The sequence below is a fragment of the Monodelphis domestica genome, chromosome 3, assembly GCF_027887165.1.
Source record: "Monodelphis domestica isolate mMonDom1 chromosome 3, mMonDom1.pri, whole genome shotgun sequence".
NCBI lineage: Eukaryota > Metazoa > Chordata > Mammalia > Didelphimorphia > Didelphidae > Monodelphis > Monodelphis domestica.
Window position 1 is genome coordinate 429,749,621 of NC_077229.1, and position 72,089 is coordinate 429,821,709.

At 37.4% G+C, this 72,089-nt stretch overlaps 1 pseudogene; it reads left to right on the forward strand.

The window, feature by feature from the left end:
- The first annotated feature begins 18,906 nt into the window (after positions 1-18,906).
- On the forward strand, positions 18,907-19,374 carry LOC107652039 (clathrin light chain A-like; annotated as a pseudogene).
- Positions 19,375-72,089: the final 52,715 nt, after the last annotated feature.

Below are 72,089 nucleotides of genomic sequence, written 5' to 3' on the forward strand. Positions count from 1 at the left end.
GCTATTATTTCCATGACCTTGGGCAACTTCTGGATTTCAGTTCCCATTTCTATGAAATGAAAAATTTCTATGAAATTCTATGAAATGAGTTACCTAGATGATCTTTGAAGTACTTCCATCTTAAAATGTATGATCTTGATTTGTTCTAATCAGTTTGGATAAAAATCAGTAAAATTGTCATAGTTCTATTTTCTATTTGCTTTGGGAAAACAGCCTGGAAGAAAAGTAAGTTTTCCATACATGCATGCATGTGGCATAACAAATATTTTATCAGTCTTAAGTAAGTTAAAGAGATCTGAATATAATGGTGAAACCAGAACTTTAGGGAGACTAAAAGAATGCTGAGATTGATTGGATTGAGATCCAGGGGTCATTCAGTAGGAAAGGACCTGATGCTGAACACTTATCACATTTCCATTATTTTAGTGCTTTTGAGCAACTTTAATTTTTTCTTGAAGTAGGGGATTGACAAGATGATCTTTGAAATTCTTTCCACTTTGAAATTTCTTTGACTTATTTATTTTGATTACCTTGGGTAAAAATCAGAAAATCTATCAAAGTTCTATTTTCCAAGTGTTCTGCTTTTGTTTCTATCTTTATAATTAGGCAGGATCCTTCTCCATATGAAAAAAAAAACCTCACAGTTAATGAGTCAGTATATTATTGTTCAAAATAGCATGAGTTAGATGGGCAGTGTTTATACAAAGCACCATGTTTTCCAGATGTGGATAGAATCCAATGACATCTGCCATTAGCCCTTTCATTGCCAGAGTATTAGACAGAGGCAGATGATGGGCCTTTGGCTGGCTGCTCAGGAGGCACAGATCAATGTTACAATGAAGAACTCACCAAGAATTATGACAGAAAATGGCTCTGAGTATTGGGGATCATGGAAAATACACTGACCACTCCCCACTTCTTCTCCTTTTTAAGCCTTATTGAGGATAATAAGAAGGCTTTCAGGGGCAGCTGTTATGTTATAGACTCCACTTTCTAGGATATAACTTAAAGTTTTCTAAGATTATTCTCCAGAGCATTCTAGTGCATATATTCAGGGATGTTTCCTTACTATAATCCAAAAAACAGATTTCTTTTCTCTTTCTTTATTAATGATAGTGCCAACATCTTAGTTTCAAGAGCTAAGCTTATCATTATAACCATCTTAAATAACAATTTTTGTCCTATAAAGTTCTAAAAGTCTTTATATATCATGACTTTTTGATCTTCAGAACAAGTTTATTAATAAGTACTACTATTGTAATCATTCCCAATTTACACATGAAGAAACTATACTTGAACATTACACATAACTGTAGCAGAATTTGAACTCAGGTCTTTCTGATTCCAAGCCTCTCTTCAATATACTATGACAACTATGTCCAGCATTATCAGATCTCCAGTAACCTACTATTGTGTTTTTTATTTGCAGACCTGTCTGAATCACAGTGGCCATGTAATTTGCCACCCACCCTGCATAGTTCATATACTACAGGATGGCCAGAGATTTACAGATACCAGACCAACAACTATCTGTACCAACCCAAGAGTTTTGAGGCATTTGGCATCCTCATATAGAGAACTGCTATGCCATCAGGTAAAATCATAGGCAATATTGTTTCCTTAGGTGGTTGGGATGTATATCCTCTATTGTCTAAGTATTTTTGATTAAATAATTTAAAAGCCACACCTACCTCCTCTTGACGTAAGAAGTGAAGGTAGGTATGAATTTGTAGCAAGTTTTAGGAGTGAAGGGTGAGTGACCAAGTCTTTTCTTAGTCTGAGTAAGATTCCTAGACTTGACCCTCCCTGAGTCTTCCTTTTTTAATCCTGAGCTTTTTTTGGCAATTAAATCTGGTTTGCATGTCACTAAGTAAGAGAAGATGATGGCTAAAGGAAGAATGATCCAGAATTCTATAACCCTTGCAACACCTCTTTCATCTAAGTTTTTCATGGTTCTTTTCCAGTGCCTTTAGGATAAAATGAAATCTATTCAGGCAGACATTCAAGATGCTCCACATGTTGGCTACCATGTTTCTTTTTGGCTTTTATTTTATTTATTTATTTTTTTTGCATTACTCACTCTCTATTCCCATCAATTGGCTTGCTGGCTGCTCCTTGTTTGTGATACCAAGTTTCTTGTCTCTGTCCTTTTAAGGGGAGTGCATTCCTTTCCTTACTATCTCTAAGTTTCCCCTTACTTCCTTCAAAGCAAACCTGAAGGATTACCTTTTGTATAAAGCCTTCTCCAATTCTCTCAAAGGTTAGGCCTCACTCTCTTAAAACTATGTTATGTATTATTTTGGTTTTGGAACATTTTATTTAATTAGCTAATTTAGAATTTAGAATATTTTCCCATGGTTCCATGATTCATGTTCTTTCCCTCCACTCCCACCCCCCCTTTTGTAGCCAATGAGCAATTCTACTGGGTTTTACATGTGTATCATGACCTATTTCCATATTATTGATATTTGCACCAGGGTGATCGTTTAGAGTCTACATCCCCAATCATATCCCCATCAACCCATGTGATCAGGCAGTTGTTTTTCTTCTGTGTTTCTACTCCCACAGTTCTTCCTCTGGATGTGAATAATGTTCTTTCTCATAAGTCCCTCAGAATTGTCCTGGATCATTGCATTGCTACTGGGAGCAAAGTCTATTACTTTCGATTGTACCACAGTGTATCAGTTTCCATGTACAGTGTTCTCCTGATTCTGCTCCTCTCACTCAGCATCACTTCCTGGAGGTCATTCCAGTCCCCATGAAGTTCCTCCACTTTATTATTCCTTTGAGCACAAAAGTATTTCATCACCAACATATACCACAATTTGTTCAGTTATTCCCCAATTAAAGGGCATGCCCTCATTTTCCAATTTTTGAATATACTTTATCTTTACTTACTTGACTACACATTGTATCCCCCAGTAGATGTAAGCTTCTTGAGGGCAAGAGCTTTTTTTTCTGCACTGCCAGTGCCAAGCTTGTGAATTTGCATGTAATCTACATTAAAAACATATTTCTTGAGTTGCTGAATTTTGTGGAATAAATCAATCAATATGATATCTTGAGTGAAACATCTCCAAGATGACTGCTAAAGTATCCAGTCTATTCTTATTTGGCACTATTTAAAAACCAAATGTTCCCATGATTTCTTGAGTTCTCATGGTTTTCTTCACTATTCTAAATAGCTGCTACTGTGTTTAATCCAAAAGCCTTAATAAAGAAGCCATGTGCAGTTCTATCTTTGATGACAAATATATACAGTACTCATTTTAAAAAACAGGACTAAGATTTCATTGATGTAGTCAGATCAAAGTGAGGGAATTCCCTCTACCAATGAAGATCAGCACATCTTCTCCAACTTATAGTTTTAGGGAGTTGTCTGGGCAATAGAAATTCAGTGACTTGTCGATGGTCACATAGGTAGTTTAAGGTGAGACTTGAACCCAGATCATTCTGGCTTAGAGGTACATGCTCTATTCCCTATACTATTCTGTTTCATGTACATCTAAAGTCTATTTTCTAGACATGATGAACTACTGAGGCTTATACAATTTTCTGGCACTGGTGACATCATTTTTCTTTCTGTTCATTCTCCTAATTGTCATATATTACTTGAGAAGCCACTCAGGGTTTTCACCTATATTTACTTACTCAGACTTCTCCTATAGGAATATATTTAGGAGCAGTAATTAGACATGAAGGTGTTCTCTTAGCCTTTAACTTTCCTCTTCTAGGACATCTCTAGTCCCCCCAAATTCCCACCCACCAAAAGCTTTGCCCAAGTTGCACAGGATCTGATTTACTCAGCTGGGGTGAAGTTTGGAGTCAGTCAGTCATTTAGCATTTATTAAGCATCTACTATGTGCTAGACCCTGTGCTAAATTCTCTTCAAGCTAAAGTTACATACCCATTTTAAAAGGATATCTTATATCATCCCACTACCCCCAGGGTGATTAGAAAATGTCCATAATTATAGAATGAAAAGAAACTTCAAAGATCATATAGTCCAGATGACAAAGAGAAAAATGGTCAAGCTCATATCTGTAAGACCTGAGTTCTTATCCTGGCATTCACACCTTGTACATGTATCACTTTGGATAGGTCCTCATTCTCTCTTGGTTTTAGTTTTTCTCACTTTTTAAAAAAATATTTTTTCAATTACATGTAAAAATAATTTTTAACATTCGTTGTTTTTTTTTTTATTCTGAGGTTCAAATTCTGTTCCTCCCATTCCTTCTTTGCCTTCTCAAATTTGTTTTGTTGCCGAAAAGGCAAACAATTTCATATAGGCTATACATGTGCGGTCATGCAAAACATGCCCATATTAACTCTGCTGTGACAAAGAAAACAATAGGCCAAAAACAAATAAAAAAACTAAGGAAAGCAAAAAAGTTTTTTTTTTCAATATGCACTCAGACTCCATCAATCCCCCCCCCCCCCATCCAGAGTAGAGAGCATTTTTTATTGTAAGTCCTTCAGAATTATCTTAGATTGTAGTATTACTGAGAACAGCCAAGTTATTCACAGTTGATCATCATAAAATATGATTGTTACTATGTTTAATATTGTCCTGTTTCTGTTCACTTCACTTTGAATAAGTTCATGCAAGTCTTTCTAGGTTTTTTCTGAAAGCATTCTGCTCGTCACTTCTTAGAGCATAGTAGTATCCATCACAATCATTTACCACAAAAAGTTCAGCCATTCCCCAATTGATGGGCATCCTCTCAATTTCTAATTCTTTTTGGCTTCACTTTCAATTCCTACAAAATGATGTAGTTGGACTAGCTGTCTTCTGAGGTACTTTTTATCTTTCAACCTTTAATTCTATATGAGCAAGAAGCCTTCCCACAAGATTGCTGACAAATTGGCCACGCAAGCTCTATTTGGAGGATGGACTACTCTCTTCTTTTTGTAAATTCTAACCACTGATCCAAGTTCTTCCTGTTTCAGCTGAGCAGCATCAGTTTCTTCCCACTTTTACATGACAGCTCTTTAAAGGCAACTGCATGTGCCTTCTAAGTTATCTCTTCTCCAAACTGAGCAGCCTTTTGATGGCTTGGTCTGAATCCCTCATTGTCTTGGCCACCCTCCTCTAGAAAGGCATTAGTTTCTCAATATGTCTAGACTCTTTGATTTTTTTCAATGTGGCTTCTCCTTCTACCAACATAATTTGAGACTCCTGTATAGTAGTCATTCAATCAGTCAATAAACATTTATTTAGTATCTCTTATGTGCTAAGCATTAGATATACAAAGAAAGACAAAAATATAATCCCTATCCTCAAGAAACTCAAATTCTAAAGGGGGAGACAACCACCCAAAGAACTACACACACACACACACACATATAATATAGGAGGTAATCTCAGAGGGAAGGGACAAGCAGATAAGCAAAAACTTCTTGCTAAAGGTACAGTTTGAGCTGAGTCCTGAAGGAAGCCAGGGAAGTCAGGATATGGAGGTGAAGAGGAAGAACATTCTGGCATGAACACAATATGAAAATGGAGTTAGGAGACGGAGTGTCATCTCTGAGATACAGCAGAGTGAGTATTGCTGAGCTGTAGAGAATGTGAGGGGACTAGAAGGCAGGGAGGGGCCAGGTTGTGAAGGTCTTTAAAAGCCAAACAGAGGATTTTATATTTGTTCCTCGAGGCAATATAGGGAGTGATTGCAGTTTGTTGAATAAGGGGAGGAGGGTGACAAGATCAGACCTGCAATTCTGGACAATCGCCTTGACAGATGAATGGTGACAGACTGGAGTGGCGATAACCTGGGGGCTTTGGGGAAACCAATCAGTGTGAGTTCAAGTGTGAGATGATGAGGGCTTTAACCAGCACGGCAGTTTTGTGAGAGGAGAGGAGGATTTAGGCAAAAGCTGTTGTAATGGTAGAAATGGCAGCCTTTGATAACATTTGCAACCAGGGTGAGTTTCACAATGACATGGAGGTTATTAGCTTGACTGACTGGGAGGATGATGGCACCCTGAATAATAATGGGAAAGTATGAGAGCAGAAAGTTTTTGGGAAAAGATCAGAAGTAGTAATTTGGACATGTTGCATTTGAGATGTATACAACATGTCGTTTTGAGTTGCTGTGACAGAAAAAACCTAATCATTTTGTGACCAAGCTGGTGATCAGGTTCTCTGAGTTCCACTCTGGTTAATCTCAGAGAACAGGCATGTCAAACACCACGCCTGGTCATTAAGTCTTTCTAACTTAGTAGGACTAGATAGAATTGACATTGTTTACCATAGAGTAGAATGATGAGGATTCAGAGGCACTTCCATAACACTTTGACCAACCAAATAATTTTGAAATGCTCCCTCCAGATGCTATCCACCTACAGAGAAAGAACTGTTGGAGTAAGGTGATGAGGATCAAAGCAGAATATCTTTCACATAAGTATACATAAGGTTTTATTTTGGGGGTTTGGTTGTGTATGAGTATGTTCTTGCAACAATGAGCAATATGGAAATGTGTTTTGCATAATAAAAATTAAAAAAAAAAGAAATGCCCCCACCAAGAAATATTAACATCAAGGTAGTCTGGTGGATTGAACTCTGGACCTGGAGCTTGAGTTCAAATCCAGCCTCAGACAATTGCTATGTAACCCTGAGCAAGGTGTTTAACTTCTGTCTGTCTTAGTTTTCTTAACTGTAAAATAGGGATAATAATAGTACTTAGCTCCTAGGGTTGTTGTGAAAATCAAACAAGATAATATATGTAAAACTCTTAGCATAGTTCCAGTCACATAGCAAGCACTTAATAAATGCATGTGCATGTCCTCTTCCCTTTTCTCTACTCCTCTCCCTCCCTCTCTCTCTCTCCTCTCTCTCTCTCTCTCTCTCTCTCTCTCTCTCTCTCTCTCTCTCTCTCTCTCTCTCTCTCTCTCTCTCATACACACACACACACACACACATTTACTTCTTGACTTCAAGATCAGCTGTCTATCCACTACAGCAATGGTGTCAAACTTGAATAGAAATGGGGAACTCTAAGACATACATAAGGATCTCTGCGGTCCATATTGACCTAAAGAATATTCTTATTAATGCATGTACATATTTCTTTTTTTTATTAATACATAAACATATTCAAATCAGGAAGGAACTACAATTTAATCTGGTTCAGGCCCAAAGCAGGAGTACTGTAGTCCATATTCATTCCATAGTTGCATTTGACAATTTGACATCATATCATGTCTCCTTGTAGCTGGTAGATATTGAATTCAGTTCAATTCAACAAATATTTCCTCAGCACTTAGTATGTTCTAGGCACTCTGCTAGGTGATGGGGATGCAAATACCAGGAATGAAATAATACCTATTTGAATGATGAGCTTAGATGATAATGGGGAAAGCAATAAGAACATAGACTAATAAAGATAATAAGCTTAGAATGCTTCCAAGTAGCGATGTATAAGGCGATCTGGGAATGAGGAACTGGTCGTTTAAAGGACCAGGAAAGGTTTCTTGTGGTTCCTGGTGGTGCTTGAGCTGTATCTTATAGGAAAATAGAGATTCTAGGAGTGGGAAGTAAAAAGGCAGTGCATTCCAGATATGGGGGACAGTCAGTGAAAAGGCTGATGGGAGATGAGTTTTGTGTGTGAGGAAAAAATAGAAGGCCATATTGGCTGGGTTTCAGAGTGAAGGAAGTTGAATAATGTACAAGGTTTGAAAAATAGGTGGAAACAGGAATGTAAAGAGCTTTGAGAGCCAGGCAGTTCATAATCTTAGAACCAATGAGTGGTAGGGACTTCTTGAGTAGAGGAGTGACATTGCTACTTAAGGAAATCCATTTTGCAGTACAACAGAAGGTGTGATGACCTCCACTAGAGATCTCCTTTAAAATTAACCAATTTATATTCATTCTTTTCAGGAAAGAACAAATCACTGCCCACTGTGGAAAATATTTTTGTTATGTCTTTTGGTTTGTGTAATTATAACAGCAACAGGAGCACTGATACTGAATCTGTTGAAGAGTGCCAATGATAAAAATCCAGCAATTATTATTCAATTTCCACAAAATACTTCAGTTGCCTCAACAACTAATGAGACTGCCACAACAGGGGTTGCTATTACTACCAAGTCCATGATTACTGGTGGAACAGTCACCAGTGCAAACATGTCCACAGAAAATGTACCAAAGACAACAGCAGCCACTACCATCACAACCACTGCTGCTGAGAAAATCTCAGAAACCACTACAATAGCCATCCCTACACTAATCACTGCTCCAGAGACTACCATAGAGGCCACCATGACATCAATTGCCATCACTACAACTACTGCTGAAACCATTTTAGAGGACACCACAACAACCACCACCCTCACAACCACTGCTGCTGAGGATATCTCAGAGACCATTCCAGCATCCATCACTATCACTACAAATGCTCTTGAGACCACATCAGAAACTCTCACAACAGCTACCACAATCACAACCACTGGTCCTGAGACCATCTCAGAGGCTACCTCAATAGCTGCCACCATAATTAAAACCATTGCTTCTTGGACCACCTCAGAATCCATCCCAACAGCCACTACCATCCCAACAACCACCCTTGAGATCATTTCAGAGGCTACCACCACCACCAAAATTCCTATTCCTGAGAATACTTCAGAAGTCATCACAATAGCCACCACCATCACAACAGCTGCTCCTGAGACAACCTCAGAGACCACCATCACCCTCCCAACTGTTCTGGAGACCACCTTAGAAGGCACTACTACCATGACATCTAGTCCCCCTGAGACCACCTTAGAGGATACTACAATAATCACTACCCTCACCACTACTCTTTCTGAGACAAACTCAGAGGTCACCACGAAAGCTACTTTAACTACCCCAACTACTGCTCCTAATACCATATCAGAGACTACCACCACTACCACAATCCATGCTTCTGAAACTACATCAGTTGACGCCACAAAAGCTGCCACCACTATTACAACAAATGCTCCTGATACCACCTCAGAAGCAACCAGAACTGCCAACACCAACACTACCACTGATCATGAGACCACCTCAGAATCTATTTCAATAGCTAACACCATCCCGCTCACTGAGACCACGTCACAAGTCATTATCACCATTACAACTGTTCCTGAGACCACCTCAGAGTCCACCACACTCATCATCTCTATACCTGAGGCCACATTAAATGCCACCCCAACCGCCCCAACTACAGATCCTGACACAACCTTGGAGCTTACCACTACCATAACAGTTGCTCCTGAGACCACCTCAGAGGCCACTACTCCCATCATAACTACTGTTCCAGAAGCCACTACAACAGCCACTAAAATCACAACCACTGTACCTGAGACAACCTCAATGTCTACCACTACCATCACATCCAGTTCTTCTGAGATGACCATAATAGACACAACCCTCATTACAAATGCTCCTTCAACCATTTCAGAAGCCACAACCATTATCACAACCAATGCTGTTGAAACTACTTCAGAGGCTTCAATAACTATGGCCACCACTATCACAAATAGTGCTCCTGAAATCACACCAGAAGCAATCACAATAGCCACTAGTATCCCAACCATTGCTCCTGAAACCAACTCAGAAATTAACACCACCATTTCAATCACTGCTAGTGAGACTACTTCAGAGGCCATCGCCAACATCACAACTAATTTGCCTGAGACTATCTCAGAAGCCAGCACAACAGATATCACTATTCCAACCACAGCTTCTGAGGCCACCTCAGAAATTACCATCTTGTTCACAACCAGTGCTCCTGAAACTACATCAAAGGCCACCACTACTGTTATATCCAGTTCTCCTGAAACCTCCTTTGAACCTTCCACAATGGCCACCATCATAACAACAGCCAGTGCTCCTGAGACTACCTCAGAGGTCACCACTAGAATAATCACAATCAACACAATCACTGCTCCTAAGTCCATATCACAGACCCAAATTATAAACACTGTCCTTCAGATAATTTCCGAGGCCACCATAAATAATCCTATCATCATCACAAGCCCTGCCCCAGAGACCACCTCAGAGGTCGCCACAATTTTCCCCACTACCATTAAAACCATTCTTCCAGAGGCCAGCTCAGAGGCCACCACAAAACCCACCACCATCATCCAAACAAATGCTCCTGAGATAACTTCAAGGGTCACCAAAATCACACCTACCACCATCATAACCACTGCTCTTGAATCCACCTCAGAGACTACCACAGAACCTACTGTCACCATCACAAATATAGTCCTTCAGATCACCTCTGAAGCTAGTACAATACACACCACTACTACTTCAATCACTACTTCTGAAACCACCTCAGGAGCTAGTATATCAACCACCACCTCTATCACAAAATATGTTCCCGAGATAACTTCAGAAATCATTACTACCATCCCAACTAATACTGCTCCTGTGACCACCTCAGAGGATGCCACAAACACTACCACTACTATCATAACCCCTACCTCCAAGACCACCTAAGAAGCAACCACAGAAGCTACCACCATCTCAACCATTGCTCCTGGGTCCACCTCAGAACCCACCACCATCACAACTATTGTCCCTCAGACCACCTTAAAAGCCACCACCAAAATCACAATCACTATTCATGAGACACCATCAGAAGCCACATCACCTACCACCACTATCACAACAAATGCTTTTGAGATTCCCTTAGAAGACACCATCACCATCATGACTATTGCTGAGTCCACCATGACACCTACCATCACAATCACTGATCCTGAGGCCATATCAGAAGCCACTACCACCGTTACAACCATTGCATCTGAGAGCACTTCAGAAGCAATCAGAGCAGCCACCAACATTCCCACCACTGCTTCCGAGAACACCTCAAAACCTACCACCAACACAACTACCCACCCTCAGGCCATCGTATAGGTCACCACAGCACCCACAATTATAATCTCAATCACTACTCCTGATATTACATCAGAAGCCACTACATCACCCACTACCACTATCAAGACAAATGCTCCCGAGACTACTTCACAAGCCACCACCACCCTCACAACCACTGTCCCTCAGACTAACTCAGAGCCCACCATAACATCCACCACCACCATCTCAACCAGTATTCCTGAGACTGACTCTGAGGCCAGCATAACACCCACCATTACTATTGTAACCTCTACTCTTGAGACAACCTTGGAAGTCACCACATCATCTATCACAAAAAAATGCTCCTGAGACCACTTCAGAGGCTACCACAATACTTACCACTGCCATCTCAACCACTACTTCTGAGACTACCTCAGAAGTCACTATATCACCCACCACCTCTATCACTACAATTACTCCTTAGGTCACCTCAAAAGCCACAGCAACCATCACAATCACTGCCCCTCAGACCATCTCAGAGACCACCACAATATCCATCACCACCATCTTAACCACTAATTCCAAGACCACTTCAGAAACCACTTCATCACCCATCACCTCTATCACAGCAAATGCTCTTGAAACCACTTCAGAGCCCACAATCAACACAATCTTCACCCCTCAAACCACCTTAGAAGCTATCACAATCACCCCCATCATTGTCACCACCACTGCTCCTCAGCCCACCTCAAAGGCCATCACAATCAGCCCCCACAATCATAACCTCTGATCCTGAGTCCACAATAACACCTACTATAAACATTACAATCATTGTTCCAGAGACCACCTTAGAGGCCACAACACTACCCACCACCCTCATCATAGTCACTTCTCCCAAGACCGTGTCAGAGGCAACCATAATCACATTCAGCAATGTCACAACCACTGCCAGGCCAACCATCTCATAATCTACCACAAAATCCACTACCATCACAATCACTATCCCTCAGACTATCTCAGAGGCCACCACAATCATTCCACCAGTATCACAAAAAATGCTCCTAAAAATCACCTCAAAAGCAACTGAAGCAGCGATCACCATCCCAACACTGCTTCTGAGACCAACTCAGAGGTCACTACCACCATAACTGTCATTCCAGAGACCACCTCAGAGGTTACCATCATAACAGTCACTGCTCCTGAGATCTCCTCAGAGACCACCACCATCATAACTACTGTTTCTGATACTACCTCAAAGGCCATCAAAATAGCTAACACCACTATCACAACCCGTGCTCCTAAAACCATGACTGAAACAAGCATAAGTGCTACCATACTTCTAACCACTGTTCCTGAGACCACTTCTGAAGCCACCACAACCACCCAAACCACTGCTTTTGAAACAGTCTCAGAACTTACTACCACTATTATAAACACTGCTCCTGATATGACCGAAGGAGCCCCCACAACTGCCTCCAGTACTATTACAACCATTGCTCCTGAGACCATTCCAGAAGGCACTTACTACCATCATATCCATTCCTTCTGAGATTACCTTAGAGGCTACCACAATCATCTACACCACCATCATAAGGAATGCTCCTGAAACCACCTCAGAAGCAACCAAAACAGCCACCATCATTACAACCATTGCTCCATGGACCACCTTGGTACCTACCACAAACAGCATCATGACAATAACATTATTCCTCTCTCTACCTCAGAATGTCCCATAACTGCTACCACTAATATTGCAATTATTTCTGATTCTACCACAGGAATACCCAATTGCTGCCATAGTCACAAGTAAACCCAAACTACATTTTGCCATAGTATCCCTAATATCATAAATTCTTTAATTGCTATCCCTTTTCCATAACCTCTTCACTAAAGACCAATATATGAAACTACATCTTTTTTATGGTCAATAATACCTCTGACATTGTTAGTTTTCCTATAGATTTCACCATCTGATAATTTAGTTGTAAAATAATAATCAGTAATCAACTATTATGATCACCTGCATTTCCTATTCTTGACATTACCCTCAGAGCTGCTCCTGCGGCCATCATGACAGATCTATTTGCAACCCCTACAAACTGCCACAATAAAGGAATTTGTCACTAGGGAAATATTCACTGCTATCTGTGCTATTTATCAACAGAGTTATACTTGAAACCATTTATATCAATAACTCAGAAGCTTATTTTTAGCCATCACTAAAACAACAACAGAAGGAGACTTGCCCAGGGTCACACAGCTACAAAGTGTCTAAGGCTTTGAATACAGGATCTCTCATCTCTGGGCTTGGATCTCAATCCATTGAGACATCTAGCTGCCTCCAGGGATAGTGACTTCTTTGAAGGGAATGATGACTCATCTTTCAGTTTTTTATGCAATTCTGTTTATTTGCTATTTTTTATAGTTGCTTATTTAAAATTTGTTCGTTTATAATTTGTTTCTTTAAAATGATCATTCATATTTAATTCAGCTAAATTCCACAAACATTCATTAAGTTCCTATTTGAATGTAAGGCAAGAAATAGCAAATGGAAGGATAACTGGATTTATATACTGCCTAATTTAACACGTTCAATGTAACCCTGAATAAGTCACTCAACCAAGGAGAAGTCAAGACAATGTACTTCAGGAAAATTTGAAGAGGAAGAAATAAATTTCTATTGGGAGAATCAGATAGGAATGTTTCATCAAGGGGGATAGCACCTCACCTAAGCTGGAAAAGGAGAAAAAGACTTCAGCAGCAGAGATGAAGTGAGAAAGGATATAGAAAGAGCATTGAACCTCAAGTCAAATATTGTCTACCATTTACTACCTGTGTGTCTTTGACAAATCATTCTTTGAGTTTTTCTTCCTCCAACTATAAAATGATAGGAGTAGATGAGATAACTTCTGAGGTCCTCTCCAATGACAAATCCATGACCGCATATTTCTAAAATCATTTCTGTCCTGTCATCATTGCCCTCCAAATACCCAAATCTCTTCCAATCTTCTACCCATTTTGCTGTTGGTCCCTGAGCAACATACCATTTTACACGTTGATTCAATATATACTACTCTCAGTCTCTCTCTTAAAAGCAATTGAACATCTCCTACATCATGTGTAAAGCATAATGCAAGATACTAAGTGGTATTGTGACATTGTTCTCAACTATATATGTATTTGAAAATGCTGTTCTGCCTCATATTGATAATGAAATAAATAGAAACTACTTCAAAATCTTCATTGTCATGTTAGGAGAATATATTTCTAACTTAATGAGCAAAAACAAATATCTAGGTCTTCAAATTTTAAGTTTTTCTTGTGTAATTATTTTATGTATCTTTAATTTCTTATGAGAGAATTGTTCTGCGTCACTTATCCTATGCTATTAAAAATGCACAAAGGATACAAAAGCAAGTTTGCTACACTCTATCTCTAAACTAGTCATATCCATTTAAAAAATATAGGACAATACAGGGCAAATCAACAATTTGACTAAAATTATTTCTATCCCAGGGGTTAGTTGACTCACATAAGTGATTCACTATAGAGGAAATAGTAATCAGGGATATTTTGATTCCTCAAAATACTTGTTATTCAGCTGTTAAAGTTTTTAAATATTTCAAGTTGTCCATTTATTTTTTTACAAAATCTTTTTTTAAGGAAGCACAGATGATGACCTTAGAAAATCGATAAATGACAGGTTTATTCCCATTATCAAATGAATCATTATTTCATGAAGAGCTTCATTTCAAAGCTCCTTGAAATAAATGCTTCTGGTTCATTTGAAATCACATTTAATTGGCTCATAGATATTTGGTTATTATGTGATATTTCAGTTCAGTTCAATTGAATAAATCTTAATCAAATGCCTATTATTTTGTGTAAAACACTATGTTAGACACTGGATACAAGATGAAATAATTCTTGCCCTCTGGAGCTTACATTCTAATAAAAACACTATATTCACAGTTACAGAGAAAAGAAAAGGAAACATAAGGTACCTTGGGTGTGGGTACTAATAACTGGAAGGATGAGGAAAAACTTTATATAAGAGGTAGCACATGACTTGACACTTGATACAATTTTAAGAGACAGAAGTAAGGAGGTGGGGCACTCCAGAAATGGGGGACCACTTATGCAAAAGCATGGAGGGGAGCGATGGGATATCATATCCCATCAACAGCAAGAGCATATGTATATATACACGTACAATACATTTCATATGTATATATGGCATATTTATTTAGCACTTTAAAGCTTTACAAAGCAAAGTATTTCTAAATATCTCATTTGACTCTTACTATAATGGAATAGTAAGTGTTATTATCCTCATTGTATAAATGAGGAAACTAAAGTAGACAGAGGATGAGTGACTGGCCCAGTGTCACGTATTATTTAAGTATCTGAGGCTGGATTTTAACTCCGGTCTTCCTGACCCCAAGTGGGGCACTCTATCCCACTGCACCACCTGGTTGACTCACCTATATGTTGAAAGACCCTATATGTATAAGGCATCTGAGTGGTTCAATCACTGCCCTAGAACTAATTTTACCAAGCATCAGTAAGATTAATATTTGTTAATAATAAAAAGTGATATTCACATGGTGTGTTAAAGCTTATTTTTTTTTTGATACCCACAACCATTCTGTGAAGGAGGTGCTACAGGTATTATCATCATATTTCAGATAAAAAAATGGAGGTTGTGTCCATAGTCATATAGTATCAAGAAGGGCAGATACTGCTGGACTTCTAGTCAATGGCTCACCTGTGGAACTCTGGGGAAATGTCTTCCTATCCCTGAGCAACATTTCCTTAATTTGTAAAACACAAGATGAGATGATATCTGAGGACCCTTCTACCTCTAGCTCTTAGATTCTACATTTAATAAACTGGTATTCTAATCCATGACCAGTATTTTTTTCCCATTATTCCATGCTGCTAATTAGGGTTCATAACAGTTTGTGTTCACTCCAGAAGCTCATAGAGAACACTATTCTGCCTTTTTCTGCATTTTGGAGTTTGGTATGAAAATACAGTATGCATTTCTTTGTTACATCTTTTTTTTTTTCCTTAAGGAAATATTGACTCCTGGCAGGCATAATAATGGGCAGGAAGCAATGAGGCAGGATTGCGTATGGCCCATATCCCCCTTGCCTGACCAGAGTTTCCACAAATCACTATGGTTTGATATGTGGGATTCCCTCCCTGCCTCTGCCCTAAGCTTGGAACTCCTTTTTTTTTTTTTTAAATTCCATTGGCTGGGTTCAATTTTTCTCTCTTTTCTGTTAACTTGAAGTGGCTCTCCTTTCAAAGTATCTTCTCTTTTCTCAGAGATTCAGTAAAAAGAATCTTGCCATCCCCAGCCCCTAATCTATGGCCACTCACATCCCTGATCAAGGCAGAGAAATGTTCTAGAGCAGGGCTCTAGACATTTCCTCATGAAAGTGATAGAGACAAACTCCTGACCGCAGTAATCACTGAATTGCTGGGATAACAGGGTGAATTATACTTCCTGTATTATCTATTTTCTCTCTCCTACCAAATCCCAGACCCCCCAAAATATAGTCTGTTTTTCTGAAAGACCAAGGTAGAAAGACCAGTAATGATCCCCAAGAATAATTTGGTTTAATCCTTTTCTCTGAGGCATACACATACTATCAGATGACAAGACATATGTATTTGATGATACACCTGTTGGCATTTATTTCAGCATCATTGTTGTTTGCTTCAATTAAATGTTTTAAATTTTAGGGGGTCCATAGACCTCTTTGACAGTCTTGTGAGGCCATGGTCCCTTCTCAAGGGCTAGGCAGTCAGGGTTAAGTGACTTGTCTAGGATCACAAAGCCAGGAAGTGCCTAACATCATATTTGAACCCAGGTGGAGCTGTTGATTTTAGTTCTGTTCTTTTACCCACTGTGGTACCTAGCAGCCCCGAGAAGAATATTTTTAAATATATAAGATAAAGTACATGACTAACAAAGGAAAAAAATTACATTGAAATAAAGATATGTGCTCTTTCATCTCTCAGTCCAAGGTCATAGAAGTCCTGAAACCTATCCACAGTCTTCTTGGGGGGTCCATGAGCCATAGACTAAGAATTTCTGCCTCAGATGTTAGTTCTCAGAGTTCTGTGCCTGTTTCACTCATTTGTTAGAGATCATACTTAATAAAAATCCATGTAACAAAAGTGTTTAGTCAATAACAGCTGTTGAATGACAGCCTTTCATTGCTGGTTGCATAGTAAGTCAGGGAGGGCTGATTTTCATCCCCATTTAATGTCAACTTAGGATTCTCTGGTTTGAATAATTGAAGTTTACAAAGCTTTTGAAAGGAGGAGCCCTAAATGGCAAATGATGACCCAGCCTGTAAAGGTGTCTCAGTATTAATTTATAGCAGCTTCCTAATCCTTCTTAAATATTTCTTAAGCTTCCCAGATTTCAGGTGCAAGAGGTAATGAACAGCCTAATATAAAATTATAGAGTTGTTTTTAAGGTGTTTCAAGATGAATAGGAAAACTAGGCAATGTATTATAAATAGGGGGACACCCCTACACACACGATAATTCCCAGAAAAAATAAATTGGAGCATTATTTACGTTCTTGAGTATTTAAACCATTAGCAGGAGCTGATCTTAAAAAGAGATCACAAAAAACCTATATTCTTTCTAAGTCAATCAATTAATTAGTCACCAATCTTTATTAAATGCTCACTATTTACTGGTTACTATGTCTAATGCTACGTCACACAGTGCCATCACAAAATCACCTCCTAACCAGTTTTGGTTAACTTTGTGAATTATCACATCATCGACTTATTTCAAATGCAGGAATTTATAGAGAAATCTACGTCCAGCTTTTTACAGTTTCTCTATTGGAAGACTTGCAACAGAACATGGCTCATCTGGGAAGACACTCTCCTAGATACTTGCCCACCTTGTGCAGATCTGATATTCTCATGGCCAAACCAGGCTGCCTTGTCTTAGAAGATCAGTGATGGTTACCCAGCCTGGAGAATCAGGTAGTGGTACTCAGTCCCTTTCTGGACTGAGTGATCCCATCCAGAACGAGGGAGTGTATTAATGAAGGGACAGGCTCAAAGTCTTCCTTAGATAGTTAGCAGCCTTTGGGATTAAAGTCTAAGATGGTAGTAACAAATATTTTGAAACTGCAATTCTGATGAAAAAAACTCATACACAAGTCTCAATGAGCCAAGTGCTTCCTCCCTAGAATATCTGTTGACTGGTCCATAGATGGAATATCAACAGAAACTTCCCAGTAATTATCATAAAGGACATGTTTATCAAAGCCAAAGGCATTGGCCCATGCCTCCTTATTTGGAAAATGGCCAGAAGAGCTCATTAGTCAGGAAACAGGTGCCAACTTTCTGTAGGTTGCACATCTTGCTACTGATTCCTGAGGATTACTAAATGATTATTATCACTAAAGAACAGACCTGATAAGTTTGAGGACTTACAGTCGGATAGCTTTGTTCAAAATAATTACACAGTTGATATGGAATTGCAATGCTCTGGTGGAGAGCTGATTTCTCCTTGAAAAGCATTAAGTTTAGAGTTATAGAAGAGACTGATTAGAATTTTTTTAAACTCTCACCTTCCATCTTAGAATTAATCCTGGGCATTGGTTCCAAGGCAGAAGAGTGATAAAGGCTTAGGCAATGGGGGTTAAGTGAGTTGCCCAGAGTGAGGCAAACTAGGTACTGTCTAAGACCAAATTTGGACCCAGGACCTCCTATCTCCAGATCTGGTTCTCAATCCACTGAGTCATCTAGCTGCCCTGGACCCTTAATAATTGAAATTCTCTTCAGGGTTCCCCACTACCCTCTATCCCTGACTACCTTCCCACCACCCTCCCCCCTGTTCTGCTCTTTGCCTGCCTGCCCTCTCCACCCTGGGCTACATAGACCCATTTGATACAGCTGTCATTGTTCTGGCAGTGGCTAATCGGACCTCAGAAGCAATGAAGATGTGGACACCACTGCCTTCCTGGCTCATCAGGAGAACCACATTACAGGCATCTAGAAGGATAAAGAGCGTCAATATCCTGCACAACTGGGGTGTGCTTGCCTCCCTGCAAGGGAAGCCCCTTGAACCCCAGATGCTATTGATGGAGTGATGAATAGAGAATACTATCAGAAAAGTAATGGTCCAACAAGTAGTTATGCAGCTATATCACAAGTGGATCAATTAATGTCAGAACCTGAGAGTATTCCTAGAAGGAGAGAAGATCAAATGGAATGTCTGCAAGTCCTTGATTCCAATTCTTGGAATCAGGAAGCATAAAGGAAAGAAAAAAGCAATAAAAGAATTGGAAGAATGGTATGCAAGGCAATATGAACAACTACTAAACCCAAAGTGTATAACAGGCAGCTGAAGAAGCTTTTGTAAATGACGTTGAAGAGACTTTTGGCAATAAGCAGGAACATGTGGCTAGGCTGTGTGACAATCCCAAGTCACACAAGCAGGATGTGTCCCATGAGAGCTCGGTCCTCATCTACCTAAAGCAGATTCCTCTGGTTCCCTGAAAGGCAGCTCAGTAGAAAAATCAGGATTGCAGTATCTATCTCCCTCAACGAAGCTGTTCATAGCGTTTGTAGTAATTCTTTTGGGTTCTTTTGGACTAAACCTCTTGTCTTTAAAGTTGATCATTGTTTGTTTTTGCGTGTTTTCTTCAACTGTTTTCTCTGTGACATTCCAAGTAGGAGGGAAGTGAGAACCTCCAGGACAATAGCATCTTGTGCTTTTGTGTGTTGCCTTTTTCAACTACACTAACAAGAAAAAATATCTCTTCAGGAAAAGGGTTCCACATATGAAAGGTACTAGTCAAAAGAAAAAGATAAATAATGATGATATTGAAACAGGAAAACTTTGGATGAAAATGTGGAATTGCAAGATCATTTAGAAATAAACAGAAATATTTTACATTAATAAAGAAAAGTAAGCATATTTGCCACATCCAGGTCAGTTTCTTAGTGCTAAAATAATGTCAAGGCATTGTCTCAACTGTTTTAGTAATTCTTTCTCCTCTTAATCTTCCATCTCCACTAAAGATCTTTGTTCACATCTGCAATGCCAAGGGACATGCATATAGCTGTTGTACCATTACTTTTGCTAACTAGTGAATGGAAATACTGATGAGATTTATGCTTTTAAAGTATGTACACAAATTTTATTGATCAAACTGAGCAAATAATACCCTTTTCTGAGAACAAATCACACATCTGATTCTTAGAGGTTCTGATGAACTTTTTCATGTTGGACTTAAGAAAAGTCTGCCCAGACAGAGGACAAGCATCTCCTTCTAAGGTGATCAATCATCTGGCAAGTGTCTGTCAGTCAGCACTGCCCTCAAGCCAACCCCTGCTGCTTGAATCTCAAGAAGGGGAATACATGAGGCAGTTCTAGCCATGACTTAGGAAAAGGCTGGTGGTTGGAGCCTCAGATGGGGTTTTTATATTTTTATTTTTAGTCGTAGGTACCCTAAATTGTTTGCTCTTATAATTTGTTTAATAGTTAATTTCAAATTTGCTGATTAATTTGTGTATAATATTTTTCTTGGTGATCTATCCTATCAGAAGGTCCACATATGTTTATTGGTTATTTAAGTACATATGCATGTGCTTATTACAACATACCACACAGGCGATTATCTTATTTTTGAACAACAACTTATAGGAAAAACTACTTACTAAAACAGTTCAACCACAAAATGGAGACTTGAAATAGTCAGATACGCTTTTGACAAACAGTTCTATTATCTTATTAAGTTAATAAACCTTTTTTCCACTACAAAGTCCAATTGTAATGTGGAAGTGACCTGAGTATTCAAAAGCTATAACTCTGTAGGGCAAAGTTTGACAGGTCTTCCCAGGTTGACAAGGCTTTAAGGATTGGTCTAAGTGACAGACCATACATCTGTGTAGCTGAGGTTCAACCCAGTTAGACTTGCTAAGCTCATCACCAGAAGTCTGGCCATCAAGAAATGAATTCTTCTGGTCATGGCAACCCATAAGACTGATGACTAAAGTGCTCAAGGGAGGACGGGCACTGATGAAATCACAGATATTTTAAAGGATTAAAATAATTCTTAAAAGAGAAGCCATTGCTCTACTTTTCTCCCACATGTTCATCATTTTCCTGGTGAAGCAACAATTGATGAATTTTGCTCAGTCTGATTATCTACCTTTCCCAACCCTGCCTGGAATTTTTAGTCTTTTATCTAGTTTAAAAGTAATTATCATCAATAGTAGAATATAGCAATCTAGCATTGGATAAACCACAAAACATAAAACTATTTAGGAAAAAAAAGTCATTTGTAAAAACTATTGGGAAAACTGTGGCAAAGTCTGGAAGAAATTATTCTATGAACTACACTAAATTCAAAGTGGTTGAGGTGACCTGGATAGTAAAGATCATAGCTTTTAAAAAAAACTAGGTCATAACTCTTTCATGGTTATTGATAGGGATTTAACAATAGATAGAGATAGGTTATAAAAGATAAAACAGATAATTTCTATTAAGTGAAGATGAAAAGCTTTTGACAAATAAAATGAAATCATCTAGGATAGGAAAGGAAGTAGACAATTGAGAAAAATCAATTGTCTCTGATAAGGATTTTATATCCAAGATATATAGATAACTACTAGAAATATGTACGACCAATAAAAATTCTCTAGTAGATAGGTGACTAAAGGATATATATATATAAACATTTTTAAAAGAACTGCAGAATATTAACATCCATATCAAAGTATACTCTAAATCTCAAATTATAAGAGAAATGGAAACCACTGTTAAATTTTACTTCACATTCAAGCAAATTTTAGATGACAAAAGATGGGAATTGTCAATATTGGTGGGGGTTTGGGAAGACAGGCACAATAACACTTTGCTAGGAGAGCTGTGAATTGGTACAATAATTCTGAAAAGCAATTTGAAACTATGCAAAGAAAATGACCAAAACATCTTTCCCCTTTAACTCAGAGATACCACTGCTGGGCATATACCCCAGGTGGTGGTGGGTCTACAGGGGTGAAACATTGGATATAGCATTAGATTTTTTTCCAATATTGTTCTTGAGTTTTAAATTTACAGATTTCTAATATTCATTAAAAATTGTTGAGTTCCAAACTTCCTCCCTGCTGCCTGCCTTTCTTCCATCCATCAAGAAGACAAGCAATATTATACATGTGAAGTCGTGCAAAACATATTTCTACATTAGCCGTGTTGAAAAAGAAAGAAAAAGAAAACAAAGAAATGAAAAGAAAACTGAAGGTGAAAAAAACTATGCTTCAATCTGCTCTCAGAGTTCATCAGCTCTCTTTTTAGAGTTGGGTAGCATTTTTCATCATGGGTCTTTTGGAATTGTCTTGAATCATTATTTTGATCAAAGTAGTTAATGCTTTCACAGTTGATCATTACAATATTGTTACAATGGTTCTGTTCACTTTGTTTGAATTCATATGTCTTTCAAATCTTTCTCAAACCATACTATTTGGCATTTTTTAAAGCACAAGTTTTCCATAACAACCATTTATCACAACTTATTTAGTCATTGCCCAATGGATGGGCATCCCTTCAGTTTCCAATTCTTTGCCACCACAGAAAGAGCTGCTATAAATATTTTTGTGCATATTATTATTTCCCCTTTTTCTTTGATCTCTTTGAGATGTACAGTAATCATTTTTTTATCAAGGTTCACTTATTGAAGCTTCACTGTATCACAGGTTTAAAAAAAATATATATATATATAATTCTGTAACACAAAGTTACACTTATTGTGGCACACTATTAGCTAATAGAATGAAAGCTCTGTGTTCTGTATCCTAGGCATTGATTGGCTCAGTGACTGTAGGTTGATAAGCATGTGGAAAAGATTTATAGGAGAGTGGGAAGGGTTTATAAAGCCTTAAAATATATATAAATAATAAAATAAGTATAACATTGCTACATTGCAGATTTTCACCTATCCCAGGGTTCTCTGTAACATAACTCATGGATAGGTGAGGAATCACCATAGACCTAATGGTCATTTGGACACAGTTCCAAATTGTTCTCCAGAATGGTCAGACTAGTTCTCCGTACCATCAACAATACATTAATGTCCCTATTTTTCTACCTTTTCTCTAGGATTTATCATTTTCCCTTTCTGACATGTGTGATAGAGGCTGGCACTAGAGAAAAAGTGCCAGACTGAAGAGAATATGAAATTGATCACCTCGACTGGGGCAGGGGGAGTGAGGGGGTGGTGGCTGGGAGTGAATTATCCTGAGGAGGAGAGAAGACTCTGGCTGAGAGAGCAGTGAGGATCTCTCCGTCTTGAGATGTTGAAGAGAGAAGGTGGATAAAGACTTTCTCCTGAGAGTTACCCATTTTTCCTGCTGGTCAATGGAAATCTTTCCCCCCAACACTTTCCAATTAAAGGGACATTCTGAAGAGAAACTTGAGCAGACTTTACCTCAGCTCCTGTTGCCCAGGGGTGAGTCAATCTGACTTTCTTTCAGGGGGGCTCAGGCTGTCAAGGCCTGAGTCCCCCCCCAAAAAAAACTCAAGGAGGGAGGAAAAGGGTTTATATAGAGACAGGGACCTCCTTTTCCCACTTTCATTTTCCCATTCTTTACTGCCCGTTATTCCTTTTGTATTATCTGATTGAGTTAACATTAAAGTTATCTGTTCCCCAAGCTGAGTGTGAGCAAATGGATGAGGGGGAGAAAGATTATGTACAGTTTTATGGTCATTTGGGCACAGTTCCAAATTGTTCTCCAGAATGGTCAGACTAGTTCACCATACCATCAACAATACATTAATGTCCCTATTTTTCCACCTTTTCTCTAGGATTTATCATTTTCCTTTTCTGACATGTTAGGCAATTTGATAGTTATGAGGTTGCGTGGTTATTGGTTTTTCTGGGCTTTTAATCTTATTCCTCCTAATGTGATAGATATATTTGTTTATATATTAGTTGAGTACCTTCAAAGCTCCTGCCATTTCTATGATTCATGGGTCACAGTTTACCCTATAATTGTGAGTGGGTGTATAGTTTATTAACACGAAATCATCAGAATGATCATAACTTGGGGCTAATCTTTCAGTTTCATGGATACTCAGTCAAACCTAAAATAGTACAGCCTCAGTTATCCTCAGTAATTGTGCCAAGCACCTCCCTTTTGTGAAAGGAGAAAATCAAGCCACCCCAAGAGAGATATTCCTCCTTAACTCTGGCTTTTGATACAAACTGACTGTGGGACTTTCCAGAAGTCCCTTAACCACTCAGTGACCTAGACAAATTTCTTAGACTAAAAGGTATAGTAGACAAATAAGGAACAGGAAGAGTTTGTTAGAGAGTTCCCACAATGGGAATTTGCCATAATGCTGAGAGAACCTTCTGGGTAAAGATCTCACTTTATTGTGATAGAAAAATCTCAGGGCCAGAGTTCTGCAGGTCCACCCCCACCCCCCAACCATTCAAAACTTGAGACCCCTAATTACCAATTGCACCTGCTTTTATAGCTTCATGGCTGTCCTTACCTGCTCTCCCCCACAACTCCCCACCCCGCAACAGGTCTCCATGAGGTCTCAGAGACCATTTCTGGACCTCCCGGTTGTCTAAACTATTTCCAGACCTCCTGGTCTCTGTAACCTTTAAATAGCCTTCTGATCTCTGTAACTTCTTCCATGAACTGGTTAGATATAAAGTATATTGTAAAATGGAGTCACATATTTAGGATTAAAATGGTTACTTATGATTAATATGACAACACACACTTAAAATGACTATATCAATACACATGCCTGAAATTATAACCCAGGTATTCTATTCTTAATCTGGTTACATGCAGAGATTCTTGCCAGGGACTATATTCTTACTACAAACCACATAGTTACAAGGTATCCAACTAAAGGGATTCTCCAGCTTTTATAAACAAGTGGCTGATTCATTAAATTTCCTTTTTCTATAGGTTAAATCTTAGATATGCACCAAAGGTTAAACCAAACAAAAAACTTTAGATAGAATGTAAATAAAACCTTTGGCTTTCTGGCCACTGATCTGTTGTTATCTGAATATTTCAAGCTCATGGTCGAATCAAAAGATATTCTTTTCATTGCTTGCCATCACCGAATCGAATCAAATTTCAGCTTTTATTTGTTATGATGAATTCGTGGGTGTAGACATTTGAGTCAAGGATGGAATCTTGGCTACCAGAAACAATTAATTTTGTCTTCCTTTATTTGTCCAAAATATCTTTAAAAAAAAAATGCAATGTGGGGAACTCAGATGGCAGAGTAGAGGAAATGTTACAGTCAAGGTTTCCCAATATTATTCTACTAATAACTTTAAAACAACATCTCAATGGAGTGAGGCAACAAGAGGTTTGAGTGAGATATTCTCCCAGCTCAAGATGACTTGTGAAGTCTGAAGTAGAGATCTGTGACACAAGAGTGGAGGCTGCCAGCCGGGGCAATTGGTGGTGGCAAGAGCAACAGCAGAAACAGCAGCTTCAGGATCTCTTAAAACAGAGGCAGTGGGGACAGCTGGGTGGCTCAGTGGATTGAGAGCCAGGCCTAGAGATGGGAGGTCCTGGGTTCAAGTCTGACCTCAGACACTTCTCAGCTGTGTGACCCTGGGCAAGTCACTTGACCCCCATTGCCTAGCCCTTACCACTCTTCTGCCTTGGAGCCAATACACAGTATTGATTCTAAGATGGAAGGTAAAGGTTTCAAAAACAAACAAACAAACAAAAAACTAAAGGCAGTAAAAGGATTGGGTAACTGGTCAGAAAGAGATGACAGTGGACTCCTGTGGTAGCACTAGGATGATACTAGACACTATTCCACTACTCCATTGCAGGCACACACTTCCGGGTCACAGTTCAAAGGACTTTCAGTCAGGGGGGAGCCGGGTCTCTGAGGAACAGTATTTCTTCCAATGCCAAAGGAGGAGCAGTTTCTGTTATTGTCCAAGGAGATGAGGGGCCCATTCTGAGTAAGGACCAGATCACAAGCAACGAGAACAGTGATCACACTTCTCACGGGATTATACTAACTTGGAAGCACAGAAAATTTCCAAACCCCAAGAACCAGCTTTGACAATAATAGTGTAAAAAAGATTCCCAACCCTTCCCGAGAGAAAGAGATTACTTGATCCCTTTACACAAGGCCCCAGATGATAGAATTAATCAGTATTTAGCCAAAGGAAGTGATTAATTTGGGACAATGATTGATTGGTGATTAATAGCATTATAGTAAATATATTTTATAAGATTATTAAGCAAAAACTAATGTTTAATTTAATTTAATTTAAGCTAATAATAATAGAATATATTTAGTTATTTTTCTTTTTATACTTTAATTTTCTTAGCCAGCATTTTGCAATAAGGTGTGGTTCAGAAGACCTGCATCTTCTAAGCAGAAGATCCACAGGCTGTGCCCTCTGAAGAAGGTTTGATTGTACGTGGCACCCAGAGAAATCTATACCGGAAAGACATCTAGACCAGAAAGTTGCCTTGTAGAGATACCTCTCACAGGTCATGTCCTCTCAGCAGAAGGCTATACCACATATGACACACAGATGTCTTGATGCAATTGTTGAGACACATCTGGTTTTCTGAGAGATTAGGGTATGTAAGAAGAAGAAACTCTCATTAAATTGTCTTGGGTGTGAGGAAGCCTAATGACCCAACTTTGCTGAGAGACTCTGGTCTCTCTCAATAAACTTGTTATTGGCATTATAAAAGCAGTAATTATCAAAACTATCTGGTATTGGCTAAGAAACAGAAAGGTAGATCAGTGGAATAGAAGTGACATACAAGAAATATAACGAAAGATTACAATAACCTTTTATTTGACAAAAGTATAGGTCCAAGTATTGGGGATAAGAACTCAGTATTTGGTAAAAAGCGATGGGACAATTAGAACATAGCTTGACAGAGACCAATATCTTATCCTATTCACTAAGATATGACCTAAATGGATACATTATCTGGACGTAGAAGGAGATATTGTTAGCAAATGAGAAAAATAGGGAACATAAAACCTATCAAATTTATGGATAGAAAAGGAATTTATTAATAAACCATTGATAGAGAGCATTGTGAGATGAAAAATGGATAATTCTTAATACATTAAATTAAAAGTGTAAAGATTAAAATTTAGGGGAGATGGGGAGACTGAGGCAGGTAGAAATTAGTTTCTCTCTGCAAGGAGTATTATATTTTTTAGAGGTTTATTAAAGGTTAAAGATTAAAGAATATACAAGTAAGAAACATGTGCCTAGGCCAGAGGCCTAGACAAAATAACCTCACATCACGCAAGAGACCACCTGCTCCAAAATGAAAGTCCAAAAAGAGCCAAGAGAGAGAGAGCCCCTTCCAAAGCCTTTGAATCAGCTTAAATACCTTCTCGATCTCGGCCCAGGTGAGATTACAAGGCATCCTGGGGAAGTGGAGCAAAGGCTTATGGGGATTGTAGTCCTGTATTCAAGTCTATTTTTTTACATTCCTCTGTGTGATCATTTTTGGAAAAATTAATTTTTCCCCAAAAGGATCATAAAAACATAATAAACTTAAAAGATTACAATAGTGTGAGGATAAGAGAAAAAAGAACAAAACCAATAATTGCTGAACACATTGACAAAAAGCCGTTAGGGGGCAGTCCCCTTTGGCATAAAAGTATACATACAAATAAATGTTCAATCAACCACACCCAAAGTTCAATTTTGTGCAACTTGTGGTCTGGAGGCTTCTTCATGGTGGCTTCTCCAACAGTTCAGTTCTGGATTCAGAGAGGTCGCATCTTCTTTATCTAAAATTCTTCTCAAAAGGAATTTAAACTTTGCAATTTAAATAATGATTTTTTTTACAAAAGTTTATGTACAAATAAACCCAAGTAGCTAAAATGAGAGGAAAAGCAGAAAATGAAGAAAAATAAAACTTTTATAGAGATTCTTGGATAGAAATCTCTTATCTAAAATGTATAGAAGAGTTTTGTAAAATGTATAAGAATTAGAGCCACCCCCCAATTGATAAATGGGTAAAAGATATGGACAGTTTTTGGATGAAGAAATCAAAGTCATGTAAGTATATGAAAAATGCTCTAAATCACTGCTCATCAGAGAAATGCAAATCAAAATAATTCTAAGATATCATCTTACACCTATCATATTTGCTAAAATTATAAAAGGACAAAATGACAAATGTTGGAAGGTATGTGGAAAAATGGGGACACAGATTGATTTGCTCTTTTTGGAGAGCAATTTGGAATTATGCCCACAGAGTTATAAAACTGCATGCCATTGCTGGATTCACTTTCTTTTTTCTTTTTCTTTAAAAAAATTTTTTAAACCCTTACCTTCCGTCTTAGACTCAACACTATGTATTGGTTCCAAGGAAGAAGAGTGGCAAGGACTATGTAATGTGATTTAAGTCATACAGTTAGGAGGTGTCTGAGATCAGATTTGAACCCAAGACCTCCAATCTCTAGATATGACTCTCTTTCAACCTCTAAGCATTGATCAGAAGACCCAAGAGGAAAAAAAAATACTAATATTCAAACATAAGACTCAAGAGAAATATAAATAGGGACAACATTCAAGAGACATCATAAGGTAATCATTAAACTTAAACTGTATACATTTCTATAGGGGAATATAATGCATGTAACTCCTAAGAGCTTTATCATTATCTGAGTGCTTAAAAGGACTTTTTTATAAACAGAAGGTAATAAAGTAAGTTGATTATGTTGGTATGGTTTTTTAAAAAAATGAATGGTTGATAAAGAAGGATGCATTGGGAGAAGAAGGAAGGGACAGGAAGAATGGGGGAAATCATCTCAAATAAAAGAGGCACACAAGGAGTAATTTTTATGATGGAAAGGAAAATAGAAGAGGGTTTGGCAGTGCTTGAGCCTCACTGTTATCAGAATTGATTCAAAGAAGAAAGAATATCTATACACTCAATAGGGTATTGATATGTATCTTACAAAAGAGGTGGGATGATACAAGGGAAGACAGATTAAGGGAGACAATGGTCAGAAGCAAAACATATTTTTGAGGAGTAAGGAGGGGGAGATGGAGGATAAATAGAATAGGTTAGAAAAAATGCATAGTTATTAATCATAACTGTGAATTTGAATGGGATGAGTTCACCCATAGGACAGAAACAGCAGAATAGATTAGAAACCAGAATCCAACACTATCTTTTTTTTTTTTATAAGAAATGCACTTGAAACAGAAAAACACACACAGTATTCAAATAAGGGCCTGGAGTAGAATCTATTCTGTTTCAGCTGAAGTGATAATCATAATCTTAGACAAAGTAAAAGGAAAATCAGACAAAATTAAAAGAGATAAAGAGGGAAACTACATCTTTCTTAAAGGTACCATAGACAATGAATTAACATGAATACTAACCTATATGTACTAAATGTCATATCATCTAAATTCTTAAAGGAAAATGTTAAAAGAAGAAATACACATAAAACCTGACAAACTATACAAGTGGAGGACCTTAACTTTCTCTCACAGAACTAGATAAATGATAATAAAATAAGAAAGAAGTTAAGGAGATGAATAGAAGTTTAGAAAAGTTAGATATACTAGATCTTTGAAGAAAATTAAATGTGGACAGAAAGGAATATAGCTTTTATTTCAGAGGAATATGACACCTACCTAAAAACTAACCATGTATTACGACAGTGCTGGTGAACCTATGGCAAATGTACCAAAAAAGGCACACAGAGCCATCTCTGGGGACACACCTGTAGTTGCCTAGCAGAGTTCATTACTAGAAAGTCAGAGAGATTTGGGGCAGAGTGCTTCCCCTCCCTCTCTACATGTGTCTAAGGACATTATTCACTTCACCTATCCCTCTGTCCAGAAGTCTAATGGGAGCACTTCTTCCCTCCCATGTCTGGGATAAGATGCTCACATGCTGTGTAAGGGTAAATCCCAAATGGCATACTACTAAGTCTGTGGTGAAGATGATTCCTGTGGTGGGGTTGGAGAGAAGCTAAGTTGGAGGGAAGCATAGCTCACAGTGTGGCACATAGCTGGAGGGTAGCAGAGCACTGGGGCCACTCTCCTTCTCTCTCCACATGTTCCTCTCATCACCCACCTCTCTGCTCAGCAGCCTAATGGGAGCACTTCTTCCATCCCCTGTCTGGGGTAAAGGGGGGACGAGAAGCAAGGTGGGGGGGCATAAATCAGTCTTGGGGGGCATGGCACTCAGTCTTGGGGATGGGGTCTGGCACTCCATCTCTAAAAGGTTTACCATCACTGTATTAGGGTAGCAAAAACTTACAACTAAATGCAGAAAAGCAGAAATATTAATGTATCCCTTTCAGATCATAATTCAATAAATATTATACCCAGTAAAGAGGAATGAAAATATAGATTAAAAATTAATTAATTGAGCGAGTAGTTAGGTGGCTCAGTGGATTGAGAACTAGGTCTAGACATGGGAGGTCCTAGGTTCAAATCTAGCCTCAGATACTTTCCAGCTGTGTGATCCTGGACAGGTAACTTAAAATATGAATCACAAAATGTCAGAATAATTATTAAATTATATCTACCTATAAAAGAATAAAGTAAAATAAATGTTAAAAAAACAAATAAACAAAAAAGGCAAAAGAGGAGTCCCTATCAAATTCCTTTTATGCCACAAATATGGCATTGACACATAACCTAGGAAGAGCAAAAATAGAGAAAGGAAACTATAGACCAATTTTGTAATGAATATTGATAAAAACATTTTAGATAAAATACTAGCAAGGAGAATTCAGCAATGCATCAAAAATCATCCAATTTGATCCTCCGAGATTTTTAACAAGAATTCAGAGCTGGCTCAATATGAGGAAATCAGCATAAATGACCATATCAATAACATAATTAACTAAAATTAGAGAATTGTCTCAATTGATACAGAAAAAGCTTTTAACCAAAAGCAACAGTCATTCCTAGTAAAAGTTCTAGAAAACATAAGAATAAATGCAGCTTTCCTTAAAATGATAAGTAGTATCTATCAAAAACCATTAGCAATATTAACTGTACTGGAGAGAAGCTAGAAACTTTCCCAATAAGATCAAAGGAGAAGTAAAGATATTATCCAATATTGCTTTAGAAATGCTAGCTATAGCAAGAAGAGAAGAAAAAGAAATGGAAGGAAATAGGTTAGGCAAATGGAGTGAGATATTGGTATGTATCTAGTTTCTGCCAGACGGCTTGTCAGTTTTCCCAACTATTTTTTACCAAATAGTGAATTCTTATCCTTAAAACTTGGATCTTTCTTTTGTCAAAAAAAAAAAAACAAAAACCAAACTTTTTGTCAAAAAAGTAACAAGGTTACTATAATCCATTACAACTATTTGAGTTGTAAAGTCTGTCCTGTTCCACTGATCTACTTTTCTATTTTGTAGCCAGTACTAGATATTTTTGATAACTACAGCTGCAAAATATAGTTCAAAATCTGGTATTGTTAGATCTCCTTTCTTAACACTTTTTTTCATTATTTCCTCTTATTTATAAAATGACCTTTTATTTTTCCAAGTGAATTTTAGTATTATTTTTTTCTAGTTGAATAAAATAATTGTTGGTAACTTAATTGGGATGACATTCAATAAGTAAATTAATTTAAATGGGATTTTCATTTTCATTTTATTGGTTCTGCCCATTCACAAAAATTAATATTTCTCCAAGTATTTAAATCTGACTTTATTTGTATAAAAAGTGTTTTATAATTATATTCAAATTGTTTCTGGATTTCTTTTGGCAGATATTCTCCTAGGTATTTATTCTATCTATGGTTATTTTAAATGGATTATTTCTTACTTTTTCTATATAACCTAGTCATATAGGGAGATGTCATAAGCAAATTAGAACAGGAGACATATTATCTTTCAGATTTGTAGACGGGAGGAGAATGTATGAATAAACAAGATTATAGACAGTATTGTGTGATATAAAATGGATAATTTTGAATACATTAAATTAAAAAGGTTTTGTACAAATGAAATTAATGTAGCCAATGCTAGAAGGAAAGCAGAAAACTGGGAAAAATTATTGAAAATTTCTTGCATAAGGATCTCATCTAAAACATATAGAGAATTTTGTCTGTATAAGAATGAGTCATTCCCCTATTGAAAAATGGTCAAAAGATATTAATAAGCAATTTTCAAACAAAGAAACCAAACCTATTAATAGTCATATAAAAATGCTCTAAATCACTATCAATTGGAAAAATGCAAATTATAACAATTCTGAAGTTCAAAATGTCAGATTGGCTAATATTTCAAAAAATGAAAATGACAAATGTTGGGGGAGATGTAAGGAAAATGGGATATTAATGCACTACTGAATCAGCCATTCTGGAGAGCAATTTGGAATTATGCCCAAAGGTCTAAAATATTGTGACCTTTTGACCCAGAAATACCACTATTAGGATTGTATTCCAAAGAGATATAGAAAAAAAGGAAAAGGATTTATATGTCCAAAAATATTTATAGCAGGTCTTTTTGTTGTGACAAAGAATTGGAAATTGAGGAAGTGCCTATGATTTGGGGAATGGTGAAACAAGTTGTGATATGTAATTATGATGGAATACTATTTTGCTATAAGAAATGATTAGCAGGTTAATTTTAGAAAAATCCTTTAATGACTTACATGAATTGATGCAAAGTGAAGTAAGCAGAAGCAGAACATACATAGTTAACAGTAAAACTGTACCATGATCAGCTGTGAATGATTGAGCTATTCTTGCTAATGTTGCTAATCCAAGTTCTGAAAGACTTATGATAAAGAATGTTATCCGTTTCCAGGGGAAGAACTCAGAGTCTGAATGCAAATCAAATCAAATTTTAAAAGCTTTCTTCATTTTTCTTTCTTTTTTTATCTTTTGTTTGCACAACGTGACTACCATGGAAATATATTTTCCATGATTTTCCATGTAAAATGTATATAAAAATACTCACCTACTTAATGAGGGGGAAAGGAACAAGGGAGGAAAAGAATTTGGAACTCAAAAATTTTAAAACAAATATTAAAAATTATTTTACACATAATTAAAAATAAAACAATTTTAAAAGACAACCACTCTGATCAAGATAATGATTCAAGACAATTTCTCAATAGTCAGGAGAGAAAAAGGAGGGAGGAAAAGAATCTAGAACCTCCAAAAAGAAAACCCAAACATTAAAAATAAATAAATAAAATTTACAAATAAAAGAGATATCTCATAGGCATCTTAAACTTATAATATCCAAAATAGAACTCATCATCATTCCTGCCTAAATCCTTCCCTCTTCCAAACTTTCTTATTACTTTTGGGTACAACACCTTCCTTTTAGTGACCTAGGTTTGACATCTTCAGTGTCATCTTTGACACCTTATACACTCATCCAAATATATAATCAGTTGCCAAATCTTATTGTTTCTATATTTCCAGAATGACACATCATTCTTTTCTTTTTATATATGTAGCTACTACCAAATTCAGACTCTCAGCACCAGACTATAGTCTGGAATATTTTAATAGATTTTTAAAAAATTATTTTATTTTAACTCTTACCTTCCATCAATCAATACTATGTACTGGTTCCAAGGCAGAAGGGTCCATAAGGGCTAGGATAAGTGACTTGCCCAGGGTCATCCAGATAGGAAGTGTCTGAGGTCAGATTTGAACCCAGGACCTCCCATCTCTAGGCCTGGCTCTCAATTCACTGAGCCACCCTGCTGCCCCCTTAATAGACTTTTAATAATGGCTTCTTTTTTTCTGCTTAATGTCTCTTTCCATTTTAATTTATTCTCCACAGAACTCCACCCTGATTTGCCTAAAGTTTAGATCTGATCATGTTATCTCTTTCTTCCTTCCTCAGCACTTTTCTGTGGTTTCCTGTAATCTCTAGCGTTCTTTTTTAGAATTTAAAACAATACAACCTTTCTTATCTTTCTAGTCTTACACATTATTGCACTCTGCACCCTTGCTCATTCAATATTTAGCCGATTTGTTATTCCTCACACATAGTACTCCATCTTCCATCCCTGTGTCTTAAACTGCCTGCCCTTCATGCCTAGAATGCCTTCCTCAGTGGTGCTTCTTAGAATCCTTTAATCCATTCCCCCTCCTCCAGGGGACGCTTCCTGCTGCCTCCCCTCCCTACCTTTAGTACACTCTGAATGTGTCTTATATGTTCCTTTTTATATACAAATTGTCTCCCTATTACAATGTAAGTTCCTGGAGGGCACTTTTTGCCTTTTTGGTTTTTAATCCCCTAAATATAAATATAACATGTTTAGTAAATACTTATTGACTGATTTTCAAATCCTTCCCTGCCCATAATGACTCAGCCACAGTGTGTCAGGAAATAATGCAAGAACTTCAAGGTCATATGTGTATAGGACAAGCCATTTTCACTGCCTGCTCTGTTTGTGTTGATCAATCAACAAACATTCATTGTTGTTCATTCATATCTGACTTTTCATGACCCCATTTTGGGTTTTCTTGGGAAAGATACTGGAGTGGTCTGCCATTTTGTTCTCCAGCTCATTTTGTTAGATGAACAAACTGAGACCAATAGAATTAAGTGACTTGTCCAGGGTCACATAGCTATAAAGTGTCTAAGGTCAGATTTGAACTTAGGTCTTCCTGACTCCAGGCCAAATACTCTATCCACTGCATCACTGGCTGCCCCAAGGATTTATTAAGTGCCTATATAGAGGTAGCATTTATATAATTAGCATTCTTGTAGTGCTTTAAGTATTCTAAGAATTTTATAAATAGTCTGTCTTTTTTTGTCTCTTCACAACAACCCTGTGAGGTAAGTGCTAATATTATCCTCATTTTACAGATAGAGAAATTGAGACTGACAGAAGATATGTCTTGCCCAGGATCACAAAGCTAATGAGTAACTGAATTTGAACACAAGTCTTCCTGATCTCTTGTGCAATATTCAATCCCCTGTGCCACCTACCTGCTTCTGCTTGCTGTTGTGCTAAGCAGTACAGATACAAATACAAAGTCCAATGATCTCTGTTCTCAGGAGGCTGTATAATTAGAATTTTGTACCTCAGGACTACATTTCCCAGAATCCTACTTTAGTCCTCCTGTTATGTCCTTACCTTTTGGAGATAAGTTTCTGTAAGCCCTCCCCCTCTCCCCTTTTCCCTCCAACAGGGCTGGGAAAGCTGCCTTTACTCAGGCTTTTACTTTTGTCCTTTTATTTATTTTACTTCAAATAATTATTAATAAATATTATTAAACATAATACTTTTGAGTTATTGGATATTAATTGTAATCTTACGAAGCTTGTATTTGACTATAGGAAAAAGCCTGTTCACTATCAAGTAAATATAGGAAATATACAAAAAATTTGGATAACAAATTTGGGGAGGGGAGGAATCTGGAAGGACTTCTTCGAGGAGATTCTTGAGTTGAGGCTTGAGGGAACACGGGGATTCCAGCAGGATTGAGATGAGGAAGGAGACAGAGGCAGGAGATGGAATGTTGTCTATGTGGAACAATGTATAAGTGAATTTGGTAGGAGCAAAGAGTTTATGAGTGGGTGTTGGGTGGGGGGCAGTGGTGAGAGGTGCAAGAGGTAATGGGTGAGCAGTCAGAGAGCCACTTGGTGTAGGGCTTTACAATGTATATGTCTATAAACATCAAGCAGAGGGTTTGAATTGTCGGCAGCCAATGAGGACTCGCGGAGGGTTTTGTGAGGAGGAGTGATATGGTTCTGAGACTATCAGTTTGGCATCTGTCCCGGGGGATGGATTTTAAAGAGGTTGGAGGAACTAGATACGCAGAAATGAGTTGAGTTATTGTAAGAGGCCAGGCAAGAGGTGACCGGGGTTTACTCTGGTAGTTGGGATGTGATTAGAGAGAAGGTGACAGGGCAGGTGTTGAAGAGGTGGAAATACAAGACAGTAAATGGATGCATATGGGATAGAAGGAAGTCCGAGATAATCGCTGGGTTGTAAACTTGGATGACTGAAGGATTGGTGGTGCTGCTGCTAATTCAGAATCCTTTCCCTCATCACCTCAGTCTGCCACAAGAGGTCTCTCCAGTATCTGGTTCCTTTGGAATCACAAAGGGTTTTGGAGCAAAGATACTGAAGTCTTTCTGTGTTTCCTTCTTCAATTGTTTTTCTCCCTTCATTGGCCATGGGAGTAGGGCAGGAGCTACATTAACTAAGAAGAAAAAAAGCTTAGAAAAGACATTTTGGGGGCAGATAAGAGAAAGTATTTCTTTTTTTAGTCATCTCCTAAAACTTGACCCCTCCAATGAATTCTTTAGGAAAACAGAATTTTAGAACTGAACATGACCTTAGAGAATATTATCTTTATTTAATGAATCAGTCCATACAGATGCATTTATTAAAACTTTTTTTACTAGGTATTTTGTTAGACACAGTTCTTGTTCTCAAGGAGTTTCCATTCTATCAAGAGACAAATATCAAACTAGGACATAGAATCTTCATTTGGAAAAGAGCTTAAAACTCAGCTAATTCAACTTCCTAGTCCTTATAGTAGCCCTCATATATATATACACACACACACACACACACACACACACACACATATATATATATATATATATATATATAAAGACTCTTCATGGGTAGATCATCAAATCTCTCCTTGAATACTTGCAATGATGGGGAGCTCATCACTTTACAGAGCTACTGATTACTTTTTTGGATCACTCTATTAGACACTTTTTCTTTTACTGATTCAAAATCCACCTTTCCATAGCTTCCATACATTCCATACATAGATCCAACATCTAATTCTTGCCTTTCAAAGTTGTAACCAATAAATCAAATCTCTCTTCCACATGACAGCTGTTGAGATGCTGGGAGATACACCAATTTCTCAATGCATCCCTTAGAATGTTATATGTAGAACTACATATGACAATCTTTCTAGAGGTGATTTGAGCCGCATAGGATATAGTAGGATGACTATTACTTATCCTGGATATTATATATTCAGGGAGAATCAGTGTATATAGTGGGTAGTGTTAGTCTTGGAATCAAGGTGATCTGGATTTAAATCTTGACTATGATCATGGGCAAGTCATCTAAACCATGTGACACAAATCTTGTCTTATGTATACTTGATAGACATAATAATACTTTTGATGCTTATCCTATACCTATTTCACAGAAATGATGTAAGATCCAAAGAAAATAAAATATGGAAAAAGCTTTATAAACCTGAAAAAGCTATCAAAAAAGTAACCCAAGATCATATTGACTTCTTTTGGCAGCTTTATCACACTGATGATTCATATAGAGCTTGCAGTTAACAAAAAAACTTTGCAAACTTAAAAAAAACTGTTGCTTGAACAGTTACCTCCTAGGTGTCTCATAATGTCTCATGCTAGCTAAACACAGAAACAAAATGTGTTTTGTGCTGAAACATGCTGGTTGTTGCCACGATCTATCATGGCTTATGTGACCATGAAAGGGCATGCTTGTGATGACGGTGCCTCCTTCAACTTAGGGCTCCCATGATCATCCAAGTCAGTATGTGAGCAGATTTTATATTATGCTATTGACATTGTTAGCCATTATTTATTTATAGGAACCTGAGAAAATGTCAAAGTTGCTGGGTGACACTATAATATGATTCATTTACAAAAATGAATATGTTGAAATATACATTCTAAGTTCCAATCTTCTCATATCCCAAAAGGCATAAAAGTTCACATCTTTGGGACTAACCAGAGGGGGAGGGTACAAACACACAAAAATCACTTCTTTGTGCTAGTTACCATTCACTGTCCCCTAAACAATTCTGTTTTCCCAGGCTTTGCAAAGGCAATCAGGAAAGGACTCCCTCATGAACATAGCACTTTTCTGAGGTGGGACTGAGTTTTCCTGACTCCAGTTCCAGTGCTCTGTCAGTATCTTTACATAGTATTAAAAGATCATGAGATGATATTTGTGGGATCCTTCCAAAACTGTAGCTAAATTCCTATCAGGTGACATGTCAATGTCTTATTATTTATTAAACATAGAGGTGAATTGGGAGAAATGGGTTAAGGGCATAGATATTATGGAGCACATATGTGATTTTTTAAAATGACAAGAATCAAATAATATTCGAGTCCTAACATTTGAAAGTATTAGGAAGCTGCAGAGGTAGCTAGGTGGCTCAGTGGAGAGAATTCTGGGCCTGGAGTCAGGGAGATCTGGGTTCAAATTCATTCTCAGACACTTCCTAGCTGTGAGACCCTCAGCAGGTCAGCAGGCAAGTCACTTAACCTCTGATTGCCTAACAAAAGGCTCCACTGGAGAAGGAAATGGTAAACCACTCCTGTATTCTTACCAAGAAAACACCAGGTATCACTATGGTCCATGGGGTCATCAAGAGTCAGACATGATTAAATGAGAGAACAACAACAAAAATACTTGGACGAGAACATATTTTGGTGATGATTTCTTCCCATAACATGAATTGTGGATTTTCTCGTTGAATCATTCAACTGTTTGGCAATTTTTCCAAAAGGTGCAGTTCATTAAGAGAAGTAGCTGTTAGTTACATAATCCACACTTGAATAGGGGTTTCTGTCTTCACTTGATAGTGAGTAAATCTGGGATTTCTCAACTCCAACTCTATATAAGGAAAAGGGGAATGTCTGGGAAGTATTTCCACGTTCTTCATGGATAAGGAAGAGAAGTATTACCCAGATATTAAAGACAGTGAGGTCGAGTTGGTGAGTATTACAAATGATCTGATTGTTTTCATGGAATCATAGAAGTTGAGAGTTAGAAGATACTTTTACAATTATTTAGTTTATTCAACAAATGGAGAATCTGATGCCTATCAGGGGTAACTGGAATGTCTAAAGCCATCCCACTAATTAGTGACAAAGCCAGAAATAGAAGCCAGTCTAGAGATCTCTCCTCAACATGTCCTTTGTCCTTGCTTGTAGCAGTTTACCTCCTAAGAAAAATCAAGTTACATTTTAACTATAATTTTGTGAAGTAAATGCAATCTTTCTTGTCTTATCACTGCTTATAAAGAAAATCTAAGTAACTATTCAGAGAACTATGTAATGTTACCAGTTTCACTTGGATATTATTTGAAAATTTTGCATTAAATTGTTCTCTTATAAGCTTGAATTTCATATCAGGAACCCGTATTGGAAGTAGCATGCTAATTCCAGCCCTGACTTCTTTTACATTCCAGACCCCCTAGTGCACAGGTCTACTTGCATGTTTCATTAGTGTTTCAAATTCTAAATCTTCAAAACTAATCATCTAATTACTCCCTTCCCTCCAGATTTTCCCTCTTCCTGATTTCTTCATTTCTCTAAAGCAATCACTGCCCCCCCCCCAGCTATTCAGATAAAAGTATCAAAGCTATCTTTGAGATCTCTTTGGTTTCTTTGCCTCCTTGCATCTCATCAATTACCAAATCTACTGACTGTGAATTTTGTAGTGTCTCTAACTCTGCTCCATTTTATTCCTATTTGCACCACCTTGCAGCTCAGGTCTTCATTATATCCTTTGGAGATCATCTTAGCAGCTTGGTCCCCTTACTTCTAGGTTCAATCCTCTCCAAATCACCCCAGAATGATTAGTCAATAAACATTTATTAAGCACAAACTGTGATCCAGGCACTGTGCTAAAGGCTGGAGATGCAAAGAATGATATATTGTGAAGTATGATAGGAATACATAGAAAGACAAAGTGCTTTAGGAAATTTTGAAAAAGGAGTGGTACTTTGATGTCAGGGGAGATCATGAAGGTTTCCTAGAGGAAATGGCATCTGAGAAATATTTAATTGGCAGAGATTGAAAGATAGTATGTTTTCTAATTATTCTTCAAGGTATATCACTGAAAAGTTTTCATGAACACAGAAGTCAGAGAATATAGGATTAGACTGTGAAATGGGTGGCAGCCCCAAATTTTTCTGATGTCTAGAGAGGTCTGCAATTTAGTTGGAGAGGAAAGTTGGAGTCATATTGCAGGTGGCTTTATGGCTCATGCTAAGGAGTTTTCATTTTATTCTATAGGCAATAGGGAGTAATTTAAGAGCTTTGAGCAAGGGAGCAATGATTGTGCTTATTTATTAGAAAGATTATTTTGGCAGTTGTGCATGAAAAACTCAAAATTTTAAATTAATTTATAATAATTGGTATTAATGTTCTTTACTTAATTTTCTTTCATGCTCAGGATGATTTATAATTCTTTGTATAAGCATATGCTATATATGAAATGTATAATAACTTTTGATAATATCTCCAGGGATGGGGGGTGGTATTAGTATTTTTTATGTGTTGCAAGAAAACAATTCAGAACCCAACTCATAGACTAATAAAATTTCAAAATTGGAAGGGGCCTTAAGAGATCACCTAGTCCAATTTCTTCATTTTATAGGAAATTGAGATTCAGGGAGTTGAAATGATTTGTCCAAGATAGATAGTTGCCATAGCCTTCACTGAATGAAACTTTCGCGAAAGCAGGATCTATTTTGCTTTTGTATTTACAACTATAGTGCCTAGAATGTAGTAGGTATTTCATATATTATTATTATATTATAGTGGATTGGATTGGAGAACTGGGGCTAGAGCCCCAGGTCTGCAGTATTCTATCTATTATGACTATTAAAAAAAAAACAAAAAATTGAATGAAAAATCTAGTATCTATGTGATAATACTTTTAGTAATGCATGTATATTTAATAATGAAGGAATACAAATCAAGTTGTCAAAAATCAGGCATGGGGGGTGGGTTAGGTGATTCAGTGAATTAAGAGCTGGGCCTAGAAACAGGACATTTTCTAGCCATGTGACCTTAAGCAAGTCACTTCATCTCCATTGTCTATTTCTTAGCACTCTTTCTCTTTGGAACTAATAATGAGTATTGATTCTAAGGTGGAAGGCAAGGGTTAAAAAAATAAGGGATACTGTAAAGAATAATTATTTTTCTTTACATTTAAGAACATAATGGTGTATGATCACTCAGAGAACAAATCTCTAGACTGTTTATGGTGAATTTAAAATATAAAATCTCATTTGTGTTGGACAGTTGTTTGGCTCAGTCAATTAAATAAAATACTCAACTTAATAAATTTAGACAATAGCAACAACAACAAATTAATCAAAACAATGGGATCATAACTGCTTTGCTTGAATTTTTCAGTTTTCAACTTTTGATTTTGGAATCATACAAACAACTTCTCCCAATTCATTTAAGTCAATGAACGTAAGGTACTCTGGGTGAACAGCAGCATAGTTCTTGTCCCCAGACATCTTATAGTTCAATAAGGATGGATGTAACGTGTATTATCTTCCATGCCCCAAAGAAAAACATGAAATAAGAAAGCCTTATAGGGTATCAGACAGAAAGGAGCCAACAAACTGTGACCTGGAGATCATGAAACCTTCCTTCTGCTACCCTGCAAGGTTACTGTGTAGGGTTCATGTTGTATTCTATCCATGTGAGCTATGATTTTTTTTTGAACATGCAAATTATCTGGCCCATTTTCTGGTATCTGCTCCTTTGAGAAGTTCTTTGGGAATCTAGCCCAGTAGTTCTAATTATGAGTAACATTTAATTCCAGTGAGATCATCACCACCCTCATTATCAGGGCTTAAGGCTAGTCTTTCAATTTTAGGAGTGGCAGGAAGATGTATTCATAGTCATGAAAGGGGGCATCATGATGGTAGAAATAATCCTGGATTTGGAGTAGAAGAACCGAGCTTCAACTCCTGCTTTGGTCCGTTACTACCTATGTTACCTTCTTCTCATGACATTCTGTTTTTGTGAAGCAGAAATGTGGTAAAATAATATTTTATGAGAACAGGATTCAGCTTCCCTCTTCAGGAGAACATGATCTAGAATTTAGTTCTCTAAATAAATTATTTCTTACAAATTATTTCTTTCTTGCAGTTAACCATGAATCCAAGCTCTCCATATGCAGGAATCCACAGCCATTGTGGAACATGTGAGAAAGGACTGCAGCCAATCTGGGTAATAAATTGAAGTCTTGGGGTGGCACACAAAACAAAGGCTCTGTGGTGTAGTTAGAGATGGAGATGAATTTAGTTGAATCTCAGCAATACTGTTAACTGTGTAAAAATTGTCTTTGACCCTACCAACTTCATTTCTAGTGCTGCTTACTCCACCCTAGAACTTTTCCTGAGGTCATCACTGCCATCATCTTGCCCCCTGGTATCCCAGGGTCTCTAAAAAAGCCAATTTGTTCTCAAACTGCCTGCTGCCCCCATTGTTTACTCTTTTATAAAATATATCTGTACTATGCCATCTTCTCATGGCTCTGACCTTTGCGAAGGGCAGTTTGATTAAACCAATGCCTGTGTCTTAGTAATTACCCATTCAACACCATTTCTGTGCTGGAGGGCCTTGGGAATACAAAGACAAAAGAAATTAAATAATCTTTATACATGAAAAGATCACACTCAACATATTCACATTTTAGTGGAAGATTTCAATGCATAACAAATGATTAATAGTAGAACTTTTGGGCACTGTGGCAATTTTGGTGGCATGAGATATTGCTGCTTTCTACTTTGCCTCTGCTTTGGGAACATCCTAGCCCAATATAATTGCACCCTGTATAATGCTTTGTTTAATCTCTTGTAGGTGGCATCAAAACCCTCAACACCCTGGTGGGGTATACTTCTGGTGTGTATGTTGGCCTGTCTAATGACCACAGTGATTGTTGGGTTCGTCTTATACTTTGTCCATTTTGGTAAAACCACCCCTAACACCAGCATCAGTTTTCACATCGATGGGAAGTCTGGTATTGTCACCTGTAACTCTGATACTGCTATTGCTCCTGTCTCACCAACTGTCTCTTCACCATATCCAACCACAGGAATAGCCAAGCAGCCTTTCACTTCTGTGACTGACCAAAATGACTCCACTGAAATCACAACCCAATCTGTTACAGAGGCAATTGAAAGCACAACCCCACATCACAGCGTTATCATAGAAGATGATGGCGAATAGGGCTTTTCCCTCTTTGCCTGGGATTAATAGTGCTCCTCAATTCCAGTAGGTAACAAACATTTATTAAAGAGCTTACTATATGCAAGACACTATGATAATTCTGGAGATGCAAAGAGGGGCAAAGCAGTTTCCTCTCTTTAAGGAGCTTAAAATCTAATGGAACCCTTCTTCTGGTCTCTGAATTTGTGCCACAGCACAAATTGGAAGTCTCCAAATTCTTGTCTTCTCACTTGTAGTCATGTCTTCAATTCCCCACCCTCCAAAATAGCAACTGAAACCAGTGATCCATCAGTGAATCAACAACTGAGCTCTCATTCAACCTCTCTGGCATACCATACCCAATCACTATATCAAATGGGAAATTGTTAATTATTCCAGATTGATTTACTATGGGGGAAATTACCTGGGGATAATACCACAGAGGCATCCATCATATGCAAACATCGCCATTCATCATTCACTTTGAATCAGAACTGCACACATGGAAGCAGCTTCCACATGCCAGGCTATTGAGCAGCCTTTGGATTTAAGGGAGGGAAACGACCATCTTGTCTTCAGTGTGTAGCTACGACTCTTTAAGACCATTAAAGTTAGAGCCAGTTTACTGCTCAAGGGAAGCAAGGAGCACCAGTGTAATTCTAAAGAACTAGTACTATTTTCAAACAAGGTTAATTTTCAGAAGTTGTATCTGGAATAGGAGTTGAAATCTCCACTAAAGTCCTTCTCCATTGTCTCACTGTAGCATGGGGATCTCTACCTGGGCCTTTGAAGGCTATGCCCATTGGTCAAGCAATCAACAAGCATTTATAGATACTATGTATAGGTCACTGGGCATAGAAAAGCAAAACAGAAATAGTGTCTGCTCTCAAGAACCTATGTCGTTTTGGTCAATAGAGTGCAAGTCCCATAGATCCTACCAAGCTTAGAAAGGCTTTGTGTCTGAGCACAAGCCTAGTCAGAACTGTAAAGAATAAGAAGTAACCAGGACTTGGCCCCAGGTACCCAGATAGTAGTGGTACCCCAGTCTTTCTCATATAACTTCTATGGCTCATCTCCAGTCTTCCCTGAATTCTTCCATGTGTATTCTTAGTATTTTGATTCAAAATGGAGATTTTCATGTAAACCCACCAGTCAAGAGTCTTTGAATTAAATATCAAGAGGACCTCCGTTTCAGAAAGACTCACCTCATTAGGTAGGGGGACATTGAGTCATGTGATTAGGATTGCCAGCATGGCAAGGCATTTCCTGACCAGCGGAAGTCCATGTGGCTGAAGTGGCTGGTGAGAGGACAGGAACTGAAGTAAAAGCTGGCCCATTAACTTGGAGTAGGAGGGAATTAGACTAGGTTTTTAAAAAGCCATTGGGAGAAGCGGGAGGCTCTCTATCAAGCTTTTCTTCCTGGATGGAAACTGATGCTTCTCTCTCCTTGGTCAGCACTGCTGGCCTTTTCTTATCAGTGGCTGCTTGTACAGGTACTAGGCTGGATGGCAGCCAGACTGGAACCTGGAGTGAAAGAAGTGCAGCACAGCTCAGAGACTTTTAGTTAGATGCTCTCTTTTTCTCTATCACTTTTACTAATAAATAATTGTAATTCAATATACAGTCTCCAAGATTAATTGTAAGTATAACAAGAGGAGTATACTAGGTGCCTCCTCTTGAGCCCAACTCTGGGCTTGATCTTATGGAAGAGTTAAAAGAAGCATAACACTTATTCTTTATCCTTAAAGAGTTTCTTATCTCATGGAGAGAAAAAATGAACAGACTTTAAATCTTAGAGAATAATGCCAGATTGCAAATAAACAAATGTTGTCATGTAGGGTTCAGACTGAATGCAAGGAGAGTATAGAAAAAGAAGATTTCTGGGTAATACAGAGGAGTCAGAGAAGGCTTTGAAAAGATTTTAGATTTGAATTTTACTTTCAAGGATGGGTAGTACCAGCAGAGTATTACAGATGTGAGGACAGCATGGCAGAAGTTGAATGAAATGGACAAACTCATAGACAAACTTTTGAAAATAAAGTGAATGATGTAAAATATGCCTCCTCTAAAATTGATGGTAATATGTCCCATCATGAATTATGTATACATATATATGTATATACATATATATATATATCATCCTTCAGAAAAAGACATTCTTTAGAGAAGAATTGTTTAGAAACAATTCTTCAACTCCAATGCCTCCATTTGTGACCCATGCAATGCTCGTTAATACTTCTGTACTTCAAGATATTCAAGATAGTGGCTAAATGGTGTTTTGCTCACTACTTGTTGGGCACTTGATATGTGTGTGTGTATACATTTCTTTAAACAAGAATCAGCTATGGTGTAGGTTTTCCCAGTCACAGAGATTAGTCGCTAGCTAAATTACTATCAATCTGCTGCAATAGATGGGAGAATGGAGTCACCCACCATGATTACTTGGAGACTAGAGAGTGAAAGAGGTGGGATGGAACCCAAAGATGGAGAGGGGGGATAGATGGATCCTCCTCTCTCTTCCCCCCAGTGAGGGACAGAATATATCCCTTCAGTGCCTGAGTTGAGTATAGGGTCAAGGACTAGAGCTGACTCTCCCTCCTTGAGGAGAGAATATAACTTTCCTCCCCAGGCTTCAGATCTCTTCTTGGGTATTATGATACAGACAACTTGATCTATAAACAATAATTCTTTTATCCTAAAAGGGACACACAAAGACAGGGAGAATAGGGTTGTTGAGTAAGGGAAGTGGGAAGTGGAAAATAGGAGACTCCTAAGAATTAACAACTGACCTTCCTCCCCAAATCCTGAGGTTCTGGCTGTTTGCCTGACCCTCCTTGGCCAGTTGTAATGCCTGTCCTGTCTTCTATCTGCCCAAGTTGTAGCATGAAGTTCACAGGACAACTTGAGGGAATAGAGAAAAGAAAGTCTTCTTTGGGTGGATGACTTTATAATAAAGTCCCATCCACTCCCTTTTCTCCAACTGGATCCAAGAGGTTTAGGTTCAATGAGAAGGGGTTAATACTCTGGAGATCTTCTGTCTCAGAGATTTCTCTTGGACCACCCACTCTTGAGGAGCTCCCAAAGAGAAGTAACTGCTTTGAATCTTCTCAGCTATTCTGTTCCTTGGTCCTCCCCAGCTTGGGTTGCTCTTTTGCATGCTGAATCTGATTTCCCTCTCTTACACTGCTTATTATAATTTCATTGTACTGTATGATCTTGAGGACCTAATCTTGAGTAACCCCAAAGATGCCTAATTTTCATTAAAGGAGTACCTGGACCTCATGCTAGAAGTGTTCTTCTCTGAAGTCCTGATCTGATGCAGGCATGACTGTAGGCTCTCAGAGGTTATGTCAGCAAAGTGCAAACCTCGTAGAATCTTTAAGCTAGAAAGATTTAAATTGGTAATAGACTATGTGTCTAAGGACTAGCCTTGACAGAGATATAACTGACATGAAGTGTTTACTGGCTTTTACCCCAAAATATCAAGATCAGCACTAGGCTGTTTTCCTGTCTTGGATAAAGTGAGATAATATTTGTAAAGTGCTAGTATTTATTAATTTAAAACAATGAATGAGAAATGAATGATAAAATATTTATGTCAAGCAGTGTTTGTGTATGTGTGTGTGTGTGTGTGTGTGTGTGCATACAAGTTTTCCTCTAAGGTTTGCAAAACATTTTACATATGTTACCTCATTTTTATCCTTGCAACCCTAGGGAAAAGGTAGAATTATTATTGCCAATTTAAAGATGGTAAAACTGAGACATAGAGTGTTAGTGACTTGCTTAGGATCACATAGCTAAAATGTGTCTAAGGTTAGATTTGAACTCAGCTCTTCATGACTCTTGGTCCAGTGCTCCATATGTCATCTCATTGCCTCCAGGCTTGTAATTTTCATTCTGTTTGATATTCACATGTCACGTATAAAAAATAAAAATTCATGAAAAATTATGTATACATATATGTATTCACATATGCTTATTTAGTGCCATACCAGTCAAACTAGCAGAGAATTACTTTATAGAGCTAGAAAAAAATAACACAATTCATCTGGAGGAATAAAAGGTTAAGACTATTAAAGGAATCAATGAAAAAAACAATGTGAAGGAAGAGGACATAAAAGTACCAGATCTCAAACTTTATTATAAATGAATAATCATTAAAATATTTTTGTATTGGGTAAGAAATAGTTGTTGATCAATGGAATCAGTGGATTAAGTGTACAACACAAGCAAATGAACATAGTAGCCTAGAGTTTAATAAATCTAAAGATCCCAGTTATTGGGACAATAACTCTCTATTCAACAACAACAATAACAAACATTTGGGAAAACTAGAAAACCCTCTGGCTTAGGCCAACATCCCATATCACCATATACCAAGATAAACTCAAAATGGGTACATGATTTAGAAAGAAAGATAATATTATAAACAAATTAAAGGAGCACAGGAGAAATTACCTTTACCTGTCAGATATATGGATAGGGAAAGCATTCATAACCAAGTAGTTCACAGGTGGTAAAGTGGATAATTTTGATTACATTAAAATAAAATGATTTTTGCACAATTAAAACTAATGCCCTAAAATGAGAAGAAAAACAGGAAACTTGGGGAAAAGTTTCTCTAATAAAGGCCATTATTTCTCAAATGTCTAAAGAATTGAGCCAACTTTGTAAAACTGTGAGCCGTTCCTCAGTTAATAAATGAACAGGCAGTTTTCAGAGGAAGCAATCAAAATATTGATAGTCATATATAAATGTTCTAAATAACTAATTTTAAAAAGTGAAAATTAAAACAACTTTGAGATAACACCTCACACCCAACAAATTAGCTAATAATACTGAAAACGAACATTATACGTCCTGGAAGAGATGTGAGAAAATAGGTAAACTAAGGTATTGTTTGTGAAACTAAGCTAATCTAGCCATTTTGGTGAACAATTTGGAACTATGTGTCCAAAGGGCTATAAAACAGTACATACTATTTGACCCAGACATTCTTCTACTACATCTAAACCCTTTAGGAGATCTAACAGAAAGGAAAAGGATCCACGTGTATACATACATACATACATGTATATAAATATACACATATATATTCAGAGCAACTCTTTTGGTGCTGGTAAAGAATTGGAAAATGAAGAAATATCTATAAAACGGGGAATGAGTGAACAAGTCGTTGTGGTATATGAATATGAGGGAATATTATGCTCTAAGAAATAATGAAGGGAATGGCTTAAAAATACCATTGTATGAACTGATACAATGTGAAGTGAGCAGAAACATAAGAACAATTTACATAGTAACAGCGGCATTGTAATGATAATCAATTAATTGCAAAAGATCTAGCAACTCTGATTAATACAAAGATTTGCCACAATTTCAGAGGACTCGATATAAAATGTTGTGTAGTGCCAGAGAGAAAAGTGATGGACTTAGAAAACAAATTGAAGCTTATTTTTTTCTTTTTCTTTTCTTGCTTTCCCCTTACAGAATATGATGATTACATAAATATTTTGCATGATTTCAAATGTATAATGAATATCATATTTCTTGCTTGCTTGGTGAGTGGAGGAGGGATAGAAAGAGGGAGAGAATTTGGAACTGAAAATAAAAATAAAATTAAGGAAAAGGAAATAGAAAGCAAACTCTTTGAAAATAAGGATAGTTTTGTTTGTCTTTTCATCGCCAGGAGAAAACACTGCTTGGTACCCAGTAATTTTAATACATTTAATAAATGCTTTAATTCCTTTGTTCATTGTGTCTTCAGTGCTGGCTCTGGATGAAATCTCAGGGTTCCTAGTTGTCCAGCTTGTTTTTTTCTCTTAGGTAAGTGTGACTATGCCATTTTGACTACCCTTCAGTCTCATTCATGCTGTTCAGGAAAGAGTTCAAGGGTTCCTTTTGCTTCAGTTATTCAGCTCTGATTCAGAACATACCATGGAACTTTTTAACCTTATATGGACAGAGTAATTTTCCATAACCAACACCTGCTGTGGCTTAACTCTTCCGTAAATATACACTTCAGTTTCTCCTAGGTGAATAAAACTGTGATTAGTTGCTGATTTTGAAGATGGGTTTGGACAAGTAGGAAAGCCTGGAGAAACCCTATTTGTACACAGTGTGATCTAGCTAAAGGACTCTGGGAAAGCTCGCAAAGCCAAAGGAGGGTGTGAAAATTGAGAAGGGAGGGGGACACTTCTGAACAAATCTGACCGTAGGTCAATAACAAATCAGAGGCAGAATCACAAGTAAGAACCAGCTCAGTACAAAGTGCATACGTACTTGAGCCAAAGGATAAGCTTTAGGTATGCACAGTGCGGAAAGGACTGAAGTTCAGACTTCATACCCCTAAACCCAATGAGTCATCATTGTCCACCTCACTATCAGAGAAGAGGGAATTTTCACACACAGATGTGAAGCAGTTGACTGTTTATTCACAGTCATAGAAACAGATATTTAGAAATGGAAGGAGAAGTCACCCAGTCTAATCCCTTTATTTTTATAGATGAGAAAACCGATGAATTGCAGAGAAGGCAAGTAATTTGCCTACAGTCATATAGGTCATTAGCAAATCTAGGATTTGAATCATGTCCTCTTATTCAAAAGCCAATGTTCTCTCCATTATATCCTGAATAAGTAATAAAAAAAATTCAAACTCTAAGTGGTAAAGATAATTATACCAAGTTGCTGCCAGTGCCCAACATAGTGTTTTGTAAATGAATGATTATAGATGGAAATTCTTGGATAACTCTGCTATTTATTGCCATGATGTACAGATATATACTTGGAAAGGTTGTTCTTTGGTTTGAGGTAGTATGCACTTTGTCCTAAGCAGGGGATTTTGCTTCAAAATTTCTTTATTCAGAAGCAGCGCCTCCCCATTCTCAAATTTCACACCCTCCTTTGTTGTTGTTGTCATCATTGTTGTCGTTTCCCAAAAATGGGTCTTTTGCCAAAACAAACCCAGGAATTACACAAACTTAATTATAAAACACTTTTTACATAAATAAAGTCAAATCTAAATAAATGGAGAAATATTAATTGTATGTGGATGGGCAAAGCCAATGTAATTAAAATGACAATTCTATCCAAATTAATCTCCTTATTCAATGCTATCCCAATAAAAATACCAAAAAAATTATCTCACTGAGCTAGAAAAAATGATGACAAAATGAATCTGGAAGAACAAAAGATAAAGACTATCAAAAGAATTATTTTTTTACAATGTAAAGGAAGTAGTTTTGGCAGGTCCAGATTTTAAACTGTATTATAGATCAGTACTATCTGGTACTGGCTAAGAAATAGAAAGGCAGATCAGTGAAACAGGATAGACATATGACAAAAAGTGGTAAAAGATTATAGAAACCTTATACTTGACAAAAGTATAGCTGCAGACTATTGGGATTACAAAAAAAGACACTATTTGGTTAAAAAAGTACTGGGACAATTGGAAAGTAGTTTGAAAGAAACTAGATATAGACCCATATCTTATACCATTCACTAAGATAAAATAAAAATGGATGCAATATCTAGACATAAAAGGAGATATCATAAGTAAATTAGAAGAGCAGGGAACACTCTACCTATCAGATTTATGGATAGGAGAGGAATTTATGAGTAAACAAGAGATGGAGAGAATTGTGAAATGTAAACTGGGTAATTTTAAGTATATTAAATTGAAAAGGTTTTGTACAACTAAAGCAAATGCTGACAAGATTAGAGGAAAGCTGCGAATTGGGGGGAAATTTTTCATTGACAATATTTTGGATAGAGGTCCTCTATCTAAAATAGACAGAAAATGTTGTCAAATTAATGGAAATAAGTCATTTCTAATTGACAAATGGTCAAAAGATATGAACATACAGTTTTCAGAAGAAGAAATCAAAATCATATATAGAAAGATGAAAAAAAATGCTCTTAATCAGTACTGATTAAGGAAATGCACAGTGAAACAATTCTGAGGCACCATCTCATCTCCATCAGACTAGCTAAAATGACAAAAGGACAAAATTTGAAATGGGAGAGGATATGAAAAAGTAGGGACCCTAATATACCATTGGTGGAACTATGAACTGATTTGTAATCATTCTGGAGAGCAAATTGGAATTACGCCCAAAGACCTATAAACTGTATATAGCTTTAGACCCAGCAATATTATTATTGGTAATTATTAATTATTAAAATATTATTTCTGGGTCTATTTCCCAAGGAGATAAAGAAAAAAAGAGAGAACCTATATGTTCCAAAATATTTAATGCAGTTATCTTTGTGGTGGCAAAGTACTGGAAATCGAGGGGGTGTCAATCAATTGGGAAATGGCTAAACAAATTGTGGCACTTAATCATGACAAAATACTATTGCACTATAAGAAATAATGAACAGATTAATTTTAAAAACTTGGAAATAACTGCATGAGATAATGAAGAGTGAAATGAGTAGAACCAAGAGAACATTGTATACAGCTACAGATTTAATCTTTGAAGAATAATTTATGAATGTTCAATCTAGAGAATGAACTGAAAAATAGAAGGATGGAAGACATAATCTCCATATACATAACTGTTTGCAAGATGATGCCTTCTATGGTGTGTGAAAGGGAGTGAGGAGTTGAGATACCTGGAAATAAATTCTGTTAAAAAATGAAATAAAAAAATAAAATCCCTGAAAAAAAAGGGCAGTCTTTAACTAAACCACATTAATGCCCATTTAAAGTTTCTTTTGTTTTTGTTGCTTATCTCAACCCTTATTCAAATGGGTAATCATCCAGAAGCATAATTTCAGATTTACTAATTTAAGTGAATCTAAAGTATATATTTAAGGGAAAGTTCACCAAATCATGGAAGGCATAGGATATGGAAGAGTTTTTATTGTTCTTCTTCAGTCTTTTCAGTCTTGTCTGACTTCATGACCCCATTTTGGGTTTTCCTGGCGAAGATATCACAGTGGTTAGCTATTTCCTTCTCCTGCCGTTTGACAGATGAGTCAACTGAAGCAAATAGGGTTAAGGACTTGCTCAGGATCACACAGCTGGTCTGAGACAAGATTTAAACTCAGGAAGATCAGTCTTTCTGACTTCAGGCTGGGCACTATCCATTGTGCCACTTAGCTAATTTATGGAATATTGTCTTGTCTATATAAGTTTAGAAGATCTCATAGTACTAAAAGATTCAAAGTTGAGTCATTGGAGAAGGAATTTCTCTTGAGTACCATGAATGGGACTTAAGGACAGCAGGCATAGCCACCCCCAAGTGTAAGCAAAGCAGACTCTAGATAAGTTTGAATCTGAGTCTTCATTTAGAACTAGCACTGAGAGGAATGTCTTAATGTATCCAGATTGCCGATTTTCCTTCAAAGTACTCAAGGCTCTAAGCCTCTATCTGTTTCATCCATGCCTTCCTCTCTGTGCCCACTACTACCATTCTAGTACAAGAACTTTTTTATAACTTACATGGTCAACTGCAATACCTCCTTAGTAGTTCTCACTATCTTGACTTTCTGCTGTCCAATTCATTCTTTACAGTGTTGTCAGACAGATCTTCCTTTTGACTAGATCTGATTATCTGGTTTGAAATCTTTCAACTACAGTCTCTCTATGTATGTGTTTGTCTGTTCCTGTTGTTCCTGGTCCTTAACTGTTCTAATCCCTCACTGTCAGCTACTGGTTGGACCTCTCCTCTAGGTGTCCTGCTGACATCTCAAACTCAACAGGTCTAAAACAGAAGTTTTCATGTTATCCTCTAAACCAGACAAATAATACAATCTTTCTTTCTTTCTTTCTTTCTTTCTTTCTTTCTTTCTTTCTTTCTTTCTTTCTTTCTTTCTTTCTTTCTTTCTTTCTTTCTTTCTTTCTTTCTTTCTTTCTTTCTTTCTTTCTTTCTTTCTTTCTTTCTTTCTTTCTTTCTTTCTTTCTTTCTTTCTTTCTTTCTTTCTTTCTTTCTTTCTTTCTTCTTCCTTCCTTCCTTCCTTCCTTCCTTCCTTCCTTCCTTCCTTCCTTCCTTTCTTCCTTTCTTTCTTTCCTTTCTTTCTTTCTTTCTTTCTTTCTTTCTTTCTTTCTTTCTTTCTTTCTTCTTTCTTTCTTTCTTTCTTTCTTTCTTTCTTTCTTTCTTTCTTTCTTTCTTTCTTTCTTTCTTTCTTTCTTTCTTTCTTTCTTTCTTTCTTTCTTTCCTTCTTTCTTTTCTTTCTTTCTTTCTTTCTTTCTTTCTTTCTTTTCTTTCTTTCTTTCTTTCTTTCTTTCTTTTCTTTCTTTCTTTCTTTCTTTCTTTCTTTCTTTCTTTCTTCTTTCTTTCTTTCTTTCTTTCTTTCTTTCTTTCTTTCTTTCTTTCTTTCTTTCTTTCTTTCTTCTTTCTTTCTTTCTTTCTTTCTTTCTTTCTTCTTTCTTTCTTTCTTTCTTTCTTTCTTTCTTTCTTCTTTCTTTCTTTCTTTCTTTCTTTCTTTCTTTCTTTCTTTCTCTTTCTTTCTTTCTTTCTTTCTTTCTTTCTTTCTTTCTTTCTTTCTTTCTTTCTTTCTTTCTTTCTTTCTTCTTTCTTTCTTTCTTTCTTTCTTTCTTTCTTTCTTTCTTTCTTTCTTCTTTCTTTCTTTCTTTCTTTCTTTCTTTCTTTCTTTCTTTTCTTTCTTTCTTTTCTTTCTTTCTTTCTTTCTTTCTTTCTTTCTTTCTTTCTTTTCTTTCTTCTTTCTTTCTTTCTTTCTTTCTTTCTTTCTTTCTTTCTTTCTTTCTTTCTTTCTTTCTTTCTTTCTTTCTTTCTTTCTTTCTTTCTTTCTTTCTTTCTTTCTTTCTTTCTTTCTTTCTTTCTTTTCTTTCTTTCTTTCTTTCTTTCTTTCTTTCTTTCTTTCTTTCTTTCTTTCTTTCTTTCATATCACCATCTTCTCAGACATCTAAGGTCCAGAGCCTTGGGGTTACCCTTGAACTTTCACTCTTCTTTAGCCATATATAATCAATCATTAAGTCTCTTTCCACAGTATCTGTTTCACCTATCCCCCTCCTCTTCACTAATGCATCCCCCTTCTAGATCCTCTCCTTTCCAATCCATCCTTCATACAGCTGCCAAAATAAATCTCTTAAAACACATCTGACCATGTAATTTTCTTGATCAAAAATCTTCAGCAGCTTCCAATGGAATTTGAATTGAAGAAAGAAAGGTATAAAAGGTTTATATCTGTGGCTAGTTAGCCCATTTGGTTAGGGCACAGAAGCTAAGTTCATGAATATGCCACCTACATGTGACCATTTATTCTATTCCTATGTTGGCAAAACAATGATTCTTGTGTCAGAGGGGACTGGTCCCCTCCCCCTTTCCATCACACCTGAGGACATTTCTCACATGACCTGCCCCTCTGCCCAGTAGCCCTTGCAAACAACAGCTATTTTGTAACCTGTCAAGTTATCTTTGTAGGCAAAGATGAATTTATGTGCACTAAAAATGAAGGAAGAAAGAATTTTGAGGGTTCCCATCCCCTACAGGTTGATTTCTCCCATAGAAGTTTAGTCCTTGGGATCCCACCTATCCTTCCTCTGAAGCCTTTGAAATCTACTTTACAAAAAATCTGGGATGTCTATTTAATTAGACTTTCTCCTCGTTAACTATCCTGAACTTATAGGCAGAATATTTATTTCTCTCCAAGATATCCATGAATCATGTTCACTCCAGCAACAACTAGATCTTCATTAGTGAGAAGAATCAAGACATAAAACAAGAGTTTCCTTTGATAATTACTCAGTTGACCAATTTTTCTTTGCCTCTCCTCTAAAGTGACTCTTTCCTACATGAAGTTAATTCATTTACCAGAGACAAATTAGTTTGATTTCTATGGCCTTATGCAGAGACCTCCCAACTAAAATGGCCTGTCTTGTCATACCTACCTTACTTATTCCCTTCCCTGAGAGATCTTTCTTCTATATCCTAAAATGTTGCCTGAATTTTCAGAGCAATCCATTTTGGAACAAGAAAACCATGGCAAAAAAGGGGATGGCAAAGATAATAGGATCATTAGAGCAGGAAGAGGCCATAGAAGTCATCTAGTTCAAACCCCTTATTGTAGGTAAGGAAAACTGAGGCCCAGAGATATTTTCACTTACTTAAAATCACGTTTGAGTCAATATTTGAACCCAGGTCTTCTAATTGCATATTCAAAGAGTCAATTAATAATAATTTATTAAACACTTATATGCTTAGCTATGTGCCAAAACTATGATAATCATTGAGAATACAAAAAAGAGGCAAATGACTATCCCTGCCCTCAAGAAACATACAATTGAATGGGGAAGACAACATGCAAACAAATATCTACAAATCAAATGACATGCAGGACATCTAGGAGATAATTAAGAGTGAAGGAACTAGAAGAAGAGGGGTTGGGGAAGGCTTCTTATAGAAGGTGGGATTTTAGGTGGTACTTAGAAGAAACCAGGAAAGTTTGTAGTCAGAGTTGTGAATTTTATATTTACTCTACCCTGCTTAGTCTTTAGAATTTTAGCAACCAGAAATGCATACACCCCCACTTAAGGATTAAGTGTGGGGGAGGAAGGTCTATGACCCAAGTGTGCTAACAAATGACAAATCAGAAACAACTGACTGACCCCCCCTGGGTCGTCCAAAGCCAAGTTTAAGCCACCATTGGTACATGTGAGACACATGAAGTGATGTCAAGAACTGCCTTTATATTTCATGTCACTTCCTGTGAGAGGGACTTGGCATTGGAACTTGACTGTGGAAGAGCTCCAATGTGAGACCTCAGGTTGCTTCCTTTAGACTGCCATGTGGTGAGTGCAAGGCTTATTTCCCTTTCTTAGGCTTTCTAGAGGCACAAGCCTCTGGGGAGGCCCCTCATCTTGGAGGAGGCCTTTGGCTGGAAGCCATGCTAGATTTAATCCTCTTTCCCCCCTTCCCCCACCTTGGCTGGGGCCTCTGAACTCCTACCTGGTATCTTTCTCCTTTTCCTCTCTTTCTTCCTTAATATCTTCACTCTGTTGTAAATAAACCACTATAAAATTCCATTCTGCCTTAAGTATTTCATTGGGATTTTAGAATTTAAAATCTCTGGTGACCAACTAAAAATATATATTCAGTCCAACCATAAGTTTTAACTGTAACAGAGTGGAGGAAGGAAATGTGATAGGCAAAAGAGATAGACTGAGAAAATGCCTGGAGTGGAGAGATGTAGAGTCTTGTTCATGAGAAAGCAAGGAGGCCGGCCAGTGTTGCTGAATTGAGAAGTACTTGTCAGGGAATAAGGTCTAAGAAAACTGGAAAGGTAGGAGCGGGATAAGTTATGAAGGGCTTTGAATGGTAGAAAGAACATTTTGTATTTGATCCTGAAGGAGATAAGGAGCCACTAAAACTCAGTGAGTAGGGGGTAGGGTGATGGAGACATGATTAGACCTGTGCTTTAGTCAAAACTTTAATGGCTGGATGAAGGAAGGATTAGAGTAGGGAGAGAATCAAGGTAGGTAGACTCAGCAGCAAACTATTACAATACTCAAGATGGGAGATGATGAAGACCTTTACTGGTGGCAGTGCCAGGGGAGAAAAGGGGACATACTGGAGAGAGCTTGCAAAGGTGGAATCAATAGGTCTTGGCAACTTATTAGATATGAGAAAGATAGATAGGTACTGAGAGATAGTAAGGAATCCAAGATCTTTTTGAGATCGTGAGTCTGATGCATGGAAGGATGGTGTTGTCCTTTACTGTAATGGGAGAGGAGAGAGTTAAGGGGAAAGATAAAGGAGTTTCATTTTGGACATATTGAGTTAAGTTGTCTAAAGGACATTGAGTTTGAAATGTTCAAAAGGTAGTTGGAGATGAGAGATAGATTGGAGGATAGCAGAGAGATTGGAGCAGGAAAGATTGATTTGGGAATCATCAGCATAGAGATGATCCATGGGAACTGATGAGATCATTGAATGAGGTGAGAAGAGGAGAAGACCCAAGACAGAACCAGAATGACACCTATGGTTAGAGGGAGTGATCTGAAAGAAGGTCCTACAAAGGATACAGAAAAGGAGTGGTCAGATAAGTATTATATGAACCAGGAGAGAGTGGTATCCCAAAAATCTAGAGAGAAGGGAAGGAGAGGGTGGTTAATAGTGTCAAAGGTTGCAGAGAGGTAAAGGAGAAAAAATATTGATAAAAGGCCATTAGATTTGGAATTTAAGAAAACATTAGTAACATTGGAGAGAGCAGTCAGGATATGTGGGTCTCAACTATGATATTTACCAGTGGGGGGGCAACTTTGGGGGAGTCATGTTGTGTAATTGGAAATCTTGTGCCTTTGAACTACATTTCCCAGGAGCCCACTAACTTCCTGTTGCTATGTGCTGATGTAGACAGGGAATAAATTGGGTGTGGTTCCTGGTCTTGTTCTTTCCTTGCTGGGTTGGGATATTGGTGGAGCAGGTTGTTTGAGCAAGTAAATTAGCCATGGGCATGTGGTTTTGTTACCTTTTTACTTTGTTACTTCTAAGGATTATTAATAAATCTTATAAAATATAATATTTGAAATTATTGTATATTAATTTTAATTTTCTATAATGTATTAACCTCCTTGATTGTCATTTTCCTTCCCCTTCATCTTTTAACCTGGCACAGGAAATCTTGCACTGTGTATCACGTAGAATTGGTTTTAGTATCAAAACGTGAATGCAAAGTACTCTGCAACTATAACACATTACATAATTATCAGTTACAATTAGAGTGCTGAATTTTAAGGATTCAAGGCTTAACATTGAGTGAAGGTGATTTGGTTCCTGAAGAAGAGGGTCAGAAGGAGACGAGTCCATCATTTACTTCCAAGTCCTAAATCTGCCCCATATTCAGTTCTAAAAAAGAGATCAGATGGACTCATTTCTATTGATTTAAGCAGGATTCATGAGAAGAGAATGTAAAAGAAGAGATAGATTCCATCCCCTCCCCAAGCTCTATTACAGGCATTCTGCAACATCTGAGTCCACAATGAGGCTGGAAAGCTGAATGAGGGTAGAGCAAGTTTGCCCAAGTAAGCTCAGTACACTTGCTAGAACTTCCGTGTGTGAATTCCATCTCTCCAGGTATTAGGAAGAGTGAGATGGATTATAGCACTCAGGGAAAAGTCCAGCAAGGTACTCAAAAAGTTAATAGCTGATTAATAAGTGTCTAGGGAATGGAGTTGTGGAAATGAATTAAATTGATGGCTCTGGGTGATAGTGAAAATGAAAAGCACACCCAGCATCCACTGGTATGGGTAAAGCTTAAGATAAAGCAGAAGTTGGATGGGGCTGGCTGATGCTATGCTGTAGAAATCAGGCCTTGAGCAAAAATGTCATCTCATCCCAACATCTCTTCCTACCAGGGGAATGTAGGCACAGTACATAAACCACACCGTTCAAATTACCTTATAGTCCCCTTAAACATAATCAGATGCACCCATAGCTAAGAGATTCAATGCCTGGGTCTCTACACAATGCAGCCAGCAAGTATTTCTGTGAGCAACATAAATTCAATATTTGTGGACTTGATCCATGGGAAAGAAGGAAGAAAATAAACACTTCTGTATCTAATACATACCAAGCACTGTGCTAAGCACTTCACAAATATCTAATCCCCACCACAACCCTGGGAATAATATTATTGTCATCCCATTTTACAGTTGGGAAAACTGAGGAAGACAGAGGTTAAGTGAATTGTCCAGGCTTAAACAGCTGGTAAGTGTTTGAGGCCAGTGTTGAATTCTGATCTTCCTGACTCTAGTCTCAATTCTCTATCTACTGCTTCACCTAGCTCCTCTACTTTTGGTTAGGTTCCATTTTGACAAAGATAGCATCTGGTCCTCTAAAATGAGGTTGCCATAGGGGTTCATAAATGTATATTCCATACTGTTTTGAATTAGTGGACTTTGGAGCTCTAAGGGATATTAAGAGAGCTCTAGGTCAACTCTAATTTTTCAGATAGGGAAACTGAGGTCTAGAGAAGTTGGAGTGATTTGCCAAATGATATAGAGTAAGTATAGGTAGTGGCAGAAGCAAATGGCATACAGAAGTGGCAGAGGCAGCAAATGAGCTTTTTGGTGGTTTGGTGGTGAGGGTAATGAGGAGCTCTGGCTCTGGCTCAGAAATCAGAGGCTGAAATACTGTCTCTGAAGCTTACTACTTGTGTGACCCCAGTTTCCTCATTTGTAAAATGAGGCAATTAGACTAGATGTACTTTAAGGTCCTTTGAGATAGACCTCTGATCCTATGATTCCAGCTCATGCCTGTCAACATTAGATTCAGCACTCTTTCTACTGTAATTCCTGGTTTACCTATTTTTGCTATGAAAAGAACAAAATGAAATTAATCTCGCTGCTCTTTTAAATTTCTGATTTTGCTTTCTTAGTATCTTTCCCCTTCCTGGCCTTTCACAAGCTGACCAAAGAAAAGGTGTGTCTCTCAGAATGAACACCAGGCTTTAGTCATGGATTAAAGGAACCAGAAGATTTTGGTTATAAGTAAATAGCTCCTGGCTGCTTCTCTTTCCTTTCCTTATATAAACAGGCAAGCTCAAACACAGTGGTTAGAAACCTGGCCTCCGAATTGAAGACTTGGCTTCAGATCCTGCTTCTAACACAGACTGTCTGGGTGACCTTGGTCAAGTCAGTTGTGTGCCATGTTTGTTGCTTAGTCATTTTCAATTGGATGGGACTCTTTGTGATCCCATTTGGAGGTTTTTTGGCAAAGATACTGGAGTAGCTTGCCATTTTCTTCTCCAACTCATTTTGTAAAGGATGAAACTGAGGAAAACAGGGTTAAATGACTTGTATAGGGTCAAACAGCCAGTAAGTGGCTGAATTCAGATTTGAACTCAGGTCTTCCTGGTGCCAGGTCCAACTCTTTTGAAGGCTTGTTGCTTCAGAGAAGGGTTTTGGGCTACATTGGTAAAAGGAGTTTTCTCATCCAAGAATTCCCTAAATGACTAAAATCATAAGATCGATCACCCATGTCTTTATTCTGTAACCTTTCTGAAACACTGTTCTTTTGCTCAGAAACGTTCAATGTTCATGCTTTCTATGAGAAAAAGGCCAAATTACTTGTTAAACCTGCCGTTCATGCCCTTAGAAGTCTGGACCTAACCAACTCTTCTGGCCTTATCTCCTATTGATGGAGAATTATTAAACCATTAAGGCAAAATGACAAGTTTGTCTGTCCTTTTTTTTTTTTTACAGTATAATACTAATGTTGAAAAGAGGCAAGCACTTTGAAAAAAATCAGGTCACTTCAGTTGTGGAATGAGAAAATAGATTTGGCTCTTGAAGTTTCAAAAATAACAAGTAAATTAATTCTGTAGGGATTCTGGGGGTACTTGTATTATCATTGCTTATTCTTGGTGGAGAATTATCCTTTCAAGTCCACATTTTGACATTGGAAGGATGCCAGTATGAAGTCTTCCAGAAGGATTTTCAGGGGCAGCTGGGTGGCTTAGTGAATTGAGAGCCAGGTCTAGAGATGGGAGGTCCTAGGTTCAAATCAGACATTTCCTAGCTGTGCAACCCTGGGCAAGTCACTTAACCCCCATTGCCTGGCCATTACTACTATCTTACCTTGGAACCAATACAGAGCATTGTTTCTAAGACAGAAGGTAAGGGAGAAGAAGAAAGAAGAAGAATAAAAGAAAGAAAGGCTCTTGGCAGAATCTGGGCTATAAAACCATTTTTTTTTATTACAGATCCCATTAGTGGAACATATAGAGTCCTGCTTATAATTACAATTTTAACTAATTGAAGAAAATGTTGAATTTTGGTTAAAGGTGTCTTTTTTTCTCATTCAGCTACATAGTCTCTAAAATCTATCCACAGATGCTTTAGGAAACCATGGACCCCATTAAGAATGTTTATTTTAGAACAACATAGGATGAAACATTTTAACTTTCAAATGAAAATACTTCAAACATTTGGAGACAATTAATATATGTCCAGGAAATGAGGTGGCTCAGTGGATAGCATACTGGGTCTGTAATCAGGAAGACCTGAATTCAAATATAGCCTCAGACACTTAGCCCTGGGAAGTCACTTAGGCTGTGTTTGCCTTAATCCATTGGAGAAGGAAATGGTATCTCTAGCATCTTTACCAAGTAAATTCCAAATGAAGTTTTGAAGAGTTGGACATGACAGAAAACAATTGAACCGGAAATATGTGTCCTCATAGTTTTATTTTTTCTGGAAGGAGGAAATGGACAACTGTGACCTAAATATACAGCTCTCCTTAGGGTTTCCTAATTTCAATCTGTTTGTTAATTTATTATCCTCAGACCTCTGCCTGCAGAGATTTTGAAAATTTCCAACTTTTTTTTTGTCTTAGCTGACTCTTGGCACAACCTTTTAACTTAGGTGGCCCACTGGAAAAATCACAGACTCTTGAGTTAGAGAATCTGAATTCAAGTCTCGTCTCTCTCACTTACTACCTATGTGAGTTTTGGAAAGTCATTTAAGCTCTCTAGTCCTCATTTTCCTCATCTATAAAAGGAGAGGGTTGGACTCTATGGTCTCTAAAAACCTTTCTGCTTCTAAATCTACAATCTCATAATCCCTGGTCTCTGATATCCATTCACCTTATGTTTTGATTCAATTGAACAAATATTTCTCAATATCCATTATGTGCCAGGGGGTTGTATTTAGCACTATGGAGACAAAACAAAACAAAACAAAACAAAACAAAACAAGAGTCCCTATGCTCAAAGGACTTACATTCTAGTGGAGTGAGGATGGGTGAGATACAAGCAGATATAAAGAATATAGCAAATAAATTCAAAAGACAGCAAGTATCTATAGCAACCTTTGTCAAATAACACCTAGCATCTTCTAAAGGGTAACTTCCATGGATTACAAAATAGTCATGGGGAAAGAAGTTCATAAACCTAAGAACAAAGCACTTAGGCAGTAGTAGTGGGCTATTTAAAGATCAAAGTTTGGGGAAGTAAACATTTGTGCTGTAAAAGAGGCTCACACCATAAATTAGCTTCTATAGTATTGCTAAAAACATAAATATGATATGACCCAAGTACACACTGAGAAAGTGACATTGGAGATGGGTCATATTGATCAAATTGAAAGGAGACCCTAAATTAAGCAGTAACTACATCCCACTCCACTTAATTTACAGTTTAGAGTATTTTGAAATTTAAAATTTAATTCAGAGGGATGAATGGTGACCAAAGGGTTTTCTTGGCTATGGAACTGTGAGAGTGGAACGTATCCTTCTAGAATAATATGATAAAAACCATTTCTCTCTCTCTCTCTCTCTCTCTCTCTCTCTCTCTCTCTCTCTCTCTCTCACTCTCTTTCTTACTCTCTCTCTTTCTTTTTCTCTCTCTTTCCCTCTCTCTTTCTTTCTCTTCACTGTTTCTTCCTCCTTTCCCTGCTTCCCCAGCTTTCTCTTCCTTTCTTCCTCCTTTCCTTCCTTCTGCATAAACTACAAATCAGATTAAAAGCCAAATTATTCAAGTTCCAGATAGAGTTGTGATGCAGTGGAGCCTAGAGGAGAGAAGGCTTTGGATAAAGATATAAAGGAGACATGACAACTGTCTTCAGGCATTTGAAGGGTTGACACTTGTAGCATATATCACCTATCTGCTTCATCCTTGAGGACAAAATCAGAAGCAATGGGTGAAGGTGTGAATTGGCCAATTTAGGCTTGGTGCCAGTAAAAAGTTGCCAGCAATTAGAACTAAACAAAAGTGGAGTGGCCTACCTAAAAAATTAGTGGCTTTCCTGTAATTGGAGACCTTTGAGCAGAGACTGGAGGACTATTTTTGCCTAGTACAGCTAGATCTGAATTAGTATGGTTAATGCATTCCCTAAAGTTGTTTTACGTCTTTTAATACACACTATTTAAAATAATAATGATTTAAAATACAGTACTTTGTACTGGCCAAAATATGTGATTCCAGAATAATGAGCCTACATAGGGGAATCATTATCAATGCTGATCAGGACCTAGTTGTATGTTACTGGGGCATTGTATTCCTTTGGCATATGAGTTGGATCAGATGGCCACTGAAGTGAATTTAAACTTTAATTTTTTTAATGAATTTATTAAAAATTTATAATACTCTGTATACTTATTTATGTGTAATTCCTCCATGATTGTCCATTTTACTTATGCTGGGAGCAACTTGGAGGAACTTACAGGAGAGGTTGCTGTAAAATTTAACAAATGATAGAAGGTAACTATTAAAATCAGGGAATTGCTCTTCTAAAAGAACAGATTTGCCCATGTAGAAAGATTTATGGCTGCCCTCAAGCTTGTTTTTGACTCCTTGTTTCCTTTGAAGACAGAGGGTTTTGCCCTGTCTTAAATGTCTGTTTTCTAATTTGGGGATCCAGCCCTTGTTTTGCCCACAGGATCTCTTCTATTGCCTTTAGCAACTGCAAAACGAAACAAAATATACACGTAAGCATCCAAACCAAACACTACGTGCTTTGAGATCAAAAAGTTCATTTTCCAAAGCTCATGAAATTAAATTAATCTTTTAATAACTATGTTGGGCTTCATGATGATGCGAAACTTGTGTGGACTCCTGGTCTGGTCAGGTCATTAACACTTGTAGAACCAGAGGGGCAGAGATGAGGGACTGGGTCAGTCCTTACAAACAGGTCTCCAAAGAGCCTTAGTCAAATAATGGACCTTCTGTTCTGTTCCTTCTCTATGACTATGTATGACTGATTTCTTGACTTGTTCCTTCACTTTGAGACCAACAGCAAAGTTCACACTATCCCTTCTGTCTTCTTGACCTTCACATCTTACAAAGGACTTGATCACCTGACTCTGACATTGGTCACTCCCTATCTGAATAGCCATTTTTAAATGGGGGACTACTTATAATTGACTTCAGAAATGGCTGACCTTGAAAAATGAAGCCGAATGTGATTTCTTTTTATGTTTGGCTTGGATTGTTTGGTCCCTGTCCTCATATCAATTCTGTGATCTAAGCGATGCCACATGCCAAGTCACTAAAAAGAACAATTTTTTGATTACTAAAAATATCAGTTGTCAAATGTTGTGGTAAAAGCATTAAATTAGAATCATTTTAAGGTTCTTTTGGTATTGAAAAATTACCAATTCCTGAGGTACCTGAAGATTATTTTGTGAATGCAGTTCATTGTTTTTCTGCCATATTCTCTTCATTCACTGCATACAGCCAGATGGTTAGGCAATTCTTCCTGATCACTTAACAGAGATGAACAGTTCACTTTATGATAAGCCAATTCATTTTCAAAAAGTTCTAATTGTCACAGTTATTTCTCATTTCGAATTTTTTAAAAGTAACCTTGTTTAAAGTCCACTCATTGTCAATTAGCTAATCAATTATCATTTATTAAATGCTTACTATGTGCCAAGCACAAAGATCTGGGTATACAAAGACAAAAGAAACAGTCATTGCTATCAAGGAGCTTACATTCTATCAGCAGAAAACCCAGCTAAATATATAGGTAAATATCAAATATATATTAAGTACAACTATTTCTGGAGAGAAGGGGTCTTCTAAAAGCATTTTTGGAAGGGTCTAGGACCTCATGTAGGTCATATAGTCTGAGCAGTCATTTAAAGGAAGCCAGGGTTCTTAGAGGCCAAGAGAAAGAGAAAATTCATTCTTGGTAGTGGGTTAGCCTGGGCAAAGGCATGGACATAGGAAATGAAATCTGATGGGTGAATCCCTTTCAAGATTATAGAGAACCTTTTGAAAAAGCATTTTAAATACCTAATTGGCAAGAGGCTCACATTAACTATATTTCTCACTGTAATTATACTAATATCATGGGAAAAGGTGGGCTGGACTAAAAGGAGAGCACTAGAGTTTTGAGATTCCTGCCATTCTTACTTGATATTTAAAAAGAGTTTAAGTAAATATAGGCTTAACTACTGAAAGTTTAATTTGATTGTGATTGTGAAACTGATGGTGAAGTATAAAATTGCTCTTAAGGATATGTACAGTTAAAAATCAATTAGCTATATAATTTGGTTAGGCTTTATTCTTTAAAAAATTCTTTTAAAGTTTCTCTCTATGTAAAGATATAATGATATTTCACCATGCTGTATAATGATGGTGGCTGGTGTAATGGTCTTCAGATACATGCAATAGGGTTACTTAGTGATGATGTTGCCTCAAAAAAAGAGATTCTTTTCTTATTCTAAGAGTAAATAGCCCTACTTGGACAGGATCCAACACATGTCATGGTTTATGCTGATGGAAAGGAAACAAGTATCTGAAATTATATTTATGCAAAATGTAAATATGTATATAGTTAGTTCCATAAGGTCTTAGACAAATAGAAAGATCAATAGATATTTCTATTTGACTGATGTCAGGATGTGGAGCAATGTATATTATTGTATTATATGTAAATAATCTCTATAAATAATGTATATACTATAATTAGGTTAGTAACATAGTGATGGAGTTTGTAATTATTTAGCATAGCATGTATATATGTTGTACATAAGATTAGGTTATAGATTAGACTAGAGATTTAGATAATAGTTATAACAAGTAGAGAATGGATTAGGAGTAAGTTAAGTTAAACATAGCATAGACAATTAGTTATACATAGGAATAGACTTAAGCTGCATTTGCATTATTATTATATTTATTATATTATTATAAGATATTAAACTTTTAATTGTTTACTGTAAAGCTGATGCTGAAATTGTGTTTAATGGAAATATATATGCATATATATGATAGTCTGCAAATAATAATAATACATATATATATTAGGAAAACTATTTGTTTTAGTTAACTTAGCAAGAGTAAGTAATATTAGCACTAAGATTCAAATTTTTTGTAATGGTTTTGTTTAAACATTTATTGTAGTAAATTTATTGTAAAATCTTAAAACTACCCCTACCCAAACTTTCCTGTATAGAATTCCTTAGAGTAGATTTAGTAAATTGGTAACTATAATAAAAATAAGTGACCTTGAGAAGGTCACAACAAAAAAAAGGGGGGAATGATTACAGAAAGGAAAGAAGAACAAGTTCTGAACTTTCTGCCACTGTGTTGGAATAAGCAAGAGTGGGAATATTAAAGAGGGAGGAAATTGTCAAGACTGATAGTTGGTGGGGGAAGGGGAAACTTGGAGTGGCAGTTGGTCTTGTGACTAGGAACACTTCCTTCCTGGCATCGGAAGTGTGAGGAGCTTTTCTTCGAAGTCTCAGGATTGAGGTGCCTCTACTTGCTTCAGATGAAGAGATGGCCCAATAAGCTCTGAAGGTCAGAACTGTTCTTGTTGCTTGCTGTCTACTGCTACAAAGCTAGCACAGACATAGCGTAGAAGGGAGTGGGAGAAACCCTCTACCAGCCTGTGAGGCCTGGCCTCAACTCCAAAGCTGAGAAAGACTCCAACCTTGTTTAGGGACATCCCTCTTCACTTTTCCCTGATTCCTCTCCAATCTGAACTGGTTATTAAATTTTTATCTTATTTGGATATCACAGTCAGATAAGTGGACTATCTTTTCTGGGCATAGAGGGAGGTGAACCTCAGTTCAGTCATCCAATTACAAACGGTACTTATCGGACCCCTGCTGGGTGACCAAAATCTGGGGGAAAGGCTTGTCCCTCAGGAGGGTCCATGTTTAGCCTGCTCTGGGGCAACTTCAGCAGCAATCCAGTGAGGAAACATCCCCACAGGTTATCATTAGTGGCTCATTTCTTGGACACCCCATTTTGGTCAAAAACAGCCTCTCGGCAGGGGCCATCTCTCTCCTTTTCCTCACCGGCAGCCATATTCCCTCTCTCCCTTCAACTCCTCCATACCCTGTTACAGCCTTACTTATCCCCTGTTTTTTCAATCCCCCCCATCTTTCCCTATAAATATTACATGCTGTACATGGACCATGTACTATGAAATATGATGTTATAAAGAGATTCCAAAAAATTATTTTGCTTTTTAAAGTGACCTATGACCAAGCTGGATAACAGAATGTTTCCACAATTCATTAATTCCTAAGGAATATCATACTACTTAGGAAATGGAGCTTTATATTTTGAATAAAAAATTCATGACAAATTCTCTTAAAAAAACATATTTGACTTTTGTCTATGTCCTTGACAATAATTTGTCTACAATTTTTTTATTTAGACAGTGGTAAGGGGTTAAGTGACTTGCCCAGCGTCACATACCTAGGAAGTGTCTGAGTCCAGATTTGAACCCAGGACCTCCTATCTCTGGGCCAGACTCTCAATCCACTGAGCCACTTAGCTGCTCCCAGGTACTTAAAAAGAAAAAAAACCCGATGGTATAGTGAAGCCATGCTAAGTGAACCACGATATAGTGAGAGAAGACTGTATACATTTTTCTCAGTAATACATTGTATCTTCACAAAAATGACCCTGTATTGGGGCATAAAATCTATCAAAATACAGAAAAGCAAAAATGTTATTTATGGACCATAGTGCAATAAAAATTGCACTCAATAAAAAGAACTCAAAACAAAATTCATCATCTTTCCCGCAAAATATTCTTCATCTTCTGAACTTCCATTGTTTTTCCAATTTCTTAGTTTTCAAATAATAGTAATATTTCTCTCTACTTGTTTCTCATATTCAATTCATTGCCAGATCTTGTAATTCTTTTTTTTTTAATTTCTTACATATAGGGACTTCCAGGTAAGCATGGCGGTAGCCTAGACAGGGGACACTTCCTCTCCTCAGACCCACTGATATAGACTACCTCAAAAGATCCAAAAAAACATTTTCATAAGAATGAAGGGACTCTACAGTAGGGTGCAACATTAAAGGTACATGGGATTTGGGCATTTCCACACTATAGGGGGGTAAAAAGCTCCCACCTAAATGTGAGCTGATCTACCCTCCCCACCCCACCTACAGAGCCAGAGTCGGATCCAGAGTCAGAGCCAGAGTCAGAGCCAGCCTGTGCCAGAATCAGAAAGTGAGAGAGGGGCACCTCTAGAATGAGCAAGGAGAAGCTCTAGGTCTTGAGAGCTGAATAAGACCACCAAGGACCTACCCCCTGAGAGCAGTTATACATGAAACCCCGGCAGGCAGGCGGGGGAGCGCAGATCTTGGGCACTCAGAGCCAGTGAGCACCAGAGTCAGCAAGTGAGTGAGGAGTATCTCTGAAGTGAGCAAGGGGCTCCTGCAGGTCTTGGGAGCTGACTAAGACCACCAAGGACCTAACCCTGAGAGCAATTACAACTGATATCCCAGCAGACAGGGGAGCACAAACTGTGGGTGCCCCTAGGAAGGTACCACAACTACAGAGATTCAAGAGCTTGGCTCAAGAGCCTTGTTCTCTAACTCCATACACAGAGAACCTGCCCAGCTCACTCTGATTTCTGATGAAAAAGGGAAGGTAAATCTTCCACAGTGATGTGGAATTACACACAGGAAGCCCAAACTCCTTCCAAAAAAAAAAAGCAAAAAAAGGCAGTGACCCTCAAAAATTTTTATGGAGGGAAAACTCAGGCTACAGAGTAGATACAGGAGGAAATTCAAACAAAAACAAAACCCTCTAAAAAATGGAAATTGTCCACAAGCTCTGGAAGAATTTAAATTGGAGTTTATCAAAAAGATGGAAGCCTTCTGGCAAGATAAGTGGGAAATGGTTCAAAAAGAAAATTAAAAAATTACATCACAAAACCAAAAAATTATAGCTGAAAATCAAAAGGTTAAAGCAGAAAACCAGTCCTTAAAGACCAGAATTGAGCAACTGGAAACCAATGATCCTGCAGAACAGCAAGAATTAATAAAAAAGTCAAAAGAATGACAAAATAGAAGAAAACATAAAATATATCACTGACAAGGTGACAGATCAGGAAAACAGGGGAAGGAGAGGCAATTTGAGAATCATTAATCTACCTGAAAATCCAGAAATAAACAGAAATCTTGACATCATACTACAAGAAATCATCCAAGAAAACTGTCCTGATGTTCTTGAACAAGGGGGCAAAATAGACACTGAAAGAATTCATAGAACACTCACTATACTAAATCCCCAAAAGACAACTTCCAGGAATGTAACTGCCACATTACAGAGCTTTCATGCTAAGGAGAAAATTCTACAAGAAGCCAAAAAGAGACAATTCAGATACCAAGGAGCACCAATCAGGATCACATGAGACCTGGTAGCTTCCACACTAATGGACCCCAAGGCCTGGAACATGATATTCAGAAAGGCAAGAGAACTGGGTCTTCAACCAAGAATCACCTATCCATCAAAACTGACTATATACTTCCAGGGGAAAGTATGGGCATTCAACAAAATAGAAGATTTTCAAGTATATGTAAAGAAAAGACCAAAACTAAGTTGAAAGTTTGATATCCAAAGACAAATATCAAGAGAAACATGAAAAGGTAAATAAGAAAAAGAGGGAAAAGGAGAAAGATGTTTTATTTTTTATTCAAACTTTCTTCTTTAAGGGCCGCAATTAGATCAAATTATATATATATTAATATATAGGGGAAATGTTATTTGTAACTTTCAAAAACTGTATTCATTATAACAGTAATTATAAGAATCACTTATAGGAAAAGATTGGGGTATTAAGGGCTATAAAATGATATGCAATAAAAGAAAAAGGGGGGGAATCTAAGAGGAAATAAAATAAATAGAATAATCTTTTTCACACAAAGATACACATGGGTAGGGGAGGGGAAGAATACTCTTGTAAGAAGGAGAGGAAGAGAGTGCTAATAGATAATATTTAAACCTTACTCTCAGTGAAATCAACTCTGAGACTGAAGAGCATCTAGATCCATTGGGATCTTGAATTCTATCTTATCCTACAGGGTAAGGGAGATGGTAAAACTAAGGGGGGAAGGGGAGGGAGTACAAAAAATGGAGGGATGGAGAAGGGGGAGAGAACTTAACAGACCCTAAAAAAAAACAAGAAGGGAACAAAAAGGGAGGGACCAGAAAGTGAAGCATATCAAGGGAGATTAGGGGGATTGATTAAAAGTAAACCACTGGTTTAAAAGGATATAGCAAAAGAAGAAAGGACAGAACTAGGAGAGGATATCAAAATGCTAGGGAATTCACAAGTGACAATCAAAACTTTGAATGTCAATGGGATGAACTCACCCATAAAATGTAGACGAATAGGAGAGTGGATTAGAATCCAAAACCCTACCATATGTTGTCTACAAAAAACACACATGAGGTGGATAGATACTCACAAGGTCAGAATTAAAGGTTGAGCAATACCTGTTGGGCCTCAACTGATAGAAAGAAGGCAGGAGTTGCAATCATGATATCTGACAAAGTCAAAATAAAAACAGACCTGATTAAAAGGGATAGGGAAGGTAAATATATTTTGTTAAAAGGGACTATAGACAATGAGAAAATGTCACTAATCAACATGTATACACCAAATGGTGTAGCACCAAAATTTCTAATTGAAAAACTAGTAGAATTGAAGGAGGAAATAGCTAGTAAAACTATACTAGTGGGAGACCTGAACCTATCACTATCAAATTTAGACAAATCAAATAAAAAATAAATAAGAAAGAGGTAAAAGATTAATGAAATCTTAGAAAAAATTAGAGTTAATAGATATGTGGAGAAAAATAAATAGGGACAAAAAGGAATACACCTTCTTTTCAGCAGCACATGGTACATTCACAAAGATTAACCATATACTAGGTCATAAAAACATGGCATACAAATACAGAAAAGCAGAAATAATTAATGCAACCTTTTCACATCATAAGGCAATAAGAGTACATGGAGAGCCAAATCAAAAATTAATTGGAAATTAAAAAATATGATCTTCTAAAATTGATTAGAGAACAAATCATAGAAATGATCAATAATTTAATTGATGAAAATGACAATGATGAGACATTCTTTCAAAATCTATGCGATGAAACCAAAGCAGTACTCAGGGGAAAATTTATATCTTTGAGATCATATATTAACAAATTAGGGAGTGCAGAGGTCAATGAATTGGACATGCAAATCAAAAAACTTGAAAGCAAACAAATTAAAAATCCCCAGAAGAAAACCAAACTAGAGATCCTAAAAATTAAGGGAGAAATTAATAAAATCAAAAGTGATAGAACTATTGAACTAATAAATAAGACTAGAGTTCCGGGTAATCATGGCTGCAATCTAGATGCCACACGCTTCCTCTCCCCGGCACCGAACGAAATAGACTACATCAAAGGAGCATAAAAATCACCTTTGGAGGAACAGAAGGACTCCCCAGTACTCCCCAGTACCCCACAGAGGCAAAGGTATGTGGGGTTTGAACATTTCCACACTTAATAAGAAGGAGGAAAAGCTTGCACAGAAACGTGAACTGAGCGGCCCTCCCCCCCCACCTCCCCCACCAAACCAGAGTGAGCTACCGGAGTGCTCACTGGGACAGCGAGTGAGTGGGGAACGTCTCTGTCTGGGGGGGCACTCCAGGGTCTTTGGGATCTGGGGACTGCCAGGAAAAAACACAGGAGAATCTTGCTCCGAGCAAAGGGGGCCCAGGGAGCTGTACTCGGGGAGGTTGCGCTGAGCATCTGGGCGGAGCTAAACACCAGGGGCGGACCACACACTGATTATCTGGGCAGAGCTGAACACCTGGGCAGTGTGGCTGTGATCAGGGGCCCAGCACTCTAAGAAACCCCGGAGGCTGGGAAGAACTAGTCTGAGGCAACCTAAATTCACAGAAAATCTGCCCATATCACCTAGACCCCAGACCAAAAAGGAAAGGGGAATAAAACCACCAAAGGGATGGCTCACATGGCCCAAAATCAAGCTTCCAGGAAGAAAGGGAAAAAGGTGACTATTGAAAACTTTTATGGTGGAAGTACCCAAGGAAAAGAGGAGAATGAGGAGAAATCCAAAAAAAATCAGAACATGCCTCCCAAAATGGAAACTATCAACAAGCTCTGGAAGATCTCAAACTGGAACTTACCCAAAAGATGGAAACCTGGAAAGAAAAATGGGAGAAAGAGATCAGCAGTCTGACAGATAAGACTGCTCAATTGGAAAAAGAGCTCGAAGCATTCTATAGAAGGGCAGACAAAGCTGAAAAGCAAAACCAGTCCCTAACGACCAGAATTAAGCAACTCAAAGAGAGTAAGATCATAAAACAGCAAGAATCAATAAAGCAAAACCAAAACATTAATGAATTAGAAGAAAACATAAAATATCTCACTGAAAAAGTCACAGACTTGGAAAACAGAAGAATAGACAACCTCCGAATTATCGGTTTCCCAGAAAACCAGAGATAAACAATAAACTCGATGTTATTCTACAGGAGATTATTAAAAGAAAATTGCCCATGTGTTCTGGAGCAAGGGGGAAAAATAGAAATAGGAAGTGTTC